The sequence below is a fragment of the Haliotis rufescens genome, unplaced genomic scaffold (assembly GCF_023055435.1).
Source record: "Haliotis rufescens isolate VD_foot unplaced genomic scaffold, xgHalRufe1.0.p SCAF_16, whole genome shotgun sequence".
Taxonomy (NCBI): Eukaryota; Metazoa; Mollusca; class Gastropoda; order Lepetellida; family Haliotidae; genus Haliotis; species Haliotis rufescens.
Window position 1 is genome coordinate 8,613,523 of NW_025963846.1, and position 60,948 is coordinate 8,674,470.

The 60,948-nt window shown below is 40.5% G+C and overlaps 3 protein-coding genes across 4 annotated transcripts in view; 2 read left to right on the plus strand and 1 right to left on the minus strand.

Moving 5' to 3' along the window:
• LOC124134188 overlaps window positions 1–4,804 on the plus strand; it is a 12,573-nt gene extending 7,769 nt beyond the window's left edge. The window contains exon 2 of the mRNA XM_046498905.2: window positions 2,927–4,804. Coding sequence (XP_046354861.1) covers window positions 2,927–3,876 — 950 coding nt within the window. The 3' untranslated portion in view covers window positions 3,877–4,804. The remainder of the gene's footprint in view (window positions 1–2,926) is intronic.
• A 31,540-nt stretch (window positions 4,805–36,344) lies between these two features.
• On the minus strand, window positions 36,345–40,898 carry LOC124134206. The gene is made up of 2 exons (XM_046498924.2): window positions 40,631–40,898; window positions 36,345–38,455 (listed from the first exon to the last, which is right to left on the minus strand). Exons 1-2 carry the CDS (start codon window positions 40,634–40,636, stop codon window positions 37,328–37,330), a joined length of 1,134 nt encoding a protein of 377 aa, XP_046354880.2. The 5' UTR covers window positions 40,637–40,898; the 3' UTR covers window positions 36,345–37,327.
• Window positions 40,899–40,910: 12 nt separating this feature from the next.
• LOC124134215 lies at window positions 40,911–60,014 on the plus strand. Of its 2 annotated transcripts, none has more exons than XM_048396834.1 (5): window positions 40,911–41,034; window positions 54,034–55,145; window positions 55,828–56,423; window positions 58,212–58,429; window positions 59,186–60,014. In XM_048396834.1, the coding sequence occupies exons 1-5, from the start codon at window positions 40,970–40,972 to the stop codon at window positions 59,262–59,264; spliced, it is 2,070 nt and encodes a 689-aa protein (XP_048252791.1). In that variant the 5' UTR covers window positions 40,911–40,969; the 3' UTR covers window positions 59,265–60,014. The 2 variants fall into 2 exon arrangements, with proteins under 2 accessions (XP_048252791.1, XP_046354893.1); XM_046498937.2 differs by lacking the exon at window positions 40,911–41,034 and adding an exon at window positions 45,398–45,551.
• Window positions 60,015–60,948: the final 934 nt, after the last annotated feature.

The window sequence follows — 60,948 nt, forward strand, 5'->3', positions numbered from 1 at the left end:
CCTATAATGTAATCACCTTTATTTTCATTGTTAATTGAAACAACTTATCGCCTCGTATCTAGTTCTAATTGAAGGTTAAGGTTCTCAGTTAATAAAGTAAGTGAAGAAACAACCTTTGAGGCTATATCGAGATTGTTTAATGTTCTTCAGGCCCCCTTTGTATTCCTCAGTTGGAGTTTTATTTAAGACCTTACCACCTTGTTAAAACTCTTATCAATCCTCAAGTGACGAACGACCATCAACTAAGTGCTTTAGTTTCCAAAATAAAATTGACATCAAACGAATAATTACCATTCACCCTTTCGACAGAGAATAGCTTGGATTACAAGGGCGGATTAAAAGTCCTCCCCATTTTCAAATCGATAAAAACTCAAACAAATACAATGAGCCCTACGTACTTTGCAAGATAATTCAAAGCTCATCCATACGCAAATCCGGGACTACCAACATCAATCATGGCGCTGTGGAACAGCATAACTTACACAGACAGCCATGTCAGAAAGTCAAGGCAGTTAAATTATGGCCTTGAATCAGCTCACGAATCGTCAATGCGGTAGCCTATCCTGACAGTATTCGTGATAACCTACGCTTGCCTTTAAATGAAAAATGTGCAAGCCTCAATCACTCTCCTGAACTTCCAAACATCTACAAAGAGGGATTGTCATGTGTTTTTGCCTCGAGTGTTGGCACGGTTCCTTCAGTTGGGACTACACCGCACTCCTTCACCTCTCACATGTACACCTCTGTTTGTCTATTTGTCGATAAGTCTAAGTTCAATCTACGTTTATAGATTGACAAGGCTTACTGTTATCCGGGATTGGCACCTAGTACATTTGTCTAGGTAAGATGTCGTTTACTGTTAATCACAATTGCCAACACATAAGGTTACGGAGGACTCCGCGAAGACGTGATTAATCTATATTTTGGGTAAGAATGTCAAATATTCCGTACAATTTGGCATAGATTGTCTCGTGTTTTTTCTTGGAGAGAATTGGGAAAGAGTAAAAAAATTATATTAAAGAAATTCGTACAATTTATAACGTTGCAAAAACATATTTGGTTAGAATTAAATAATCCAACAAGGGATGAATTGAAAGAAAAATAATTCTACTCTAATTTTGGATGTTATTAATTAATTGTGACATGTAAGCGATGATTGTAATTTGTAATCCCCTAATATATCTAGAAGATTGTTGCATAACGGGTTGATATTTCATATGTCGGGATGAGTGAGTTTGGTTTGACGCCATTTTTAACAATGCTGGCTGGGGACACAGAGATTTGGTTTCACTTTAGGAATAAAATATATAAAACGTCAGAGAACAATCCGTGTCGATTAACTGCCGAAACATATTCTATATTCCATGAGGCGTAAAGGGCAAAAAAGCGGTGAAAAATGTATGAATGGATCACTGAAAATAACAGACCAAGGCCGGCGGGTGTTGGGCGTTAACCAATCGCCCACCATAGTGTGAATTGCTTTTCATCGCATGAGCAATGTCTGCAGCGGCCCAATGATCCGTGGCCGGGAATGTAACTAAATGATAACGATAACGTCTATCACAAGCGGCTTGAGGCTCAGGTAACCAGGTCGCGTCACGGCTTTGGGTTTCCTTCTCTGTTTGACAATATGAGTATCACAAATCAACGTGTCCAGCATGTTAATTCAGGCTATTTCTCATTGTTTTTCAAGAGTTAGATGTCGAAAATAACACCAAAGATACTTGTAAACTGAATGAATAAATAGGGTAAACATACGTGCTTTTTTCTGATTCTTGTCTGGCCAACAGATCATCCCACGACACGCTATGTCCTTTATGAGGGACATGTTGAAAACGGTTCTGTTCGTTTTTTGGTCACAATGTGTATTTGTAGAAACAAAACCTAGCCGTGTAATCTCCTTGCTTAATGAGTCAGGTGCATGGTTCGTTTCTGTACACCATGCTTGCTCTTCTTTGTCGTAATGTTTATCGTTTTTAAATATTTGCTTATCATTAATTCAGAATCACGAACGAACACTCTATGTTGACGAAGACATGACCGAAAGACACGACGTCTTAACTGTTCGTGTCTCCGGCTCCTGAATAAATGATAACGGTACTCCTGATCTGGAGTGATGTTGACTCCATTCGCCCCTCGTCCTCGCTGACTTCATAATCTTCGTACATCCATAAAACGAAAGAAAATAAAGAAACTTTCCTTTAAAAAACACACTGCAAATGTTTTCTTTTCAGTCGTGGACTTCCTTCGGAGAACTTATGTAAACATTGGACCTTTGATTGAAGACATGCACATTTTCTTCTGAACTTGATTGTTGTATACAGGATTGACTTTTACGGGATATTCTGTTGAAAGAAGTTTGATGCAATATTTGAAATGTCTTTCCGTGATGATGTTATTTGCATCAATATGATCCATGATAATCTATGTTAACATCAGTGCACCTGCACTGACAGATAACTTTGACCTGAAATGAAAGTTTCGAAAGAAAGTGACTTCATGTGCAGATAAACACACAGACATGTGCTGTTAATACCATATGCCATCATTCTATAACTTTACTTTGCAAAACGAAACACTAACTTAATTGTGCTTCATGTTTCTTATGTTCAAAGGAAGTAAATCTATTTCTTCAGTAAATAATTTTCAACCTCTTTCTTAATATATCAATACTTTTCCTTATAACACCTTTGCACTATTTCCCCAAAAATATTGTTAGTGTTTTTTTCTGTATGGGGACTATTAATTTGTAGCACAACAAATGTTTGAGAGACATCTTTTAGCATTATGATGCATTCCTTGTAAGCATTTACATTCGTTAATAAGTTGTTATTTATTTGTTATCCTCTAGCGATATAATTCCTCAATGTTAAAAAAATATTATTTGAAAAGGTGTGTTTTGACAAATACTGTATTCATGTTCCAGGCAAATGTGACCCCACCACCTGCCAGCTCCCCGACTGCCGTTGTATCGGTTCCGACATCCCTGGTGGTGTCCCTGTCACGCAGACACCCATGATGGTCATGCTCACCTTCGACGACAGTGTCAACATTGCCAACTTTGACTACTACGAAAAACTGTTCGATGGGAAGTTCAAGAACCCCAACGGCTGTCCTGTCAAAGGAACCTTCTTTGTGTCTGGCGATGCAACCCAGTATCACCTCGTGGAGAAGCTTCACAAGAAAGGCCAGGAAATTGCCTCCCACAGTCAGTCCCACCGATCACCCACCACATGGTGGGCCCATGCAGGGTATGAAGGCTATGTTCATGAAATAGAAGGCATGAGAAAGAAGTTGTCCCTCAAGAGTAAAATCCCAAAGGATGCCATCAAGGGAATGAGAGTTCCGTTCTTGCAAATCGGAGGTGATGATCAGTATCAGATGTTGCACGACTACAAATACCTCTATGACACGTCCATGGTGACAGGTCATCTGTACCGAAACGAGAAACCCCCTGTCTGGCCCTTCACCCTTGATTACCCCCCAGATTCCAAAACCTGTTCCCTGACCCCCTGTCCCCAAGGCTCCTACCCCGGTCTCTGGGAGGTTCCCCTTGTCCGTTGGTATGGTTCCAACAAGATGGCTTGTGCCATGCCTGATGGTTGTATCATTGGAGCAGGCAGAAAGGGCACTCTTAAGTATCTGCAGGATAATTTCAATAGGCATTATAAAACCAACCGATCTCCCCTCGGCATCTTCCTCCACGCTTCCTGGTTCCGCAGGAAGTCCGGCAACTTCGAGGCCCTGATGGATTTCCTCCAAGATCTGTCTAGAATGGAAGATGTATGGGTCATCTCAACATCACAAGTTGTAGATTGGATTCGCAACCCTAAGCCATTGTCACAGGTTAACAATATAGAATCCTGGAAGTGCTAACCGTCGAAACGTTTAGGGGAATAACTCATAACATATGGATATGAATGGAACATGCAAGGTTGCAATAATATAACAGAGGGACGGACTCACTGGTAATAAATGACACTTATGGGAGTGGTTTCTATATATGTTCAATGTTCTCTCAAGGTTCAACTTAACAGGTCCTGAAAGGTATAGCGTTTAGCCTTCGACGCACGTATTGGGCGTCCATGTGACAAGGTAAATCCCATGTGAGCTGAAGTCGAGGAAGTACAAGCTCTGCTCCAGTATTAAGGTTTAACTGTTGCAAACATGCTGACACCAGATGTCGAAGATACGCTGATGTAAGACAGCAAATTATGACACCACGTGTCATATTTGCTGGTGTAAACGACATCTCCAGACACCAGGTGCCAACGGCATGTGTCAACAGGAATAGCTTGTATCATAACCCGCGCATCTGTATATAAACCCTGCAACCTCCCCTGTATATCTAGGTGCACCACACTTCTTTGTACATTCGCATAGGAATTCGTAGGAACTGAAGGTTGTCCCCAGCCTGTGTAGAAGCACCTGCAGTGTATATTTATATATATGAATATCGTGTACATACGAAAAACATCTGATAGATGTCAATGAAACATTCTAATCTTAAAATATATAGCTGATTTAAATTGAAATATTTTGGGATATTTGAAAACGAAATTAATTTAAGTATGGCCGTATTGTATAGCAGTAGTAAAAGAAATATTGTTTGTTTTATAAGCTTATAAGTTTTATAAGCTTGATCAGTTGAAAAGTCAATGGAATATCGTCGCCTGTATATATGTACATACCTCCATGTTGTATCATACCCCCATCATCCCAGTGCTACTCTTGTATATAGACCATTGCTCACAACTGTGTTGTACAGACATATATTGATGTGAATAAATATATTTATTGTGAACCAGTGTCTGTTAATTTTGCGATAGTTGCATTGTAGTTGTTTCCATTTTGTGTTACAGGAATAGTGACGGATAACCTAGTGGATGTTTGAAGCGTTAAGTCATCACGTCTGAGACCCATGTTTTATTACCAGATAATGTAATTTGAGAAATCATTACTTTTATTCCCAGTCCTTATACTTATGCATGTGACAGGGGCAGTCACTCACTTCACTTGAATGCTACACGTTAATGACAAACACCGACGGACGTAATATTTGTGACTTACCAGCAAACAGAAAAAGGATTCTACTCGACAGTAATGTTTCAGCATCCATTTTCTTCATTACATTGACAGTTAATCGCAAGTGTCTCTTAACTTGTCGCTGCTATGTATAGTCCAGGTGTGTTGTTTATGATATGACATTGTTCCTATTAGCGTTGCCTATATGGGGACGCCCGGACGCACTCGTACATGAATTAGGAAACCAGTTATTCTTGTGTGCATGTAAGTCAGTTACAGTTATGTGTCATACGACAACAGTACTGACAGGACAGTATGATAGAACACGTTACTGAAACAGATGCTGAGATTCCATATTTGATCCAGATGACGTTCAAGAAAGAATTTGGAAATCGAAAAGATTAATAGAAAATGCGCTCTAAGAAAATGTGTATCTTCAAGGAAACGGGTCGTTGATAGTGAGCGTCGGTACACAGAAAGACATCAACCCAATACTTTGGATGTTACACTCTCAGACATTCAGTATATTCATACCTGTACTGGCATTGGGATGCAACACGGGCGGAGTGTTAGAATGTCAACATTGTCAACTATGACCACACTGTTCCACATTGTTTGATGCTTGGTAGTGTTTGTAGACAGAGCAATTAACCCATACACCACCTATGTAAGATTAAAAGCTTAATGTTCTGAATTATTTATTTATTAATAGTACGCTGTGCCCCTACTTGCAAAATAATTGGATATTATTATCATCACCGACGCCACACCATGTATAGGGGGTGAAATTTACATCTCGAAGTAATTATATTTAAGTGTGAATATGAGAAAATGCCACTGAATGAAAATGCGGGTTTTTGGTCTGGTATTTTCTTGACATCATCATTTGAACATGGGTGTTTTCTTCTGTAAGTAAACGTTAGACTACTGTATATCGCTTCGCATAAGTCGACTGAAAAGGGTTGGACGGTCAGTATCTGGAACTTTACTGAGTGGGCGTCATCGCTCTCCTGTGTATAGCGTTGCTCATGATTTCACTCACTGGTTTATTTGGTCAGTGTGGATCGTTTCAGGTCGCTGAAAGATGACTGTGACGTTACACAAGACTCACAAACGTAATCGGTATTCCTGCGACTCTTGCTCAAAAGGTCTCAGTAAAGGTTTTAAAAAGTTTATTGGAAAGCATGTGGAGGACATTTCCATATTTGGCGCATCAGTAACATAAAATGGTGTCTGAGGCAAATCCTTATTTTGACTTGTACCACATGTTCCCGTGTTTTGGCAGGTGAAAATTGACATGCTTTTGCATGTGTTTGGGATGGGTGCCAACGATGAGAAAGGATATACATGCCTGGTGAAATCACTATTTGATAATGTTTCGGAATCCTCCAAAGGGCTCTGCTTTTGGCAGAGATTTCTGACAAATAATTAAAAAGGTTGTATTGCTTTTATTTAAATAAAGTTCATTTTGCTAGACGAGAAACGTGCCATTGCTCAATACCCATCATTAACAATGAACTTAGTGCTTTGATCTTAGTATTTTGGGCCCAAGTAGGTGACCCAAGGTTAGGCTGACTACTGTAGCGAAAACCGATGTCACGTGGTGTTGTCTTTGCACATGTGTCTATATCGATGTTACACGCATGCACACTGATGTTTTGTAGCAGGTTGGTCTTCATTTTACAAATTCCAGCATATTACATCAGTTGTATCGAACTGGCAATTCACGGCGTAATTGTTGTGTTGATAAAAGTAACATTGTAGCGAAATATGTAATTTGAAGTTTGATCTTCAGACACTATAGATTTACAGATACCACACAAAGAGCAAATAAACGATGGAGAGAGCAAATAAACGATGGATAAGGGACATAATCAAAATAGAGCATGATGAGTGTTGACCAGTAAAACCATTGGTCAATAGCATGAGCAACCATTCGTGCCTGCTGGACACAGGAGATACATATTGTGATCGGTGCTAACAACAACATTGATATTAAACCTCAACGCCAGAGGACAACCAGTCTCGATTATCCACCAAGACAGATCCCATTAGGCGTAAAAGGCAAAAATAGCTGTGAAAATCATACGAATGGATCACTAAAAATCTGGGCCCTGGGGATCTGAGATCTGTTGTGTTTTCTTTGTGTGTTTGTTGTTTAAAGCCACGATAAGCAATATTCCAGCTACATGACGGCGGTCTGTAAATAATCGAGACTTAACCAGACAATCCAGTGACTGACATCATGAGCATCGATGTACGTAATTGGGATACGACATGCATCAACCAAGTCGGCGAGCCTAACAACCCGATCCCGTTAGTCGCCGCTTTACAATTGAACCTTTCATTTTAGTTTTCACACGTTTATTCGCTATTGACATTTACTCATTCGTATCTTTAGTTGCCTCTACGTATCTGAGGGATTCCTCAAACTTAGTATGTCGCAAGCCAATTGTAATGAATGAACTTAATATAGCAGTCAAAGAATTTTCATCGAGCCTCATTGCAGAAACAAAGAAAGAAATTGTCGATTTTCAGTATTGAAATTGAATTAATTTCAAAATAGGAATCTCTCTTCGGAAAAATCCTCTATTAAATGAAGTCCTTTTTTAAATATACAGAAATATAAATTTGATATATATTCAAAACATTACTAAGTGCTAGGTGACACTAGATCAGTCATTTGAATTGCAATACTATTCAACTACTACAATCATGGATGTACATATACGTCTATATACATGCTATCACTGATCCGTTTGGTGTATCAGAGGATCAGAATAAGAGTACTACATATAGGATTCTCGTAATGACTTGAATCGATTGCATCATACACGAAACGATATATTACATTGCTCTATAGAACTAGAGTAACTTGAGGACTGCGATTTGATGTTGAAATAACTTGAAATGATTATATACATAAAAACGACAAAACCTTTTCCATGTTCATGAGAAATCTCCGCCAAAATCAGGTTCGATTGCACTATTCCGACTATATCATGACCATCTGTCCACGAAACATCCTCAAATGGGGATGAAACCAGGTGTTCGCGAAAAGAAACGATATTACCTTACATCGCTTGATAGAATGAACTTGAGGACTGCGATTTGCTTTTGAAATGGCTTAAAACGATTCCAAAATAAAAAATCGATATTACTTTTACATTACTCTGTAGAATGAACTTGAGAATTGCTACTTGATGTTGCAGCTCAATGTTTCCATAAGACATTCTTTTATTCTAATTTCAGATGTGTTTTGTAAAAAGTTCTCAAAACCTCTTTTAGACTGGGGATGTGTTATGTCAACATGTATGAGTGAGTGAGTGAGTTAAAGCTTAACGTCACATCGGCAATATCTCAGCCATATCGTGACGAGTCAACATGTATGACTGACATTTACGTTTGCATCTGGAACGAAGATATATTAAAGTACATCTTTTGAGAAAATAAAATAATTGATGCTTCTGAGTTTTTCACATTTTGTTACTTTGTTTTAACATTGTATCTTCCAGTGAAGTACATGTGAAGGCTGGAGGTTGTTTGAACTGAACTTGTAACAACAGGCTCCTCCTTCCATCAAACAGACAAAGAATTGATTAACCATTGTTTTTCAGAGGGTGTTGTTTGCAGAAAGTAGTGTTTACACAAGATAATCCCGATTTCTCTACTCACGAAAATGTACATTTTGACGAATCAGTTATTTGTCAAGAGAGACCAGTGCCTCAACACATGTTTAAAAAACATAAAACATTTTCTGAGCACTTGAAAGGAAAGACGCCAAGAATGAAATAGTTTTTTAAATATATTCCTGGTATATCTTTATATTTCGGTCCTACCTTCCAAAACATATGAAGTTACTTTGAAGTTGCTTTTGCACGAAGAAATCTGTTGACAGCCTAGGTATAAGAAAATAGCCAGACGTTAGTCATAATAATAGAAAGTGCGTTGAAAATACAAAAAATATAACTAGAGAAACAGTATGAAAAATTTAATAGTTACAGCACTTTGCAATCATTAAAATTATTGTATGTTGTTTTCTCCTCGAAAAACTTATTAGAATTAAAATTTTAAAAAAATATTTTTTTTAAAGATTTACTTGGATTGTCACAGTGGAATTCGTTAAACGAATCCATAAGTAAGGAGATGAAATAGAATAGATTTATTTGGTGTTGGGTATGGTGTGTAATTAAACTTTGAACTTTTTAGTTTTTTTTCCAGACAGACATTCATTCTTGGAGCATGCACTTACTTACTCATATATCACTCCTGTAAATAATTGTTAGACATATGTAGTGCATACGTCCATATACAAATATAAGTGACAAAGCCCTTCCATAGTTTTAAGAAACCTATGCTAAAGGCAGAGTCGATAGTACGATTCTGACTATATCAAGAGCATGTGTAGATGAATAGCTATCAAAAAGTGATGACACCGGGTGTTCGCAAAAAGGTTAGCGTATCCTGTCCCGTTACAAACACATGCAATGGCAACTCAACTGTTCACCTGAAAAAGAAAAGGTCAGTACTTGTGTCATTGAATACTTTAATGTTCTATGCATTTTATTTCTTGGCAAAATAAACTATAACAAGAAAACAAACACTTATGATTTTATTCTTTATTTATCTCCATAAAACTTAAGTACATACTTAGTGATGTACATGAGGCTAATTTGAGAAATCTGGAAGTATAGTGAGTGAATGAGTTAATATTTAACGTCACATCGGCAATATTTCAGCCATATCGTGACGACCGGAAGTATAAGGTAGGTAACACTAATCAATGAATAAAACACTCTTTTTCAAGCATTCCCGTCCGATCTTCGTTCTGTACTACAACGGAATGTTAGTATCTAAACTTAGACAGGTACATCCGTCTGATGTTATTTATAGCTAGAAGTAGACACCTACCCTCCCCTATCTGTCTACGTCTAAATACAAGAGCCCGAATGGTGTAACTCCTTACCCTATTCTAATGTAAATACTTCGAGAGTTACATTGACCGTTTGTTCTGCTTCACCTGCTTTGGTCAGTTTAAGATAACACAGGTCAGTGTCCCGTATTGTCTCTTGACAAACACAAGTGTTTAGTGGACAGATCCGTTCATCATGGACTGGTATTGGGCACCGTATTTTCATGACATTTCGTTTAGTCAGTCAATATTAGGAAGAGGAGATTTTGCAAACATTAAGATGAATTCAAGGAAACACGTCCACCTGGAATGAAAGTCGAGAGTCAGGTATCTTCTTTGTCATAGTGACGGCATTATAAAAACCTTGACACACGTATCGATTTTACATTAAATCAATTATTGGCAAATTCTCAGCTTGACTCTACAGCTGTTGATCTCCCCATCAAAATAGCCGGAATTTGACCAAGCACATTGGGTCAATTTCGAACCTTCTCGATGAATTTTTTATTTGTGATTAGCTAGGACACTGTTTACTGAGGATTAATCAAAACCGTTAAGTGTTCGTATTTTCGGATTTACTGAGAAATAGTTTTCTTCGGTATTGTCCCATTTTGTCTTTTTTTAACCTAATGGATGTCCATTTAAGGATGAACATTTCACGCGGTGTATACAGAAAATAACTTGGTTCCATTTTTTTAAACGGCTTTGCTTGAGAACGAATTATTCAGATGGTTTTGAACAGATGAAGATTTTTGGAGACGTATTTTTAGCCCCGAGCACCGTCTATGGATACGTTCTGGCAATCTGAAAATGGCCCTACAAAGTACACAACAGCACCACAATAGTTGTACATGCTAATACATAGTTGTAGCGTCTGTTGATGGCTCTATATCGTAATTGACAACTTTTTAAACATCGATGTTAAATTCTGAGACGACACATATGCTGACCTTGAACATTTCAGCTCCCATCAAATAGTGAGTGAGTGAGTGTGGCTTTACGCCACTTTAAGCAATATTCCAACTATATCACGGCGGAGAACACCAAAAATGGGCTTCACACATTGTACACATGTGGGGAATCGAACCCACGCCTTAGCTTTAACCACTAGGCCCACCCCACCGTAACCCCAAACCCCCATCGTTTTCGGCTTTTTAGTTCAAGAAGATTTAAGGTCATAATCAATCCTAATGTATACTCAAACAAGTTCTCGGATATCAAGTACCGTTTCGGACACGTGTTTGCTAATGAGTTACTCCTACTTCACTGCCCGAAAATAGCAAAATAACGACATAAATGGTAACAAAAAGATTTATGAGATTAAAGGCTAAGAATTTGTACATTCTACCACCTTAAACAACTATTTGCGCGACTGTTCAAGTGAATGTTTGAGTGTTTAAGTAAGTGAATGTTGGAGTGAGTGTTTAAGTAAGTTAATGTTTGAGTGATCGTTTGAGTGAGTGAGTGAGTGAGTGAGTGAGTGAGTGAGTGAGTGAGTGAGTGAGTGAGTGAGTGAGTGAGTGAGTGGGTGTTATAATCAATGCTAGTTGTATTATAGCTAGGGACTTCACTGGTTGCACGATATATAAATCGCCAGGCCAAAGAAAGCGTATACTGGAAAAATAGACTTGACAAAAGATAGAAACGACATTAGGCAGAAACAGTGTCCGCGAAACTGCAAACTGGAGGTACGAAGCTCAAATCAAAGATTCTATAATTAAATACATCACCATCGAATAACCATTTCTTGTTTGTTTCCTATCTAGTCAACATCAAGCAAGTTCATACTCTCTTTGGCCCGGCAGTTAATATGGATTCGAACTCGAGTTTCTAAGGTGTCGAGAAAACACACTAACCGCTATACTACCTAACCGTCCCCTTTTTTGTAAGTCGTACAACTTAAGATTGCATGTATTTAGTATCACCCATCTATGTCGCCTTCATAATAAGCTAAAGAAATAGGTAAAGAATACTACACTTATTCTCATAAGATTCCATTGAAAGTTTACGAGTTTCTTAAAATGAGAATGAGTGGGATATTTTGTTTATTACCCACGTTAAAGATGTATTTAAATGTAAATAAATAATAATATTGGTTCGTTGAACAGACCAAACCGAAACCGGTTGCAAATCTGGTTTCTTATGCGTATTGATAAATGCCCTTACATGGGCATTATTGACATTTCTATACATACGCATTAACAAAATGTTCCTGCTGCTGTGTGTGCAAATATGATAGCAACCTTCAAGATCTTTTTTTCCTTTAAGAATCTCTTCAAATAAAGGAAATTCAAGGAGAATACGCAGAAAAGCTGTAAGAAAACTAAAAAGGTTAAATAGTGCCGCTCTTTTTCATGTTAACTTTCAACTATATACTGAACAGGTTAAAAACAACCACGAGTCAGCTTGCATATTGCGTCAGAGGCAACTCCAACAGAAGGGCAATGTCTCCATGAGAAAAAGAAAGGACAAGCGTGATATTCACACAGTCTTTTACACCAGAGATCAAATCGGAATGTTATTGTTTATATTTAGGGTGTTTTGGGCCACAAGATCATAAGTGTCACGCATACTAAATTTTGTGTGATTTTGAGTGATCTGATCGTCGTGCTTGTTCATTCACAATTTTTTCGATAACAGTGCCACAAAATACGCTTCGAAGGTGACACTGATGGCAAAGTCGGTGCATCTCATGTTGGTCTAGATATCGGTCCAAATAGTTTAAACTGACTTCATTTCGCCACGCTTAACCTTTTACATCAAATCAAATTGACAGTCGCGAAATCGGTCGTGTGCATCCCGCTCATAAGGGTAACTACCTACCTGCAGTCGTCGTACATGGAAATGTATATAGCTCGATCATATAATGTCTGTAGATCTGTGTATAATTACATCTGAATGCAAAGTGAATTTGATGCATGTGGCGATTTTGTTTGGTTGAGTGTTTATCTCGAAAAAGTTTCATTATTGTTTATGAATGAATAAAAGTTCCACCATCACCTCACATGCGTGGCCAAAGCGAGGTCACGGTTATCCAATCAAAACGAATAAAACGAGGTCAACCTTGTACGACCCATGTGTGAGATTACGGAGTTGGTATCTCAGCACCTTTCGCTTTACCTCGTGGGTAATAAAAATATTTACGTCACATCTCTCAGAATCGGATACACGAGTATGCATCACGACCTTGAGTGAAACAAGTCGATCGATAGTTTCTGTGGTGTTATCGTTGTCAGTGACCTTAATAAGAACAAGTGCGATCATGTCGAGCCTTTATAAAACGCAAAACATTGTTAGATTAAAGATAAAAAACATTAAGATAAAAAACGATAACGGTACTTCAGCGTTTACAAATTTGATCAGTCTTTGAATTACCCGTGAGGTTTACGGTCTAATACCCCAAGGACGACTTTAATTTTAGAGGTGTTTCGTAACGATTTACCGCAGTGCCAATCCGACATTTTCTAACGTTTCGCTAACATTTAAAACTCTCGGCAAATTTTAGGAAGCTTAGCTCAGTTTTTGTCTAAATGTCCCACCTGGACAGTAACAAACAGGTCGATGGGAAAATCTCGATGGCAGGCTTGGGGACCTCGAGTTCAGAATGCGGTCCATTGTAGGTCTAAATCTTAAACTTGAAATAAATCGGCTTCCGAAAGAAACAATTAGAAACTAATGTGTCAATATCATTTACGAGGCGAGTAAACTCATATCATACAATGAATAGGAATACTATTCATTTTAACACCCACTGTTGTGCAATATAATTGAAAAAAGCTCACATGTGACATTAAGGATAGAAATACATGGGATTGGAGAAGCAGAGGTATGGGTGTGTTGAAAGTAAGACCACAGTGGCGAGACCTCCTTTACACTATCTCTAAGCTTGGTCAGGAAAACGCAACACTAGATTGTTTGAATAGATCCTTATGTTAAACCAGATTCGTCTCCTTACTAAGCACATAAGAATTACTCTCTAAGAAACGAGTAAACATGACACAAATTAGGTAGAAAAAGGGATATTTAAAATGTTTGACGTCAAAAGATATCATCAACAATGTGATAATGCAGCCAGTTTTTTTAAACGTTCTGAAGGTCAGAAGCGGCATACGACGCAACTTCGGGTTTTTTTAATTTAGAAAATAAAATACAATCATAATGAATATTTAAAACTTAACCCTTCAAAGTCTTGATGAAATAAACCTAATAGAGAATTCTCTCCGACTGATCACATGAATACATTAGGTGTTTATACGACTCTGGTAGTGGAATTAAAACCCCTTCGTTACAACTAAAGTACGAAGAAGATGGTGACTTCTATTTCAGTGGCATGCATTGTTCAGCATGAACGTATCCGATTCTCATGTCCGCATGTCCTCTCATGCATCCATACTGATGCACATATACATGCGTACATGCATTGCATCCTCATCCTCCTTCCCACTTACACATACATACACATCCATCTCACTATATCTACGTCAGCCCTCATGTATCCGTACTCATATTCACATGCATACACACAGACACCCCCTCGCATCATTCTCCATCATTCACCTGCATCTATCTCACTATATCCACGTCAGCCCTCATGTATCCGTACTCATATTCACATGCATACACACAGACACCCCCTCGCATCATTCTCCATCATACACCTGCATCCATCTCACTATATCCACGTCAGCCCTCATGTATCCGTACTCATATTCACATGCATACACACAGACACCCCCTCGCATCATTCTCCATCATGCACCTACATCCATCTCACTATATCTACGTCAGCCCTCATGTATCCGTACTCATATTCACATGCATACACACAGACACCCCCTCGCATCATTCTCCATCATACACCTGCATCCATCTCACTATATCCACGTCAGCCCTCATGTATCCGTACTCATATTCACATGCATACACACAGACACCCCTCGCATCATTCTCCATCATACACCTGCATCCATCTCACTATATCCACGTCAGCCTTCATGTATCCGTACTCATATTCACATGCATACACACAGACACCCCCTCGCATCATTCTCCATCATACACCTGCATCCATCTCACTATATCCACGTCAGCCCTCATGTATCCGTACTCATATTCACATGCATACACACAGACATCCCTCTCGCATCATTCTCCATCATACACCTGCATCCATCTCACTATATCCACGTCAGCCCTCATGTATCCGTACTCATATTCACATGCATACACACAGACATCCCTCTCGCATCATTCTCCATCATACACCTGCATCTATCTCACTATATCCACGTCAGCCCTCATGTATCCGTACTCATATTCACATTCATACACACAGACACCCCCTCGCATCATTCTCCATCATACACCTGCATCCATCTCACTATATCCACGTCAGCCCTCATGTATCCGTACTCATATTCACATTCATACACACAGACACCCCCTTGCATCACTCTCCATCATACACCTGCATCCATCTCACTATATCCACGTCAGCCCGCATGTATCCGTACTCATATTCACATGCATACACACAGACACCCCCTCGCATCATTCTCCATCATACACCTGCATCCATCTCACTATATCCACGTCAGCCCTCATGTATCCGTACTCATATTCACATTCATACACACAGACACCCCCTTGCATCATTCTCCATCATACACCTACATCCATCTCACTATATCCACGTCAGCCTTCATGTATCCGTACTCATATTCACATTCATACACACAGACACCCCCTCGCATCATTCTCCATCATACACCTGCATCCATCTCACTATATCCACGTCAGCCCTCATGTATCCGTACTCATATTCACATGCATACACACAGACACCCCCTTGCATCATTCTCCATCATACACCTGCATCCATCTCACTATATCCACGTCAGCCCTCATGTATCCGTACTCATATTCACATGCATACACACAGACATCCCTCTCGCATCATTCTCCATCATACACCTGCATCCATCTCACTATATCTACGTCAGCCCTCATGTATCCGTACTCATATTCACATGCATACACACAGACACCCCCTCGCATCATTCTCCATCATACACCTGCATCCATCTCACTATATCCACGTCAGCCTTCATGTATCCGTACTCATATTCACATGCATACACACAGACACCCCCTCGCATCATTCTCCATCATACACCTGCATCCATCTCACTATTTCCACGTCAGCCCTCATGTATCCGTACTCATATTCACATGCATACACACATACCCCCCTCGCATCATTCTCCATCATACACCTGCATCCATCTCACTATATCCACGTCAGCCTTCATGTATCCGTACTCATATTCACATGCATACACACAGACACCCCCTCGCATCATTCTCCATCATACACCTGCATCCATCTCACTATATCCACGTCAGCCCTCATGTATCCGTACTCATATTCACATTCATACACACAGACACCCCCTCGCATCACTCTCCATCATACACCTGCATCCATCTCACTATATCCACGTCAGCCCTCATGTATCCGTACTCATATTCACATGCATACACACAGACACCCCCTCGCATCATTCTCCATCATACACCTGCATCCATCTCACTATATCCACGTCAGCCTTCATGTATCCGTACTCATATTCACATTCATACACACAGACACCCCCTTGCATCATTCTCCATCATACACCTACATCCATCTCACTATATCCACGTCAGCCTTCATGTATCCGTACTCATATTCACATTCATACACACAGACACCCCCTCGCATCATTCTCCATCATACACCTGCATCCATCTCACTATATCCACGTCAGCCCTCATGTATCCGTACTCATATTCACATGCATACACACAGACACCCCCTCGCATCATTCTCCATCATACACCTGCATCCATCTCACTATATCCACGTCAGCCCTCATGTATCCGTACTCATATTCACATGCATACACACAGACACCCCCTCGCATCATTCTCCATCATGCACCTACATCCATCTCACTATATCTACGTCAGCCCTCATGTATCCGTACTCATATTCACATGCATACACACAGACACCCCCTCGCATCATTCTCCATCATACACCTGCATCCATCTCACTATATCCACGTCAGCCCTCATGTATCCGTACTCATATTCACATGCATACACACAGACACCCCTCGCATCATTCTCCATCATACACCTGCATCCATCTCACTATATCCACGTCAGCCTTCATGTATCCGTACTCATATTCACATGCATACACACAGACACCCCCTCGCATCATTCTCCATCATACACCTGCATCCATCTCACTATATCCACGTCAGCCCTCATGTATCCGTACTCATATTCACATGCATACACACAGACATCCCTCTCGCATCATTCTCCATCATACACCTGCATCCATCTCACTATATCCACGTCAGCCCTCATGTATCCGTACTCATATTCACATGCATACACACAGACATCCCTCTCGCATCATTCTCCATCATACACCTGCATCTATCTCACTATATCCACGTCAGCCCTCATGTATCCGTACTCATATTCACATTCATACACACAGACACCCCCTCGCATCATTCTCCATCATACACCTGCATCCATCTCACTATATCCACGTCAGCCCTCATGTATCCGTACTCATATTCACATGCATACACACAGACACCCCCTTGCATCACTCTCCATCATACACCTGCATCCATCTCACTATATCCACGTCAGCCCGCATGTATCCGTACTCATATTCACATGCATACACACAGACACCCCCTCGCATCATTCTCCATCATACACCTGCATCCATCTCACTATATCCACGTCAGCCCTCATGTATCCGTACTCATATTCACATTCATACACACAGACACCCCCTTGCATCATTCTCCATCATACACCTACATCCATCTCACTATATCCACGTCAGCCTTCATGTATCCGTACTCATATTCACATTCATACACACAGACACCCCCTCGCATCATTCTCCATCATACACCTGCATCCATCTCACTATATCCACGTCAGCCCTCATGTATCCGTACTCATATTCACATGCATACACACAGACACCCCCTTGCATCATTCTCCATCATACACCTGCATCCATCTCACTATATCCACGTCAGCCCTCATGTATCCGTACTCATATTCACATGCATACACACAGACATCCCTCTCGCATCATTCTCCATCATACACCTGCATCCATCTCACTATATCTACGTCAGCCCTCATGTATCCGTACTCATATTCACATGCATACACACAGACACCCCCTCGCATCATTCTCCATCATACACCTGCATCCATCTCACTATATCCACGTCAGCCTTCATGTATCCGTACTCATATTCACATGCATACACACAGACACCCCCTCGCATCATTCTCCATCATACACCTGCATCCATCTCACTATTTCCACGTCAGCCCTCATGTATCCGTACTCATATTCACATGCATACACACATACCCCCCTCGCATCATTCTCCATCATACACCTGCATCCATCTCACTATATCCACGTCAGCCTTCATGTATCCGTACTCATATTCACATGCATACACACAGACACCCCCTCGCATCATTCTCCATCATACACCTGCATCCATCTCACTATATCCACGTCAGCCCTCATGTATCCGTACTCATATTCACATTCATACACACAGACACCCCCTCGCATCACTCTCCATCATACACCTGCATCCATCTCACTATATCCACGTCAGCCCTCATGTATCCGTACTCATATTCACATGCATACACACAGACACCCCCTCGCATCATTCTCCATCATACACCTGCATCCATCTCACTATATCCACGTCAGCCTTCATGTATCCGTACTCATATTCACATTCATACACACAGACACCCCCTTGCATCATTCTCCATCATACACCTACATCCATCTCACTATATCCACGTCAGCCTTCATGTATCCGTACTCATATTCACATTCATACACACAGACACCCCCTCGCATCATTCTCCATCATACACCTGCATCCATCTCACTATATCCACGTCAGCCCTCATGTATCCGTACTCATATTCACATGCATACACACAGACACCCCCTCGCATCATTCTCCATCATACACCTACATCCATCTCACTATATCCACGTCAGCCCTCATGTATCCGTACTCATATTCACATGCATACACACAGACACCCCCTCGCATCATTCTCCATCATACACCTGCATCCATCTCACTATATCCACGTCAGCCCTCATGTATCCGTACTCATATTCACATGCATACACACAGACACCCCCTCGCATCATTCTCCATCATACACCTACATCCATCTCACTATATCCACGTCAGCCCTCGTGTATCCATAGGGGCGGTCGGATAGCCTAGTGGTTAAAGCGTTCGCTCGTCACACCGAAGACCCGGGTTCGATTCCCGTTATGGGTACAATGTGTGAGTCCCATTTCTGGTGTCCCCCGCCTAGATATTGCTGGAATATTGCTAATAGCGGCGTAAAATCAAACTCACTCACTCATGTATCCACACTGATGCTCACATACATACCCCCTTCCCCCATGTCCCTCCAAACCCCTACTTCCACCTCCACTACATCGGCGCCAGCCCTCATGTATCCATACTCATACTTACATACATACACAAATGTTTGTCGTAAGAGCAGACTAAAGATGGTGGGGTGGGCTCGGAGACGTAGCTGACTGCCTGGCCTAATCCCCGTTGGCATTGTCCAGACTCGAGTATTTACAGGTCATCGAGACAGTACTGTTGATTGATGCGTGAAATAATAGACCCTGATTTGATTTGGCACGGATGTCATTTGGTGTAGCCAAAGCAAAAACGTTGTCATGAACGGCCATTCCAGAAACATTTCAGGTGAGGTGAAATGGGTTTAACGTCGCGTCCAAGATTATTGCACTTATATAGCGACGTGCATGTGTGTGTGTGTGTGTGTGTGTGTGTGTGTGTGTGCGTGCGTGCGTGCGTGCGTGCGTGCGTGCGTGCGTACGTGCGTGCATGCGAGTGTGTGTGTGTGTCTGAGTCTGTGTTTGTCGGGATTCGGACCCACAAATTTCCCCGTTGTAATCAATATGATAACAAAATATAGTTTATTACAAAATAATTGAATATTATTTTTCAGTGGCGAGGAAGGCGGTGAGAAAGAAAACAAATTATGCAACATAAAAATATGAAACCGAAAAATATAATTTCATAATAAACTGTGGTTCATTTGATACCTTTTCCCCAATTCGTTCCATAATTCCGTTTAAGGAAGTAGGATGGAAGTAAAGAATAAAAAACACAAACACGGTGCACATGTAGTGTGTGTGTGTGTGGCTGCTTGTACAAGACCGGACTGATGCTGATTTATAGTGCTAGCTCACCGAGATACCATGCCGCAGTTTAACATGAATACCCCACTCAGACACAGTAAACTGACTCCGAGCCGATCAGTCCTTGTTTTAGCCCCTTAATGCCGAGTGCCAGACAGGGTAACAACAAGTACCATCTTTTGACGTCTTTTGGTATGATGCGACCGGGATCGAACCCAGGACCTTCCGCTCTCCGGGCGGACGCTCTACCAGTAGACCACGGAGGCGGTCTAGAAACAATTTAAATATGGACATACTGAAATCTCACAATAGCTTCTGTCATGAGCTACACCCAGGTACACATACAACGGGTGGCCCAGCTGACTAAGGAGCTTTCTCCAAAGTTCTGCCAGGATCCGCTTGCCGGCAGTTCGAATACCACATCCAACCCACAGTCCTTGTTGGCCTACACCAAACCTTGTTCATGGGGTTTGGTTGGAAAGATCCACAATCTCAATTTCTTCGATCGTGGTGTACCGTATTCATATACAAGTATCGAGTACGCCGACAGTGCACGTGTTATACGTCGTGTGTTATTGTCTTCAGCCTGGCTAGCAAACGATTTAACCACGACCTACGTACCACGCACTACAGACCATCTACTTACAAATGATAACGATTTAACCACGACCTACGTACCACGCAGTGCAGACCATCTACTCACAAATGATAACGATTTAACCACGACCTACGTACCACGCAGTACAGACCATCTACTCACAAAAGATAACGATTTAACCACGACCTACGTACCACGCAGTACAGACCATCTACTTACAAATGATAGTACTGACAATACAATGATTTAATAGGTTTCTATTTGATGATATCTAACATAAAATAAAGGGCGTTAGTAACAAAATATAATTAAATGCCATTGGGTATTTTTTTATTGAAAGATATCATTGCCAATACAATGAATATATTTATTTTTTAGTTTTATAATATATATCATAATACATAGATAGTGTGGCTTATACTATGACTAAATGTTGATGCTTTTCATTTTAAAATATACACTATAACACAAGATGACATTGACGATAAAATGACCATGTTCTTTTATTGGATGATGTATGACATGAAATAAAGAGGATGTATTGTCAACACAAAGCTTCAACGTTTTGTTAAATGATGCATAGCATATTGAAGCGGTATTGATATTACTATGTTTTAATAGCAATTGGTGTTATAACATATGATATGCCAAAAATAACACAGTGACTGAATCATACTGACAGTATAATGACTCGGTGATCATGTTTGTTTGTTTGTTGTTTAACGTCACACTCAGCAATATTACAGCTATATGACGGAGGTCTGTAAATAATCGAGTCTGGAGCAGACAATCCAGTGACTGACATCATGAGCATCGACTTACGCAATTGGGATACGATGACATGCATCAACCAAGTCAGCGAGCCTATCGCCCTTTACGACAAGCATGGTCTGGCGAAGACTAATTCTAACCCGGATCTTTATGGAGTTTGTTATTCATGTGTAACATGGAGAAAAGTTTATAAATGAAATTTGCAATTTCATATGTGGTGTTCCTTTATGTAATAATAAACATCTAACAGTGAAAAAAAGATTGCATTGACAATTTGAAGATGTAGTGTTCCACTGTCTAGTCCAGACTCGATTCTTTACAGGCCGCCAACTTAAGACAGGAATGCTGCTGTGCGGCGTAAAGCAACAGACACTTACAATTTTATGCAAACTGTGCAAAACGCGGGTGCTTCCTGTAGAGCAGTAAATGCTTATCCTTTTCGTGAACACCTGGTGTCATTACTTATTTTCAGTGATCCGTTCATATAATTTTCACCACAAGCTTGCCTTTTACGCCACTAACATGATATAGTGATTGAATTTGCAGTAACATCTGACCCATAATCTGACCATATTAAACGGGTTACCATGGCAACATCAGTTGAATGTCATGCTCCTCTGTGTGACATTCCCGGGGTCATGCGGTACACTGTGGATGTCTGGGATGAAATAGGAATACCTGAGCAGTATTCCCAGTTGATATTCCTCACGACTGGACATACCGACACGAGGGGGCATGCCTTGAGATAATCTGACGTTTACATTTATCATATAATGGACAAAGCATTTAAGGACAATATCAAAGCTGGGTTAATTCTTTAGAATGCGTTCAGTGTTGTAGGAATTGAACCTAGTTGATAAGAAGTTCGGTAAAGCCATACGAGTATATCCTGTTCTTTCCGACCACGAGTCATCTCATTATCTCGGCACTCAACTCAAAGCCCATCTAAAGCGTTCCATGAACATATAGCGTGTCAGGTCACTGAGTGAGTGATGTTTAATGTCGCTTTGATGAGATAGCTGTTATATCACGGCGTGCCAGCTTGGTGCGCGTGCGTGCGTGCGAGTGTGTGTGTGCGTGCGAGTGTGTGTGTGTGTGTGCGTGCGTACGTGCGTGCATGCGAGTGTGTGTGTGTGTGTCTGAGTCTGTGTTTGTCGGGATTTGGACCCACAAATTTCACCGTTGTAATCAATATGATAACAAAATATAGTTTATTACAAAATAATTGAATATTATTTTTCAGTGGCGAGGAAGGCGGTGAGAAAGAAAACAAATTATGCAACATAAAAATATGAAACCGAAAAATATAATTTCATAATAAACTGTGGTTCATTTGATACAGTTTCCCCAATTCGTTCCATAATTCCGTTTAAGGAAGTAGGATGGAAGTAAAGAATAAAAAACACAAACACGGTGCACATGTAGTGCAAAGGCGTAGAATGGTAGATGAAGGAAGAAGGAAATCCTGTAAAGGTAGCGTTCATTGTATTTATATAATTGTTAATTGATGCACAAAAAATATTCAAAAGTTGATTTTTATTACTTAAAAAGTACACGTCGATGCATCCAGAGGACACAGTAAACAAACTGTGGAAGCGGCGGACGAGAATCACAGCCTCATCTGTAACGGCTATTTTGTGAGACAACAGAGAATTACACACAGGTCCGTGTGGTCAAACATTCGTGTTTCTCTTACACTTAACCAACAATAAATGCCTTCATTATTGTCAACACTATTCTTGGTGTTCAGCTTCGATTGGGAGCGTTGTGCATGCGCTAACGGAGAGGTCACCAAGTGTGACCCGGAAGTGTTTATTTAAGAGGGATTAATTAATTTACAATCACACGTTCTGTTTGCTGTTTCAAGCTCGTGTCACAAAGTGTGAGATGGCGTATTGATAGATTTCACATATAATATTTAACATGGAGAGGGAACGTTTGAGTGTTTTACGAACGGAATGTCAGTGGGACTATTCAAGAAATTCTTTCTAGCTGTTAAAAAATATCTCTTGAATGTTTTTCATGAGATAGAAGAGCCCCCTACCAAACCAACACCCACCTACGCCCAAACACTCGGAAGATACAAGTTCGTTCACCAATGTAACTACGGTCTGGTTCCTTAATTGAACTGCTTTCAGGACATGCCACTTTTAAAGATATCAACTGCTATTTATTTTATAACGACGTTTCTTGGCTAAATTATAAGTGTGCGATGTGTATATAGTTTATTAACTTCCAGTGGTACATCTCACCTAAAGATTTGTAAAACTTTAAAGATGTCTTCAAGCGCTAATTACCAAAAAACAAAACGTTTTACCGCCGTAGAATGTTCTAGCACCAAAGTTTAGTGCACTTAACCTTCACTCAAAACAGGTATTGTGGGTAGGGCAAGACACGCTTTTCACGAACACCAGTGATTCGTGAGTGAAGGTTTTTCTGTATCTGTTGTTTAATATTGTTTAACTTTATGACGAAAAGCTGGAATGTTTTGCTATAGACGTGGTCGAACGTGACCCTCTGTAGCTTTGTCGGGAGAATTGATGGCGTTCATTGACTGCCGAAAGAGAAGGATTGCAATAGCGGATGGGTTGCAATAACGGATGGGTTGCAATAGTAGAAAGTTGCAAATGTGGAAGATTCAGTAGTAGAAGGTTGCAATAGTAGAAGGTTGCAAAAGTGGAAGGTTTCAATAGTAGAAGGTTTCAATAGTGGAAGGTTTCAATAGTAGAAGGTTGTCAATAGTAGAAGGTTGCAATAGTAGAAGGTTGCAACAGTGGAAGGTTGCAATAGTGGAAGGTTGTCAATAGATAAAGGTTCAATAGGAGAAGGTTGCAATAGTGGACGGTTTCAGTAGTAGAAGGTTGCAATAGTAGAAGGTTGCAAAAGTGGAAGGTTGCAATAGTAGAAGGTTGTCAATAGTGGAAGGTTGCAACAGTGGAAGATTGTCAAAAGTAGAAGGTTGTCAATAGTGGAAGGTTGCAAGAGTGGAAGGTTGCAAGAGTGGAAGGTTGTCAATAGTAGAAGGTTGTCAATAGTAGAAGGTTTCAATAGTAGAAGGTTTCAATAGTGGAAGGTTGTCAATAGTGGAAGGTTGCAAGAGTGGAAGGTTGTCAATAGTAGAAGGTTGTCAATAGTAGAAGGTTTCAATAGTGGAAGGTTGCAATAGTGGAAGGTTGTCAATAGTGGAAGGTTGTCAATAGTAGAAGGTTGCAATAGTGGAAGGTTGTAATAGTGGAAGGTTGTCAATAGTAGAAGGTTGCAATAGTGGAAGGTTGCAATAGTGGAAGGTTGTTAATAGTAGAAGGTTCAATAGGAGAAGGTTTCCACTTGTAGGATGTTTCATGTTGCAGTGGTGGTTTCACACAGGATATACATACAGTGTGTTACGAGACTAAGACTAGTTACTGAATACCACCCTTCTCCTGCATGTGTCTCTTTAAACTGTACAGAGGTTGATGGTCACCGTATTCTAAACTCACATAATCTTTTTTTTCTTTTCAAAAAATGTTTTTGATGAAACAGGCTGGATTCATTGCCGGAGAGCGGGACGTAACAGTTTGCTTATTTTTAAATGAATATTATACATTATTTAACATATTTAGTATTTTATGTTTGCAAAAATAAACTTCGTTGTCTTCAGGTGGTTAAGTTGCTTGTGTGATATATACCTCATTTAAAAATGGACGTTTATATTACACAGCCCGGCACAAGAGAGTACATACCCATGTTTGATGGTGGCTAAAATTGACACAAACAAGAAATGGCTATTCGATGGTATAGTATGCCTGTATCATAGTTGTGTTTTGCACCTCAGGTTTGCAGTGTTTCGGTTGCTGTTTGGCGACAAAGTATTTCCTAGTAACGTTTTGTTTACGTTTGTAATATTTGGGTCATAACCAATTTTCAAATGTACACTTTCTTTTGTCCGGCAGTTGACTTAACCTTTCCCCTGTGTGTCATAATTATATTTCGTGTGAAATCACTGATATTATGAAATTCTCAATTAAAAATATATTGACAATTGAAAAAAAACATCAGTTGTTTTAATAACTCATCCTTAACCCAATGAACGTTTGATTTGCTTCATTTGGGAATTCATAAGAACAATAAAGGCATTATGTAATAATCGATTTTTTAGCAAAACGGGAAAACTTAGAAATATTTTTAAGCAAATACAGTAGAAACTAAGAACATGTTTTAGGGTCATATTGTGCTTTTTAATGAGCACTTATATCAAAATTCGATTTCTCCTGTAACGACTTAAGATATATCTGTAATTAATATGGCCAAAGACTGGCTTCGCAAAATGTATGATTTACCCAAAGGCTTGCAAATCTGTTTGTACTTCATGTGCACTTATAATTAAATGTCTCGTATAGAAGCTCATGATGTCAATCACGGGATTGTCTGGTCCAGATTCGATTATTTACAGACCGCCGTCATATAGCTGGCATATTGCAAACAAACAAACAAAACAGGTGTCGTTATCCCCCACATAATAGATAACAGTAGAAACTAGATGGAAGAGTGGCTTCCTTTTTGACCGTACATCAATTGAAACGTCATCCCGCTCATACCCGTGAAGATCCGGGGTAGAGTAGGTCTTCAGCAACCCACGCTTGCCGTAAAAGGTGACTATGCTTGTCGTAAAAGGCGACTGACGGGATCGGGTGGTCGGGCTCGCTGACCTGCGTGGATCTATGCTCATGATATCAATCACTGGATTGTCTGGTCCAGACTCGATTATGTACAGACCGCCGTCATATTGCTGGAATATTGTTGAGTGAGGCGTTAAACAACAAACCAACCAACCAACCAACACGCTCATCTTGACAAGTGGTTGAATTGTGTAGTTGGACGATTTTTCAATTTGTAATGCAATATTGTCCGCAACGACAGGGTTATAGATTTGACTATAGAATATATAATTTAAATATATGGAAGAAATCCTTACAGTTTCGTCTACATCAGTTAACATGCATACTACTCGAAAGACGTTAAAGATCACCGGATGCTTTCATATCATTATAGTCAATCTGTTAATCGAATCCGGGATTCGAACCCACGCTCTCAGAGTAAGGCAACTTATCGCCAGCACACAAAGTCAGCGATCTACCCTACCCCGCCACCAAGGCTTCCACTAAAATGGAAGTCCGACAACTGAGAGTCACGTACTTTGTGTACCTCTTTCGGGGGGTGGTTGAGTGGGTTAGATCGCTGACTTTGTGTGCTGACGATTAGTTGCCTTACTCCGATGGGTCTATAACCAAAAGAGTACTAGAAAATGTAAGAATGTGTTATTTTAAAAATTACACTTGTTATTAAATGTGGTGTGGCACCTCGCTATAAGGCTGCACACGCCAATGAAGGCTCGGTGAGTGTATACATTAATCACCACGAACGTATCAACAAACATCGTTGCCAGTACTAACCGCCTCCGTGGTCTAGTGGTAGAGCGTCCGCCCGGAGAGCGGAAGGTCCGGGGTTCGATCCCCGGCCGCGTCATACGAAAAGACGTTTAAAGATGGTACTTGTTGTTACCCTGTCTGGCTCTCGGCATTTAGGGACTAAAACAAGGACTGGTCGGCTCGGAGTCAGTATACTGTGTCTGAGTGGGGTATTCATGTTAAACTGCGGCATGGTATCTCAGTGAGCTAGCACTATAAATCAGCATCATTCCGGATTAGTACAAGCAGCCACACAAACACATACACGTACATGCACGTCGCTATATAAGTGCAATAATCTTGGACGCGACGTTAAACCCAATTTCACCTCACCTCACCTCACCGTTGCCAGTACCGTAACAATGTGTCACAGTGTTTTGGCAAAGGGACCTGACCACTGGCCAGTATCGGATCTGATTCACCGGTGACGTCAAGTGGCCAGTTTGTCGATAATCCCAGCCGTCAACACAGAAAGACGCGTGACCACTCCAGCTGAGCACGCGTAAACTTGAAACATCCCCAGTGTTAGACAAGGATTAAGGAAGCGGCATTAACCCATCTGTTATACGTGTGGACACGGCGCCACTTCGTCATTAGCAGACTGATATAGGGTATCATAGAGATAGGCAAATACGTAATGAGCTGTCGCCGTCGGTCATGTTGCGGCTGCCAACTGCAACAGCGTCCGCGACGTTGGACGTGAGGGAATGAGCAATGTCGGTGTCAGTAAACATGAACTTATTGTCAGAGTGACCAAGGTCAGGTGTCAAGTGTCACGAGGTCCGGTGTAGGAAAGCGTGCACTGAATAGTGTGAGTATTATTGTTGTGTTGTAAAGCATATAGACACACACACAGCATCATGTGTGTTATGGCGCTATAAGGGAGACGGGACGAAAGAGTGTATTTCGTGTCTGTTTCAGGCTAAGTGAAATAGCCAATTAAGTGACATCGTGGACCTATTCAGTGTCCATGGCGACATCGTTCTGTGTCACGATAATAGGCGCAGTTTCAGGAACAAGAATTTTTGTTGAAAAGGATGGCTATTGTCAATACTTTGAACAAATATGGCACTGTAATTTCAATTGGTTCAATTTTTCTTAAATCGTTATGCATTACATGTATATATTCAGGCAATTGAAGGTCGTCATCGCGTTAAAAATATTTCACTGTCGGCGGGTGATATAAGAACATGCTCACACTTGTATATCAGTAGTATTCACCAGTAGTGTATATCAGTTTAGTGTTCATGTTAACTTTTTAAAATTGAATATTATATTATATTATTATATAGCGACGTGCATTGACGTGCATCTGTGTGTGTGTGTGTGTGTGTGTGTGTGTGTGTGTGTGTGTGTGTGTGTGTGTGTGTGTGTGTGTGTGTGTGTGTGTGTGTGTGTGTGTGCGCGTGCGTGCGTGTGTGTGTGCGTGTGTGTGTGTGTGTGTGGCTGCTTGTACTAGTCCGGACTAATGCCGATTTATAGTGGTAGCAACTGAGATACCATATGCCGCAGTTTAACATGAATACCCAACTCAGACACAGTATACTGATTGCGAGCCGACCACTCCTTGCCTTAGCCCCTTAATGCCGAGCGCCAGACAGGGTAACAACAAGTACCATCTTTTAACGTCTTCTGGTATGACGCGGTCGGGGAGCCCCTAGCAACCATTTTAGCCACCATCAAACATTGGTACATACTTTCTTTTTATCAGTTTATACAAGAATTCTGCATCAGTATTCTGTACCAGTATTCGATACCAAATAGGCTGTATCGATAGTAGTAGTAGGCATCGTTTGTGGCAAATTCAACATTTTATTTATTCTGATTGAATATATTTTATTTCAGACGTGGACCCTCAATGACGAATATGACGACGATAGGATAAAACATGTACAAACAACATTTGTTATCAGAGAAATGTGACCAGATGTCGTTATATTTAAGTTTGATCCGATCTACAAAATGACAAACACAGTTCGCCTTATGAAGTCAGGCCAGTGAATTTGATTAATGTCTATTCATGTAGTCTAAAGTTACAACCAGTGGCAATCATGCTATATAATATTGATTTGGGTTTTTTTAAATATCGTTTTTTGTCTAATCAATAAATAAAATAAGTACTCGGGGCCATGTGGTACTGCGTTTACCTGGCTTGTTATCCTTTACAAAGTACATCGTCACCGCCCGATCTATTGTGTGCTAATGAGCAAAGCCAATCAACTGAGCTAACTATCTAAATGTTAGCAACTTTCAATCCAAGGTCAAACTAACGTCAACATTTGTGACAACACGCATGTCCTTCCCACGACAGGGAACAAGTTCACCAAACCAAATAACAAAAACAATCGTTTAATCATCTTAAGAACAGTGATCAACAATTGTCTGAGCACATTGAAAACATGGCACCAGGAAGTAGATCTTCCACCGAACCCTATTACGTGGAGGTTGTGATGTTTTTTGTATAGTAAAGATAGATTTGGAAGATGTACAGAACGGAACGTCAATGCTATATTCGTAGATTAAAGCTGGGTCGACGGGGTGTGATTGTGGTATACGTAGTGCAGTGGGAGACAAAAACCCGTGCCAAAAGAGCCACGTGGAATGCATACAGTCTGTGCAAAGCGGAGGCTTAGCGTCATTAAGTAGTCATCTTTGTTCGCGGAGATTGTAGGGTGATGCTACGCTGGCCTACACGCGGCAACGGCAATAGTACTTAGTCATGTGTTGCGCAATTTCCGTTGTTTCACTCGTGCAGGATACGTTTGTGAAGGATCATTATTCATTCTCAGCCCTGTCATTCTGCAAACACGCTCCAGGGCGGGATGCGAATATAGTTTGTGTTGATTTGTAAAAAAAATGTATGAACGGGCGTCACCCGTTACAGTTAACAAGTAAATTATCTAATCTGGCTAAAGCTAAACCAATGACCAACGCTCCACGCCGTCGAGTAGGAGTGCCATCTTAGCGCGATGATGATGATGATGATGATGATGATGATGATGATGATGATGATGATTACTCTCATCGGTTAACAAAGGTTTACGAAAGTTCCGCTCTATGGAACAGGCCCTACAACACATTATAACCTTTCGATCTTAACAAGTCGGATATTACGACAAACATGGGTTACCCATTCTGCACTGAATCCGCATGGATTAAATATAATTAAAATTATTTCGGTTCTTGTGTTAATGGGTACAATGTTTGACTCTAAATTTCAGGTGTCCCCCGTTATAATATAGCTAGAATATCGATAAATGCGGCGTAAAATCAAACTCATTCACTCTTTAATATATTTTAAGTGAGTGAGCATGTTTTTGCGCCGCATTTAGCAATATTCCAGCAATATCACGGCGGGGGCACCAGAGGGCTTCACACTTTGTACCCATGTCCGGAATCGAACCCGTGTCTTCGCATGACGAGCGAACGCTTTAACCACTAGGCTACCCGACTGCCCCACTTATATGCATATAGAAAAGAAGGTATATAGAAAACCATACAGAAGGCTATCTCTTGATAACATCCCCTCATAGCCACATTTAGATTACACATATATGACCCATCCTAGTAATTTCACAAGGTAGAAGTGCATTGCACAATGTCGTCGTACATATTGACGCGCTGATAACCATCCCAACGAAAGGAAGGGCGGAGGTGTACACTGTGACGTATTGTAAGGGTTATGTAAAACTCTGCTCCCGCACATCCACAATGTTTTGTTAAACTAACAGGAGTGTGTGCTGCAATCTGAGTAGTTGAACAATGTAGTTTATAGGATTGGATCCCGGAAAACATTCAGTCTTTTCACTGTGAATAATTTACTCTTATGGATACATTTCTTCTTTTTTTTCTTAGTCCCACATTTGAAAAAAACCCATTGTCATTCTGTTTGTCGAAAAGGATAACGCATTCATTACATTTTGTTGTAATGGAGAATATTTCAATAAGTTTTGGTCAAGCTGTCATATGTTATGCAAACTGCTCCAGACAAATAACCCAATTATAAGAAATACACAGACACACACACAATTGTCACAGAAGCCATGTATTCAATGGTCAAGTTACCCTTCCAAGTTGTTTTGTGTGAGATTCCTACACGATGTACACACGTTTCATTTTAAAAATATGAAGAGGTTACCCGCCGAATAATTATGATTTCATTGATAGAAAAGGAACAAAAGTTATTGAAATGAATAAAACTCACGATCAAGTTTGAACAACATTTATCTGAAAAAACTTCTATATTTGGTTTTTGTCATTTTTTGTAAATCAGACAGTTTAAGTTACCACGGGAGCTGAGGAAATCATCAAAATTTATCATGACGTCAGAGCTTTGCAGCCGTCGGTTTCAAATGATTCAATAGCACGCACATATCTGAAAGCACGTGCTGTTTATCTCTCGGAAAATGTTATACGTGAGTAAGTGAATAACGTTTTATGTCGCTTTAAGAAATATGCTAGCAATATAGTTTGTTTTCTGTTTGTTATTTAACGCCGCACTCAGCAATATTCCAGCTATATGACGGCGGTCTGTAAATAATCGAGTCTGGACCAGACAATCCAGTGATTGACATCATGACCGTCGATCCACGCTACAGCCTATTGCTACATACTACTGCTACAGCCGACTGCTACATACTACTACTACAGACTACTGCTACAGGTCATAACGCTACAAGTGGACACACACAAGCAGTTAATAACGCAATCAGGAGCATTGCGTGCAGACAGGAGGGCAGTAAGTTTCTATACCACACTGTGGGCTTATCGAAAGCGTTCTGGTGAATATAGCATTGACAGTTATGTTGCTAGGTGCTGTGTATGAACATGTATAGTTTTAATATGAAGAAACCATACACCATACAACATTTGAAGGAGTTGTACAGGCTACCATCATCAATGTGTGGGCGATGTGTGTTACCCACGTAGGGAACAACAGTTAAAGGGGGGGAACTCTGATATTCCTTAAATCGATTCAAGCTTTGCGCTCGTACATGTGACAATACATGTACTCATCATATTAACAGACCCCTTCCAACAACCCACTGTGATTATCTGGCAGAAAAAGATCCTCATTATGTCTATCAGAACAGGGCTTATCACACACGACAGTTACCAACATTATAGTGATTTAGCAATACTCCAGCAATATCTCGGCTGTGGACACCAGAAATGGGCCTCACACATTGTACTCATGTCTGGAATCACTGTACCCGATATCAGCAGTACAAGAGGTACATGGATGTCACAGACATAGAACATTAACATGATATAGATATGCATGCTACATACGTATACACCCGTGAAGATTCCGGGGTAGAATAGGTCTTCAGCAACCCATACTTGCCGTAAAAGGCGACTAACGGGATCGGGTGGTCAGCCTCGCTGACTTGGTTGATGCATGTCATCGTGTGGCGTTAAGACCCGTGAAGATTCCGGGGTGGAATAGGTCTTCAGCAACCCATACTTGCCGTAAAAGGCGACTATGCTTGTCGTAAAAGGCGACTAACGGGATCGGGTGGCCAGGCTCGCTGACTTGTTGATACATGTCATCGATCCCAATTGCGTGGATCAATGCTCATGATGTCAATCACTGGATTGTCTAGTCCAGACTCGATTATTTTACAGACCACCGTCATATAGCTGGAATATTTCTGAGTGCGGCGTTAAACAACAAACAAACAAACAACAAACACACATACGTAAACATATGTATAATACGGTTTTCACGAGAACGCAGATACAACTATCATACGGCATTGGGCATTAATAGTTTGTGCGGGATTTAAATTTGCCCAACATGAGAGCGCACATTTTCAAGATCTTCCCTGACATTCCGATATAATTTTTTGGGATCAATAGCTTAAACATTTTAACGCCTACTTGGCTCTTTGTTATTTTAGGGTGAGAAATAGTGTACTTTAAATACTGGAAACATCAATATAGCGGAAGAGAGTTTCATCGGTATCCTGCCGTACCCTGTGAGGTGAGGTGAGGTGAAATTGGGTTTAACATCGCGTCCAAGATTATTGCACTTATATAGCGACGTGCATGCACGTGTACGTATGTGTGTGTGTGGCTGCTTGTACTAGTCCGGACTGATGCCGATTTATAGTGCTAGCTCACTGAGATACCATGCCGCAGTTTAACATGAATACCCCACTCAGACACAGTATACTGACTCCGAGCCGACCAGTCCTTGCTTTAGCCCCTTAATGTCGAGCGCCAGACAGGGTAACAACAAGTACCATCTTTTAGCCACAAGACCACGGAGGCGGCACCGTACCCATGTGACGTGATCAAGGCCTAGGCGTCCGAGCAAGGCCAGGTCTACTGCGGTGTGACGCCCTCCTGTGCGACGCTCCTGTACAAACCGCGTGCTATCCATGGAGAAAATATATTTGGTAGTTAGCACTGACATTCAAACCATGACAGGTCTGTGAAAGAAAACGTTTTATTTAAGTCAACAAGTCGATCAACAAGATAAAACAAGCATTGTCATGAAACGGTTAGGGGTCTTAACAGCGCTGTCCCCCTAGAACCATCCAATAAATCCCAGTGATAACAAGGTAAATCATAAGGTAATACGTATTCATTAGCACTGATAGCAAAGCAACATAGGGAAATACAGGGACAATTTCCCAATAACCCCCAATGATAACAATGTATATCATAAGGTAATACGTATTCATTAGCACTGATAGCAAAGCAACATAGGGAAATACAGGGACAATTTCCCTTGCACCCCCGAATGATAACAATATATATCATAAGGTAATGAGTATTCATTAGCACTGATAGCAAAGCAACATAGGGAAATACAGGACCAATTTCCCTTGCACCCCCGAATGATAACAATATATATCATAAAGTAATACGTATTCATTAGAACTGATAAAGCAGCATAGGGAAGTACAGGGCCAATTTCCCTTGCACCCCCAAATGATAACAATGTATATCATAAGGTAATACATCTTCATAAGCACTGATAACAATGCACCAAAGGGTAAAAAACAGGACACATGTCCTTGAAACCGCATTCAACAAATAAATAACAAATATTCGTTTTCCGAAATGGAAAATATGGCAACAAACTGACAGGTAAAATGCAGTAGAGAGAAGGTAACTGTGCACAATACTGACCAGTGCAATCATGAAGTAAGACAGTTAGCAGCAACCAGGTCTAGATCTAAGGCGCATACCGGAACTGAAATAGTGGGTGTCTGTATGTTACCTACCAGGCAAAAGAAAGTACACACTTGAAAAAAATGAATTTGACCAAAAACTATACATACGCATTCAAAACGTTACCAGCTGAAAACAGTCGCATAAATACTGTAAACTTAAGGTCCAAATAGAATTGTGATACCCGTATCAAATACATCACTATCGAATAACCATTATTTCCATTTTAGCCACCATCAAACATGGGTGTATACTTTCTTTTTCCCGACAGTTTATACAGCCTTGTGGAACCTATGCATGATATGCATACCATGCATGATGAAGACACGCACGGTTATATGAAAGTTTTCACTTGTTCTGATTCTGTATTTTGAAAGTAACGGTACGGTTAAACAAACCCAAAACAACGTTCTGGGAAGATGTTTTACGTACGCATCTGTCAATAGCTGCAAGCGTCGGCCAACATTCTATGTAATGACAGACACACTGGCACATATACTTTTTTATCAAATAAACAACTAATATATTGATAAATAGTGATATTTTCATCTCAATTTAAAAAAAAATACTTATTCTGTTGAGTAAAAGTATTTTTTAAACCTGCATCCTACATTTTCTGAAAACTTCGTTTTGAAAATCATTGACAAAGTTAGTGTGGTATGCACAGCATGGTATACACAACATATTAAACACGTTTCGCTTTAATTTAATATTCACAGCAGAATCAACATATTGTGTTAACAAATAGTTGTGCTTTGCTGGCTTTCGATATGGGTGCACTAGACAGAGTACATGGTACACATTCTGTGACTGAATTGTGCAAATGCGTATAAGAAATATATGCATTTTAAAAATTAAAACTTGTCACATGAACCAAACACGTGCTTCTTGACAGAAATGTGTCATATGGATATGACGCTGACATGCTTAACCTTTTCTCGAACACCTGGTGTCTTCACTGATGTTTTTTTGCCTTTTACGCCTATAGAATCTGTTTCGGCAAATATACAAGACTGATTATTCTCCCGCCTTGACCTTTTTATTAAATTTGTGGGCTGAAATTGGGTTTAACGTCGCGTCCAAGATTATTGCACTTATATAGCGACGTACATGCACGTGTGTGTGGCTACTTGTAATAGTCCGGACTGAGGCCGTTTTAAAGTGCTAGCCCACTGAGATACCATGCCGCAGTTTAACATGAATACCCCGCTCAGACACAGTATACTGACCCCGAGCCGACCAGTCCTTGTTTGAGCCCTTAATGCCGAGGACCAGACAGGGTAACAACAAGTACCATCTTTTGGTATGACGCGGCCGGGGATCGAACACCCGAACCTTCCGCTCTCCGGGCGGACGCTCTACCACTAGATCACGGAGGCGGTCTCATTAAATAAAGTTCAGTTTGGTGTACATGTACATGACAAAGAGGTTTGTCCTTTAATCTAGAAAGAAATAACACAGCTGCATTCAGAAAGTTTGTGAGAAGTAGGGACTTACGCCTCTCTTACAAATGTCCCATGACTGTCCCAGCAATGGATTGAGCCCGCTTACCCCGCGGACGCTTTGCCGCTCGACCACTCTACCGCTCTATGCATTTTGAAAAAAACTCCCCTTAAAATAAAATAATCATTTTGTATATGTGAACTTTGATTTCGATGACGAATCAACCAAGCAAACAACAGAACGGATGGGTCAGGCATCACCCGACCAGTGTCGTAATCATCCTGCCTTTTGCATAGCAATACAATAACATCTGAAAACAGAAGTCAACTTCCTTTTGTTCTACCAAGAACTGAGCTGATCCAATAAAAACGGTTTCCTTTTGCACAACTGTGATATCTACAATCATATACACAGGGTGAATAGCATTACCCCTTGCAGCACTGGGGACTGAGAGCACACCTAATGACCTCAGACGTACAAGATATTTAACGTAATTACCCAATCCCCGCATCCCCTTCTCCACAATTCTAAAATATAAAAAAGATGATTTCAGGGGCAGATTACTAAATTATGTCCTAAATTAACTCACTGAGACAAATAGTACTTAAAAAAGAAAACGTCTATTTTTTCATCTTTTGAGACCTAAAGAAAAACACTCGATGTGTTGTGTCCGGATTTAGGCTTGAGCTGACTTAAAACAGGTTTTAAACATTTTAAGGCGCAAAACATCCTTTCTACAATTATAAATATACTGTGGTGCATGATATACAAGGTGTGAAGTAAAATGATTTAGTTACCGTCATTTACCAAACGGATTTAACACAATAGAGACATTATCCAGAATGTAACACTCCGTCTTGGTCACATCTGGGATGAGTTGATGTAGCTGATGTAGTCGTGCGTTGCCGGTCCCGTCATGGCCGCTAGTTCTAATGTGCTTAGGGCGTCTCTGTGCATAGTCCAGTCCTAACGGTACAAATACTCCTAGAAAATGGGGTAGGTAACCCACAACAGTAAGAATAGAGAAACTTTAATTTCCTAAACAGCACATTTCAGCGTTGGTGTTCAAATCACATATATACTCTATAAAAAGAGCTGAACACCCTGGTACTTGAGAGATTCCCCGGTAGCGGTTCATATGTACATGAAGAGCATAAACGTAATCGAAATTGTTCACTTAAGGTCATGAGATGGTTCAAACTTTGGACAGAAGCAGGCTTTGTCCTGGAAGCATGTCAAGTCCTATTCAGCAGCAACATATGTATTTGTGTATGTAGTTGAGCGTGCAGTTTGCCACAACTTTATATATCAATTGTACCTGGATTCTCATCAACGTCTCTACTGTTAAAACGCTGGAGTTCCTGACAAATATAGGTCTTCCTTCACCCGGTGTATCATCACGATTACCTAACTACCGTGTAATCGTATTGTGCCAAGATGCATTGAACCAGACACTGCACCCAGCTGCTTCCAAAGTTCTAATACCATAGTTATTCCTCAGGCAGGAATCATGAGACTGTTCTCAAACGTTCTCTCGGTCACATCACGAACTAATTCCAAACACCTACAGGACATCAAGGTCTGCTTCCAAAGCCCTGAATTGAAGTATTCTCAAGTCAACAACTGGTTCCATACCCTGCACCTGCCGGTGCTTCCTCTGCACACTGAGGTTTGTGCGCGCGGTTGTCAGATCCCTCGTTCGGAGGTTCATCCTCATCCGAATTATCGTCTGCTTCTACCAGTTCCGTTGTGTCCATGCCTGGCTGTCGTCTGATGAAGCGAACGACGGGCAGCATGGCGGTTTTGTAGTCTGGGTTGATGAGCCAGATCGCGGGTTGAATACCTGACTTTGCAAACAGAAGCCATTCAAAGACCGTAGTGACGGGCAAGATCCAGTGGATACATTCCAGAGATCCACAGCTTCCCAGACTAAGCCCTACGATGAGAACAAAGCACGGGAGTGACATTACCAGAGTGATCGCGTTGGCTCCACACAGAACCTTCAGACTGAACACTTTGTCCTCTATCCTGTTAAGCTCATGGTGAGTGGGATGGGAGAACTTCTCTTTGATGATTATAATGACCAAAAAGATGACGGTCAAAACAGCCGGAACGAAAAATCCCAGGAGACTTGACGCGAGTGCACCTGTATAGGAGATATCAGCATGACAGAAGAGGTTAGGGTGAACGATGACAGCTTCAGTTGCTCTGAAGTTCTGGACAGATTGACCAAAGAAAACCAGGTAGAACCACAGCAGAAGGATCAAGGTCAAGTTTATGGCTAATTTCAGTTTGGGGCCAAATCGAAGACGACAGCAGTGCCCCAAAAGACGATTTAGATTAATCAGCCCCAAGGCATGAACACTAATGAATGTTGTGTAGTACAGAAATGTATTCCAGATAAACAAACTCTCACAGCCGTGAGTCCACACCTGCTTGAGGTAGAAGTCGGCAGCGAGTGGACAATAAAACACCCCAACCGCTAGATCTGCTATTGCGATCTGTACGACATACAGCGTGGGTCTCTGTTTACGTAGGTATCTGCTGGTTAGGATTACTGCTATGAGGAAGGCATTTGCCAGCACGATCCAGAAGGTGAATATGACGGACACCGTGGCTACAGCCCCCTGGGCGCCCCAGGGTTTGAACTGGGGGATTGAGAAGTTGCCCCCATACCTGTCCTGGCGTCGGGCTTCCTCGGCGCCACTTGTCTCTGCCCACTCTAGCCTGCTCTCGCCAGTCATCTGCAACACAAGACGTCACTGAGAAATGTCACAGCAGTTGTCTGTAACAATACACAGAGAGATATAGGCCACAAGTTAATATTTGTTGTTTTTTTGTTTAACGCAGCACTCAGCAATATTCCAGCTATATGACGGCGGCCTGTAAATAATCGAGTCTGGACCAGACAATCCAGTGATTGACATCATGTTAGTTTGTTGTTTAACGCCGCACTCAGAAATATTCCAGCTATATGACGGCGGTCTGTAAATAATCGAGTCTGGACCAGACAATCCAGTGATTGACAACATGAGCATCGATCCACGCAATTGAGATCGATGACATGCATCAACAGAGTCAGCGAGCCTGACCACCCGATCCCGTCAGTCGCCTCTTACGACAAACATAGTCGCCTTTTACGGCAAGCATGGGTTGCTGAAGACCTATTCTACCCCGGATCTTCACGGGTCTCAAGTTAATGTCAATCATTACTACATAACTCACTAACAAAACACAGGAGGTTATAGAGTTGCAAGTTAACCTCAATCATTACAACAGTAAGCTCTAACAAAAGCAGATAATTGTTGTGTTTTGTTACTTAAAAAACAGATAGATAATCACCAGTTAATCGCCATCATTACAACAGTAACGCTCAAACAAAAACAGAGATTATTTGTGTTTGTACCTTGTTGTTTTAAAGACCTGAGATAGATAAATAATAAACAGTTAATCTCAATCATTACAAAAGAACCCTCGAACAAGAACAGAGAGATAGTCACAAGCTAACGTCGGCCATAATAACAGTACTCTCTGCCAAGAACATAGATATATAGTCTCAAGATAATGTCAGTCATTACAACAGTGAAGATCCGGGTAAGATTAGGTCTTCAGCAAACCATGCTTGTCGTTAAAGGCGACTATGATTGTCGTAATAGATGACTAACGGGATCGGGTGGTCAGGCTCGCTGACTTGGTTGATGCATGTCATCGTATCCCAAATGCGTGGATCGATCATGATATCACTCACTGGGTTATCTGGTCCAGACTAGATTATTTACAGACCGTCGTCATATAGCTGGAATATTGCTGAGTGCGGCGTTAAACAACAAACAAACAAAACAACAACAAACACTACAATAGTACCCTCTAACAAGAACATAGATAGACACAAGCTACAATCGTACGCTCTGTTTGTTATAGTGGTCTGAGTGTGCAATGAACGATGCTCCTGAAGCGCAATGCATCTGGGTTCATTCAGTCATCCGTGTCATCTCATAAATAAGTATGTGTGAGTGTTCCCGAGTGCACATCTGTTGCAGGCACAATAGTGTAATTGTTACCAGGCTAACGAATATACGAGTATATGACCAGATACCATAAAATAAAATTTGTTATGGTCTCTGACATAACGATAAATGAGGAAAACTGCCATAATAAAAACAATATTCAGTTGAATCAGAATGACAAATTATTAGTGTTAAAAGGAATATATCTGTTTCTAAAACATTTAAAATAACAAAAACAGTGTTTGAAGGATGATTGTAAAATAGAGAGTATGCTAACCTACATGTGTACGTTGTATATGTTAATCATTACATTGAATTTATGTCAATAAGTGTACCGCATTTTAATCACAGTTTGGTTTTCGTGGCTGGGTATGTGTCTGTTGTTTATACTGATAAGATACCATCAACATGACATGGAGTCGTTTCCCCACGTCAACTCTTATGGACAGTCGATGTGTCAATCATTTGGAGAAGGGGGCGTCCTCTGAACTTTGACATAAAGAAACTGTCTGTCTATTATAATACAATGTAAAATGGCAGACACACAATCGATTTAATTCAGAGAAATGTTCAAAGTGGCCCAGTGGGAATGGTGACACTACTGCCTTGAGTACTATGCCACGAATGTCTACCATTCTAACGAATACGTTTACATATTAGTTTCAAATAATGTTGCTCCTATCGAACATTTATCCATGTAAATATATATATACCTGTATGTATAAAATGTCAACACGATACACATTTCTACGCATGACACCGTTCGTGGAATCAACATTGTGGCACATATCGGTGAACTGTAAAAACCTTATCGACAAATTCACTTCTTTACTTCACATATTTTATTGCATAATAGAGCTGTTGACTGAATGTCACCATGGTCGCTACCGACCTTCTTCTGTCATTTCTTACCTGCATACTACTCGCTGATAAAGCCTCGCGATCGGTCGCTCACACCCGACTACAGCAGACACGAGATATCACAAACGCCTCGGGTGTCTACACCATGCAGCATCTCACTTCCATCCTCGCGATCAACAATCCATGATGGCTAACTCTACAGATCACGTGACCTGCCAGCATATTTTATGAGAATCCATCAGGCATGCGAGGTAAAAGCGCTCTCTCCTATTTTGCAATCAATAACTCCAGCATCGCATGTTGCACGGACGTGGAAGAGTGATGTCTTGATGGGGAAACATGTGCTTCCTTCGTCCACAATAGTTGGGGTACCAACGTTTTCCCCTTTGTATGGGGGAAGTGATGACCCGGGAACCCAGGTCAGAAAGGCAATATCATAGAATCAGGAAAGTGGCGTAAGTGTCGGAAGGCGGGCTACGTTGCCTGTAGGAGTACAACCAGCGCACATGTGGAAATGCAGATTCTTCTACACATATGTCTATATCGTAGTAGGATTATATACATATTCATACATAGGGACTTCTATATACGACTATTTAATAACATATTACCTATATTGCAATTTTTGGTCCATCGATCTTTGATTGTCTGGTCTTTTTCGCATGGTCGACGTACTGTTGTGCTTAGACTAACATCTAGTCTCTGAAATGAACATATCGTACATAAAAAAACAGTTGTTCAGTTATCTTAACAAAAATATAATAAAAAGGAGCCCAGTGACTCTCTTCATTTTCAGACTGATACTGCAGTGATCTAGACTTGCCAAACATTATAGACTTGCATGAGCTGTATTTGATATATATTTGTATCAGGGTCTGTAAGACCGACTATGCTATGCTGTGTACTGCGTTTTACGCAAATTGTGTGAATGGCGGGTGCTACCGGTAGGGCAGCGCATGCTCCCCCTTAACGCGAACTCCTGGTGTCATCATGTTATTCATTGTCCAGTACGTATCCTGTCCCACTTGTCATACGGCCTTATGGATATTTGGTGTTTTTTGTGAAATATTAAAGCATTGATCTTAAAATGACGGGGCACAGGTGGCCCAGTCGTCTAAGGCGCCGCGATTCGCTGTGCAGAGTTGCGTCTCTTGGGCACGCCAGAAACCTATGATTGTGGGTTCGATTCCCGGTTCGCTCCGATTATGTTTCTAGGTTTGTCAGCACAATACCCGTGCTCGTGGGTTTCACCGAAGTAAACGTCCGAGACCTGCATCACTTCGGGCTTTCCTCCAACATTAAGCTGATACGCCGTGATGATATAACTGGAATAATTTTAAAAGCTTAAAAGTGAATTATCGACTTTGGTAACCATATGAAAGGGTGAGAATCACTTAAACTTTTTCAAAAACTATACCAAACTAATACTCGTCATCATCACACGAAGCACTGGATGCACAATTCTGCATTTTTGTTAAATGAATTTATTTGTGTTTCTATTTTAGCCCTGTTAGTCTCACAATTTAAAATGATCTCAGTATGTTGTCGGAAAAGGCCTAAGGAAAATAAACGACCAACATGCTTCCAAACATATAAATAAATAAACAGTAATTAAGTAAACAGCTTTATTTTAAATATAAAGTATAAACAGTATAAACTGTATCTAACTAGATCTCAACTTCACAAGACGGTCAGAGTAACGATACGGACAATTATAATAGCATGTACGTAGATGACTCTATCTTCTGCGTAGACTAGAGTATCATCTGTGTAGATGACATTTTTTCAGAATGTTCTCCCGAGCAAACACGGGAATATATTGTTCAAGTCAAACTATGGAACTCCATCAGACACTATTTTTGTCATTGATGCGTACAATTTTCTCTTCCACATGTAAGTATAGGATAAAACACGTCCGAGGGTTGTTATGATATTTAAAACCCGCATCCCGAGGGATTTTCCGAGGGAAAGGGTTTGAAAATATAATAACAACCCGAGGGGAAGTGTTTTATCTTACTTATAAACCGATTTTGAACCTTAAAACAACATTTATTAACATTTTTGTTTCGAATATACTTTCCATGAACATTAGGAAACGGGCGTAAAATATCTGTTGCTGGCGTACGGATCTTGAAAAGGACATTCTAAAAAGCAGAGTGCCTTATCAAGACCTCTGTAGCCTTGTGGTACACTCACTGGGCTACAGATATGAAGGTTGCGAGATCGATCCTCGGGAATATAAAGAAAACAGTTGTCATTTGATTCTACATTTCATTCCATGTTACACTCTGAACGGAAGTTACATTAATAAAATACCCAGGACATTATATAAAATCCTTGGGATATTATAACACATTGTATAGCAAATATGACTTGAATATCCTATAAAATCCCAGGGGTATTATAAAAAATCCCAGGGACATTACAACGTCCCTGTTTATGAGATATAACCCGACTGGAGAACAATAGGATGACGTCACCGGAGGTTTATAAGTTTAGTCTAAGTAGATCTGTTGTTGATCTATCCCTTCCTTAAGCTTTACCTGAGTTACTAACTACAACTAGCAAAATATAATATTGCTGCCCCCAAAATATTCTTTATGTTATTTTATTGGTCAGATTCTTTTGTACGCATCTAAAATCTTGGTATCAATAGATTTGAGGGTATGGAGAAAATCCATCCACTGGCTGTAACAACATCTTATAAATCGGACTCATACACCTGATGCTCTAGTTTACAGTTAATGTGGCCGATATCCGATGTATATCAACTCACTTGTTCGTAGCGTTGGGTACAGGTGTGAAATTACCATTGGAATAAGACACACCGACACCCAAAGACGCGTATCACTAATGTAAATATAAAATAAATAATAATTAAAAGGATACTTGCCACAAATGAAACAGAAATAAAACACTCAATATGCCTGTCTGCCTGACTGACTGACTGACTGACTGACTGACTGACTGCCTGCCTGCCTGCCTGACTGACTGACTGACTGACTGACTGGCGGACTGACTGACTGACTGACTGACTGACTGACTGACTGACTGACTGACTGACTGACTGACTGGCGGACTGACTGACTGACTGACTGACTGACTGACTGACTGACTGCCTGCCTGCCTGCCTGCCTGACTGACTGACTGGCGGACTGACTGACTGACTGACTGACGGACGGACGGACGGACTGACGTGCGTACGTCACGACGTAAATACTTTTTGTAAATATCCTTTTCTTATCCTCACATAACAATCACCGTTGAATAAATTGTTTCGTGTCGCTGGTCCGAACGTGCACATGTTTATTCACATGATATATTGTTATAGACATGTATGTCTAGACAGTTCATACCTGTAATGTGATCTAAAAAATGGAAATTATAATAGTTCAAACAGTTCTACGTGTTTCGTTCGATGTTTATTCCAATGAGTTTCGAACTCGCACTTGAACACTAACCTATGACGAAATCTATACAGGTATCTCACGCCTTGCATTATTTCCCTTTACAAGAATACTCCCAATCTCCTTCCAACATGGATCGCAGTATTGAATTACACGTTGTTCACTATTATATGGTCTCTGACGCATTACAGAAGCAAGAATCAGAGTCACGTAAATGCCTGAAAAACATATTAAAATGATACTTAAGTAGATATATTTGCTGAATTTGAAATAATTATACTTTAGTGCATGTGCAGTCAAAATATCAATCTTAATCTAACTGTATTTCGAAATATAGCTGTTTTTGTATGTAACGTGCATATAACGCAAAAAAGAATTAAACAATACATGAGAATTATTCGTAATTCATTTCTGAACAAGCTGTATGCATTCCATAGGTATAAACTGATTTTTTACCCTTGGAAAATAACATCCATGTTCGTAATAAACAAATTTGAGAAATATGATATCTGTCACTGTGGTCACTTGATGTGCGCGCGCAGCTCGGAATTGCGTTGCGGATACGAATTTTGAGTTGGTAAGCCAGTTTGTTTCAACTTTTGTCATGGGGGATCATTTTCAATATTAGGATCATTTAGGATTGGATTGTCACCTTGCAGATTGGGTCATGTTTAGCTTATTCCGATTGCTCATGCTGACGAACACTGGTTCACCCCGAAATGATCGTTTACAATCCGTGGGAGAGCTGGAATATTTTGAATGTGGAGTAAAGCAATGTTCACTCACACGCATAAACTCAAACTCAGAGTTAACTAAGCTACACACAACATTGACCCCCCCCACCCCCCCACCCCACCCCCACCCCACCCCATCCCACCCACCCACCACCACCACCACCACCACCACGAACACATACATACAAACACCTTTTCCGTCACTACCTACACAGATGATAAATTGATAAATGATGTTAATCCTGATTCACCACAATCCCCACAATCCTGATTCACACTGAAATTTCAAATACTTTTTCTCTGCAATACTGTACATAGCAACCTAGTATATGGTTTTCAAACATTTCAGATTAACGCCATTTGTTTGTGTAATGCGTACAGTGAACCTGTGTTATCCGTATTTTTTCCCCGCCCGCCATGAATTTTCATTAATAATGATAATGATAATAATAATAATACACAATTAGTGAAAAGCAGAGGTTTTTTTCAGTATCCGTATTTTATAAATATTTTATTTTACCCGCCTGCTATCTTGCTTGGTGAGGTTGGAGATGAGAAACACGTATTTAAAAAATATGAATGGCAAAGTGCATCCATCAATGACGAACAACGATCCCATACCATGAAACCATCTGAACACGATCGGCGACTTCGCCTTTGCGGTTACGGAGAGGGGCGAGGTTGGCCGAAAGTCTCGTTACAGTGAGCTCCGCGAACGGGCTATCGCTGTGGGGAGCTTAGCATACTCAACCAAACAGCAAATCGTCTCCGTGAAAACAACTATTATTGGGTGTATTTTCAGAGACAGATACTTGGCAACGGTTTATAAAGGTTGGTATTAAGTTTCTTAATATATTGAGCATCTGTATTTATGTTGGGACTGCTGTGTTATTTGTAACCCACTAGCCCAGGGTATAAGGCAGGCAAGAACCGAAAGTAGAACCCGGAACGAGAACATTTTTCTAAATCGCCTAAAGGTCGCCTCAGTGGTCTCGCCGGTGCCGTTTTAATTAGCTTGCGTAATCACCAGATACCAAACAGCGTCTGCGACCAAAAAACTCGCCAACAAAGGGGAATCCCCTTGAATGAACTCGCATTTGATTGGATGATGTTTACTATAACCTTTCAACTTGCGAATTCCTATGTGTGTCTTAATGTGTATGTACAATTATTCTTAAGTTTAAGAGTTACCGTATTCGATGTAATAAGCGTCAGGGACGCTCTCAAAATTAGAAATAGCAGGCTCTTATTAGAATATAATTTTGGTGAAAAAAACAGAGTTGAAGGATAAATTTCGTGGTCTCTGCTGACAGCCTGAAATGTTTATATGCAACAAATATGTTTTTCCAGAATTTAATTGACTATAATTAAGGGTGCATATAACACGAGTGCGTATTATACGCGAATAAATAAGTCTTGTGTACATTGATCAATCCAAAGGGGTGCTAATTGGGATTGTTCACTATCACTAGCCAATATGTTAGCAAATATTGCCATGGGCGCTTATTACGTCGAATACGGTAGTTTGTTTTTGAGTGAAGGAGAGCACCATTTTTGTTTCTCTCTAAAATGTGGAGTCTGTAAAATGAAATGAGAGTGACTTTATCTTGACATGTTTCAACCAACTGCCTGTCACATTCTGTGACTTAGTCTGTCATGTTTCTTTATGAAGATAATCTATGCAATTTGTTCGTTTTGTTTTTAAAAGAGCTTAATATGTTTCGGGGGAAATATATCTCCTTTCGCTAAAGTAAACCGGTCTATATTTTGTAAGAATAAACTATTGCGCATTGAGCGATTATCTTCAGCTATAGTCGTTGTATAGAGCTTTATCACGCACTGACCTTGCAATGCTGTACATCGTATCGTATTCAAGCTGTATCACTGAGAGTGAGTAAAGTGCAATGTATCGTGTGTTATTCAGGCAGCCAGCAAAAAAGGTTCCAGGGAGAAATTTATGTCAAGTATGTAACGCGCAACTCAATCTTTCCCCCTACACACTTATATTGCAACTTATTGTTCAACACGATTAAATACCAGGCTTCTATTAAGTATGATTTTGTTCAATAAACAACTCATGTAAAACAACGGGTTTGATATGAGAAATTTGTTATTAGTTGTCTTCATAATCACATATCACAAAATATTGTTTCAAGTAGATCACTGTATGTAATGTATGATTCATACCGTTTCATGCGGTGGTTTACGGTTCTGCATGGTTTATTGCTTTAACAGTTTTTTCAACTTCCGGCAGAGATTGTACACCCGTATGTTTTTTGCTTCTTGATACATAGGAAATCAACAGGTTAGTCTTTAGTTTGCAATTATTTTCCTAAAAATGCATGATATATTTACGATGTTTGGGTTGAATATAGTAACATTCTTCTGAACATACTTCAAATCTAAACTGGAAGTAGTCACAATACAAACCCAGATAACCAAACGGAACCATACACAAGAGTAATGAGTGAGTGAGTTGGGTTTAACTTAGAATAGTATTCCACTTATAACACAGCGTGTCAGCTTGATGTGGTAGGAAAGCCCGAAGTGATGCAGGTCTTAGACGTTTACAACTTCGGTGAAACTCACAAGCACGGGTGTGGTGCTGACAAACCTAGAAACATAATCGGGGCGAACCAGGATTCAAACACACTGTCATATGTTTCTAGCGTGCCCAAGGGACACAACTCTTCACAGCAAATTGCAGCGCCTTAGGGGATTGGGCCAACCGTGCCCCTGTGCACAACTGTAACAAACTATCATAAAACATAGATGTTTCAGATGAGATATGTATTGCATAACATTCCACGAAGAAACAGTGGCAATATTACACTATCACAAACTACAAAATATATGCACAGTAATTGCAAAACACACCGGTATATTCAACATACAAAGGAAGTACATTATAACAATTTTATTTTAAAACAAGTGTAGTTTAATGATATGGAAACAATATGAGAATTGAGCAAAACTATGGTAATGTTGTACATACAAGGAATTTGTATATAATTGTAGATATGATAACAGATCTTTCAAATGGTTTCTGGATAACTGTTGGTAAAATTATCCTTGCGATGTCCATTCTTACACCTATCAGTGCTAATTACCCCACCCCCCAATTTGCCCAGTTTCCATTACCAATTACTAAGCTATGATAACTTAAGTGTGGGCTTCCATTGTCTATCGCTAATCACCTATCAGCGCCAATCATCTGTTGGCTTCCTTTGTTAGTTTGTACCCTTTGTTAGTTTCCACCTTTTGCTATCTTATTAATGTTGTTGTCCTTACATGTACATATATATGCTCTCTGCCTCGTGGCATTCATTCACCTGATGACGGAGTAAGCATATACTCCGAAACGTCGTGTTCCTCAAAATAAAGAAGTTGACATCCATATATTCTCTTCCTTATTAAGAATTGTTCCTTTTAACAGAGTGTATCAAATTCTTTATCATGATTGAGAATTATTTGTAGAAGTTATTATTTGTTGTAGTTTGTTCCAGTGGGGTTGCTATTTTTGCATATCTACCAGTTTCAATTTTTGGTTTGTGATTACTTAAACAAAGTTTTGAAAAATGTGACCTATGAGCTTTGTTTTTAGAATACGTAAAATAATTCTGAATATTTATTGATGACTTGATCAACCTGTATGTTCTTAACTTGCTGTTGGATAAATGGGAATCCTTTAATAAATGCGTGAACATATTTTTACATTTGGACTGAAGTTTATTTACAGTGGATTCATTGCATTTATTTGTGTTAACTATTTCAAAAGATTGTTTTATTTAACCCAGGCAAAATTTTGACCAGAATGATTGATATTTGCTGCCAAAGCATGTAAAAGAATTGCATTTGTTGTTTTATCTAGTGTTATCGATATAGGACTTGTAATCAATTATTTTTTACATTATTGGTACTAATAACCGGTATATACCAAGGTCTGCCTTATAGGCCCAGTTATGTGTTTTCTTGCCTGAGTTTTCCTTGCGATGACCATTTAAAGACACTGTTTCTTTTATTGTGCTTTCCAAAGATCACTACGTTAATAACAACCAATTTGTACTTTACACCAATCCTCTCCTCCCATTGCTGACACTTCCTGCCTCTGCACATGACAGTATATGGCGGGGAACAATTGATGCACTGCAGCAATTTCTACTTGTGTAGTTTAGTATACAACAACTACGGGTACATATTATTTTTTCAAACAATGAAGTCCAGTTCATATACTCATTACTGCAACCACCCTTAGTTTTAGGAAAATTGCATATTATACAACAATTACTACACCCTTCTTATCATTCATGCTCAGTGTTATTATAACCCTACACCTGTGTATTTGTCGTCATTCACCTGATGCTCAGTTAATGACTTTAGTACAGGTATAATTAGTAGCAGAACAGATTACAGCCACAGTCGTCTAATTTTTAGAACTTCACTATGCCTGGGTTGTTTTTTAATTAGTAATAAAGCCAGGAATTTGTAACTATATAAACATGAACTACACTGTAGTTCATATGAATTAAAAGTCAAGACAATAGTCGCTCACTTTGCTTGGAGCTTTTCACCAGTGATTTGACCTGTGAAGCAAAGAGCTGGTAGAGAGAATAGGTGACTCTTTAGGGTGTGACGACTGTTCAGATGCACATAACTGTTGTGGTGCATAGACAGAGGTTGGAGGTTGACCAAACTTCCTGAAGCCCCTTCTGTCGAGAAGTGTTGATTTCTGAATCAACTAAATCCGTGTGAAGTGCTAGTTGTGAGAGCTCCTGCGGAATGGATGGTGGCTCAGATGTGCCTAATGGTTCTGGGCTGAAGTTATCTGATGACCCTCAGATCATAAAGTTCACCAGGGGAAGTGTGTGGGACCGCAACTTGGTCTGGTACTTTGTAGCATTCAGCAAGTCTCACACGATTAGAAGTCCTGCGTAATGTGCGAATATGACACCAAAGGTGATCCATCGATACAACCAAGTATCCACAGCGACCTTTAGATTTGAAACCATTAGAATAGAGATACACAGTATCCCCAACAGAGAATGAACTACATGTATCTGGAAGAACACGCCTACTTGCACATTTAGAGTGTTCACTATAGGCATGTTTGCCACAATCCTCAATAAGTTGTTGGTCCAATAGTGGAATTTGTGAGTTGGAGAACTGATCTCGTTGAGTCCACAGTTCTCCAGCAGATAGACGACATGATCGAATTCGTGAGTTAAGTCATGAGACAGCTGGTGCGAGTGTAAGCAAAGACACTCTACGCTCTAACGGATCCTGATGAAGTATTCAACCTCAAGTTCTTGGATAGCCTTTTCCACTACCAGATATTTATTAACATTTTTACTTCTTCTCAATGCCAAAGCAATGTTATATTTAGCCAACAGTGAGTCATTGACGAAAGACTGGAACCCAGGAGCCGAGTCAACAAATATGACAGTCCTTGGTCCATCCAAGGGAATTAAGGGAAAGCAGAGTTCAGTCAATTCATCCTGCATGTCTCTCGTACTCGATGAAACAAGCCTCATGACGTCTGCTGCCAGAGACCATCCAACTCAACTGAGTTGACTATTAGTGGACTGAGAGATGACAACCTTCTCCTCGACAGAGTTTATTGTAAGCCTCAACACATGGTTTGCTGTCAGTCAAAATACACACCTAGTTTTGAGACTGAATAATGTAAGGACTGAAGTGCTGTGTTGCCGCAATAGATAAGGCTTCTATTTCACACAGAATCCATGTCACTTGTCTACCACGCAGTTTGGCACTGAAGAAACCTGCCTTCATGCATCACATACAGAGTAGCACCAAGTCCATGCTGTTTTACGGATCCATCTGTGACTATTCACAGTTGATCGCTTTGTCTGAGTAGTGTGATAACCTTTCTCGACTCAAGTGCCTTTGGGGCTTTGTGAAAGGAGTGCACCAGTTCCTGTGACCAACATATGCTCAACAACAAAAGTTTCTGTGACCCCAATATTTTAGTGTATTTTTCAAACAAGTAAAGTTGGTTTTTCAAAATTGTAGTACATGTATGGAATCAAGTCACAAAAACGCAACTGCTACAGAAAAGCATGCATTCCATGCAAAAGTTGACTTTTATGCAAACCCCATGCATTTCACTACCCAAGAATGAGACGAGATCATCGGCCCTGTTGTTCTACCGTTTTTTGCGTCGTCATGGCCCAAGCATTACCTTTCAACATGTCAACGCTCAGCCTCATATTGCTCGACTTGTTCAGGACTCTCTTCCACAAAACAATGTGATTGTCATCCCCTGGCCGGCTCGCTCCCCTGATCTCTCACCAATCGAGCACATGTGGGATGAGATGGATCGGCGCCTTTGACGTCAACCACGTGTTCCACAGGAACTTCGAAACATGCTCCAGCAGATATGGACAGATATCCCACAGGACTTTGTGCGACGCCTGGTCCATTCCATGAGACGAAGACGTGTTGCTTGCAACGCAACCAGAGGTGGACACACACGCCATTGATTTGTGAAGTCAGTATGGCAAATTAAACCATTTGAACACTTACAGGAGTCTTTTATTTGTTGCAAACCGAAATTGTTTCAGATTTGGTAAAAAACATAACTTTTCATTAAATATTATTCAATGTCAGGAACTTTTGTTGTTCAGCATGTTCAGTATATTTTGTCATGTGATGCCAGGCCCCCAGTAGCTTTATCAAGGGGTGTGAGCAGGGAAGAACAGTGGGGTATTACTCCAATCTCATTAAAATCAGATCTAAGTTCTCGCTGCTGCTAAACAAAGATCTGAGGACATCCCATTACGGGTCACGTCAGAACAAACTTTCGTGAACTTTGAACCGACCAATGAAATGACTAACAAGTCGTCGACATCAGCCAATTAGAAGGCAGTTTTTCATGGCACTCGTTTCAACCTGGCAACTTCCATGTCAGAATATGCTTGAAAAATACGTTGACACAGATCACGATTAAAATTTTGAACAAACGAACATTCCGGAATGTCTAATATATGGTTGAGATTGTATGGCAGTGCTTCCCACATACTGTACAACGCCTCCACCGTTCAAATGTTTATCCCACGGAAGAGAGAGATAGACGATAATTTTAACATAATCAGTCGTATGGGTCGTAACTGTCCATCGGAATACCCCATGTTATCGTTTTCGAGGTTGTATGATTAGAAAACACATTCCGACTGTCACTTTCATGATTGGATAGATTGGTTGGATGAAAGGTCGTTCTGATTTCGAGTCCCGTGAAGGGATTCGAACCACGGACCTTCTGATCCGAGGTCGGACGCCTTGTCCACATGACCAAAGAGGTTACCCCGTCAGCAAGCTGACAAGGTAAGGATGTCATCTGTGGGATGACTCCACGCCCTGCTACATACTCCCCCGTCAACAGAAGGCATGTCCCTGGCCGCATAGTAGGGTACTGAGGTTTATTTTGCTCAAATTTAATATGAACATGCTCAGCCCCACTTTGGGCGCCAATGTAGCAGCCATAAAATTTCCAAGTCCCGTCCTCTTGACCAAAGAGGTTAACCCCGTCAGCAAGCTGACAAGGTAAGGATGTCATCTGTGGGATGACTCCACGCCCTGCTACACTACCAATATAAAGATCATCAGCTAGCTGAGCAACGTAGCCATCCTGCAACTGGTAGCCAAAAACAACACATGAACTCTCCAAGAACAGTTTCTGATCCGGGCATTCCCATAGCACATCTTGCGTATGCCTTAACTCCTTTGAACAGAGAGATGACTCCGCAGTATTTCATAAACTTCACGTCAAGAGGGATCTGGTAATAGGCTTTTGTGAGGTCCATGATAATGATGAATTTCCATGAGGCCATTTGTTGAAATATGGAGTCAACATTTGGCATCAATGAAGGTTGGGGTTTATTATACTCGCCTACCATAGCAAAGGTTGTAACAAGTCGATAACCCCCACTGTTTTTCTTCACAAGGAAGGAAGGATTGAGATATTCTACGGTGATGACAGCATTCTCTGGATGAACAAATACTCCATTCTGCCCCAGTTCATCATCATTGTCTGACCTGGACTTGAAAAGTTGATGTACACTGTGGATCCTCGTCTGGGATAATGGGATTGATAATAAAGTCTATTGCAGCTTCTGCCTCATCTGAATGATGATCATCGTTTTCATTCAGTATGCCAGCAATTTGCCGTGCTTTAGCCATATATTTATGATCCGATTCCAGTAAATTGGTGCACATTCTCAGGAAATGAGTGTGTTTGTGCCCTGCATCTTTGCACTGGGGGCATATTCTTTTGCCAAGGTTTCTACTGGGTTGCACAGGGACTGGACTCCGAGGTCAATTAAATCTTGCTGCTGCTGTGTGCATGACACATACTTCCTATGAGGCACGAATTTCATCTAGAAGCGATTACAGGGCTTGCGAAATTTAGACATTTTTTATGCTAAAGTCTTTGAACGAAGGTCGGGGCCACACCTCTGTTTTTTGGAAGATCTTTCGGAAATAGTTGCAACCAAAGGAAAACATTAAGGTTTTCCAGGCTAGGGGTGAGGTCTTCGTCCTCTCCAATTTCTGTGACATGATGACATTGATTACCGTGTCTACAACTTATGTCGCCTTATGCCTTTTAGTAATAAATCTAAATATACATCCAGTTGTTTACTGAGGGGTTAATGCCTGATAGCAATCAATTTGTGGAATACGATTGAGGGCAGCTGGTGGTTTATTATCCAAACAGGATGTTAGTAATAAAATGCTACGATTGTTGATGGTTATTTTGATTATTCACAGTGTCATAATGAAAGGTCGTTTCACACATTCAACAGGCAATGTTGTTGTTTTTGTTGGATTAACTGAAATAGCAGAAACAGTATATGTAAAGACAGATAAAAGTGGCACACATATCAGCCAATGAAAACAGTTGTCACCACTGCGCTGGAAGCTTGAGGCCACGCCCCTAAATAGGTTTGTTTTTGAAGCAGATCAGGAGCAGATGTGATTTCAGCACTTTCATTTAAACTTTTAATTACTGTCTACGAATATTATGATTTCTCTCTCTCGGAAATTGACTCAATGTGTCTTGGAAAATTTATATTCGCAACAAAATCACCATCACAATTTCTTTTCAGTTTCCTTGCCCCGTAAATTAGAAAAATTGATTCAGCGCCTTGACGTTGCAGAACAAATTTACATGGTTACACCAGTACCTACCATATAAAGAGTAGAAAGTTGGTCCAGGAAATTGGAAATGAGTGATACATTATTCATATTGTGAGATGGTTAACTCCAAAATTATAAGTGATCTAAATTTGCTTTACAGTATGTCTGAACCCCAGGAGAAGGTGGACATGAGTGCCCTCAAAGACACATTCCTGGAGTGTCCTGTATGTGTGGAACATTTCAACCAGACAGACCGATGTCCTCGTCTCCTCCACTCCTGCCTCCATGCCTTCTGTACCCTGTGTCTTCAACAGCTTCTCACGAAGGAGGGGAAAGGTCAGATCACATGCCCTCTATGTCGCAGGGTCCACAAAGTTCCAGGAAAGGCTGAAACGTTGCCCGTGGATGCGGTCAGAGCGAAACTTGTGGATTTTGTGCAGATCAGGAATGAAGGGAAAGTTCCTTGTACAGACTGCCCCGAAGGAAGTACAGCGGAGTCAAGGTGTCCGGAGTGTTCTCTTTATCTATGTAAGGACTGCACACATGTACACAAACGTCATCAACTGACAAACGACCATACAATCATATCCCTGAGTGATGTATTACAACAGCCCTTGAACACGTTTGGCAAGCGTCACTGCTGCACTCATCACCCAAAACACCAGTTGGAGTTCTTTTGTGCTACTGATGAAACTCTGTGTTGTATGGCTTGCACAGTTATGGAACATAAAGGCCATGAATTCCAGAAACTTGAAGAAGCTGCTAAAAAACGACAAGATGAATTGGAAACATTGATGCAAACCGTCCTTACAAATGCCCAACAACTGCGTCAGAGACGACTATCTGAAGAAGGACGTCAAAATACAATTGTGCAGGCTCAGGGAAAGGCCAAATCCGACGTAAGCATATACTTTAAAAGTTTGACAAGTATTATCAATCTGAGAAAAGCACTTTTGGACCAAGACATCGACCAAAGAAGTAACACTATGTTGTCTCTGTCTAAGAAGGAAGTAGAAGCGATCGACCAGACTCTTGCTGTTATGGACTCAACTGTAACATACTTCACACAAGCAAGGGAGAAGGCTGATGTCGTGGAAATGCTGCAGGTGTACCCTGCTATTAAGAGAAGCCTGGAAGCATCAGCCGATGGACAAGGCCAGGGTCAATCAACAGCAACAGAAATTCTGACATTTTGTCCCTCAAATGGAAAAATTGTCGATAAATTAGTGTCAGAAGTAGGATGTGTGAGAGAGTCTACGGAGACCCTGAACGGTATGTACACCAACCTTCATGACAATACTACACCCTTGCATTAGTTAATGATAGTTGTTTTAATAGGTGTTTATCATTGTTAATAGGTGTCCAGGTTGTAAATGAAAAATGAACACCAGTGCACTAACAGTTTCTTCTGTTTCACAGGGCGGTCGTATAGCCTAGTGGTTAAAGCGTTCGCTCGTCACGCCGAGACCTGGGTTCGATTCCCGACATGGGTACAATGTGTGAAGCCCATTTCTGGTGTCCCCCGCCATGATATTGCTGGAATATTGCTAAAAGCAGCGTAAAACCATACTCACTCACTCACTCACTCACTCACTCACTCACTCAATCACTTCTGTTTCACTGAATAGAGAAATACATTGTTTAAAGTAGTTGAAATACTGTGACTGTACCTTGATGATTTCTTTAAAGAATATACTGCATGGGCCTATAGCACATGCCTGCCATTGAAATTTGTGTCGCCAAATACTATATAATTAACATGTTTGTTCACATATATGACTAGTTTAAAATAATACTTTGTAATGATATTACCGCCTACCCGGAGAGTGGTATTTACATGCACGTTGCTATATATAAGTGCAATAATCTTGAACACAACGTAATAAACAATTATATCTAACCTCACCTTGTAATGAGATGAACTTCATACGGAACTTGATTTCCCTTTTTTCAGAAGGTAATCAACTCCTGCTGTGTTTAAATGCAGTATTTGATGCTGCTTTAAAATACAAGAGCAAGAATCAACTTATTAAACATCTTCAAGCCTTGCCTGGCACGGGTGCAACAGAGTTTAAAGTTGCATGGAGATCAAGAATTGGGACCACTTCTGATGTAAGCTTTAGTCCAAGAAATAAAGCCATGAAAGCTGGGACTACAGGGATGGGAACAAATGTGGAAGTCAGAGGTAACAGTATTGTTGATCGGGAAATCCTCAGACAAAGACTTCATGTTGGTGATGATAAGAGGTACCAGAGCTTGCCAAGAGAAAGGTCAACATCCCCGGATGACACATGCTGCATCTGTATGGACACAATCACTGTCCCCAAAAAACTGCCATGTGGCCACACCTTCTGTGCCGACTGTATCAGACAGGCGTTCAAGGTGAAGCTAGCCTGTCCTGTATGTGGGAAGCTGTATGGTATTGTGAAGGGGAACCAGCCCAAAGGGGGGAAGATGACTCATAAATTACACCAAAATACTCTTCCAGGATATGAAGATGCACAAGGAGTGATTGTCATCAGTTATGAATTTCCAGCAGGGTTACAACAGGTAGGTTTTCGGAAAGTTTGGGAATATGTACACCAAAATAAATGCGGGTGCTTACTGTGTTTATGCTGCGACTGCAAATGTGGCACAACCACTAACTTAAGACAGATGTTGGAGACTTCAAATCTGATAAACTTCCTATGTTCCCCTTGGAAATGTTTTGACATGATCGGGTGACAAGGACAAGGTCCCACAATACGAATCAGGCTTTAAAAAGTGGATAGCTTGAGTATTTTTTTTTCGGAATTTGATGAAACTTTTTATATAATACCTCTAGGGTGACTTCTGTATGAAGTCAAGGTCACTAGAGCTGAATTACTGATACCTGGTTCAAATTGCACTACCTTCCTTAGTTTGTTAAAAATAAAAGTTTTTCCAATGGTGGACTCTAAATAATGTACAAAATACTTTTCATATATCATGGTTGTGTCATGTACTCATCAAATGACGTGTAAATAGTCTCAAATTGAAACAATATGTTAACCCAGAAATCTGTACGTAAAAGAATATAGTTTGTAACCAATAGACAACCAACAATTGATATGCAATCAACAATTGTGTTTCAAAATTAACAAGGTTTACAAATCAATACAAATTACTGCACAGCAATTACAATGTCAGTACACAATGGAGTGGTAGTACAATATTCAATGGCAGTATAAACTGTGAGAGCAGTGGGAATGACAATGACAATGAATTTTAATCACCTCGCCGCAACAGTAGTCAAGCTTCCGAGATAAGCCTTTGGTAAACACCAGTGTGAAAAGTGATCTTCACACGAAAACTGGCCTTGATGTACTGTAAGATGAAATGTAAGATGAGACAGGGACGCGCCCGTTCCACTTATTAAGTCTGACCAGATTTAAGCACTTTCTACACAGTGCCAGACCAGTCCAGTTTAACTTGAACATCACAGAATATTCCACATGTTTCTATAATGCTTGACATCAATCCATGCTATTCCAGAAATTTACAGATAATTTGAGCATCTCAATATAAGAACTTCCTCACCACTGCTTACTTTAAATAGTACTACATTCCTGACAACGAATTATTGTCTAAATACAATGCACTGAACTTCTACTTAATATCAACAGAAAAAAAATGTAATACAGCTACAATCGTTGTTTAACAATAAATTACACTACCTTATAACAGTATTATATTTGAAACGACACTTAACAGGCAAGGTCAGTTGGTGAGATTTGGGGATAGTGAAGGGCTTTGTGTACATGATAACTTGATTATACGTTATCTCAAGGTCAGTGATAGTGATCATATCACCTATTAAAAGTTGGCAAAGGTCACTTAATAAAGAGCCAAGGTCACTAGAGGTCACAATATACATAAGTTCAAAAATAATTTCACAATCTGCCAAGATCTCTAAATAAATAACTCAACATTTCTCATATATGTCGCACTATACTCAAGAAAATACGATAGTTGTCTCAAAAGTCAAGGTCACTATAAAGGTCATTCATTCATAAAATATTGTCAGTATGGAAGGCATATTTGTAACACCTAAGCTGAGCCTGAATTATGTTTTAAGAAAAATACCTTGCTACTAGTAATTTTTACGACAGGAAATTTATTTTTTATCAATAGTCTGAAGTATAATTATTCGTTCGACATTGTCCCAGCCCAGTCCAGCAACCACCACAACCCCCAAATATTTGAGTATCAATGCCAGCAACAACTTTCATAAAGTGACTGTCTTTTTTACTTTTTGAAATGTTGACTACACATTCAGGTGAGCTACAGTGTCGTGGCTCTATTTATATGTCTATGCAGGCTGATCATCCAGAACCTGGGAGGCGCTACTCTGGCATCCATAGAATAGCCTATCTCCCGTACAATTATGAAGGATGGGAGGTGCTGAGGCTGCTGTACAAGGCATTTGATTCTTATGTCACCTTTACTATCGGCGTCTTTGGAACTACTGGTGGCAGTGGCGTCATCACCTGGAATGGCATTCGCCATAAGACTAGTATGGCGGGAGGGTCTTCACAGTAAGTCCTATTGAAATGATGCCTGAAAAAAAATTTAATGTTCAGTTAAGGGCTTTATGGTGGGTTCTTCACGATTCAGATCCAAATAGAAAATGTAAGATATAATACCCACTATTATGTAGGGGTACTTTGGTGATGTGCAGAATGTAGTATACTTGATCATGTGGTTGAATAATTAACTTGGGTTATTCTTATATATATTTGGTACAAGAAGACAACTTTATGTAGAACAACTTCTGGTTGTTGCATATAGCGATGTTTCGATGTATAATTTTACACCTTTATCAAAGAACAGAGGACATCCCATTTATGGTCACGTCATAACGGCCATCAGATGGGATGTCATTATACCAGAAATGCTCAAAACTTTGTTAGATATGTAGCTAGAGGCTTGTGACTTCATATTCAAAATTGGCCTGCAATGGCATGTATTTATTCAAACCGGAAGTGATTTTATTGAACCAGAAATGCTTAGTACTTAGTTGTCAATGTAGCTACATGCATGGGACTTTCTCTGTCAAGGCAGTATCGCATTTGGGATTATATTCCTAAAGTCGGAAATAAAGTGCTTATAGCTGTCACCTGATTTGGCAGAGTCAAAATTGTTCATGATTCAAGTTTTGGTGGGAAAGGTTTGGGGCATTCAGGAAACCGTGGGGATAGGCTGCTTCTGTTTTTACATTTAATGCAGACACCTTTCTAAATGTTGGTGTTACAGTTCTACATCGCTTCTGTATATACTATTATCTGTTCCAGGAACGGCTACCCTGACTCTGACTACCTGAAAGAAGTGAAGAAGGATCTGGCTCTCAAGGGAATCGCAGCTTCCCCATGAGAGGTCAACACTGACCACAGACCACAGAGCATTGTGGCCCAAACAGACAAAGAATGGTTACAATTCGGCCCAGGGATACGCTGACCCTTTAATGCTGTGTTTCACAGCAAATATTATGAGCGTCTCACATCAGATATAAGTAAGATCAAGTGACTGTACTGCTAATGCTATATCAGAAAATTAAAGATAGCACCAAACAATTGGAAAATTGATTTCCAATAATGTACAACAAATGTTTAATTGAACTAACTCGTATATTTCATTATATCATTATAATTTTATTGTCATGAGTGACAAAGCAAGAAAACTTAGTATGAATTTGCACTGAGAGAAGACAGTGGTTTACCACTGCCACAAGAATTTGGATGTTTAGTCAACATGTTTTGCATCTAATTTTTGTCAGTATGTTGGCATTTGTTTGACCATTGTTGTGACTAATACCGGTAAACATGGTGAACAGAGGACATACAATGTGAAGAATATATTTCAGGTTTCTACAATATTTTACAGGTGGTGTCTTGTTACCGTACAGATCGAACCTGTGTTGTCAATTTTGTATTTATATCAGTAAATATGGTATATACTTTATAGTTTTTGACATATTAATAAAGAATTGATAGATCTTGACATTTTTTATCAAATAATTGATGGTCCTTTTCATATACTGAACAACAAAAGTTCCTGTGACATTGAATAAGATTTAATGCAAAGTTATGTTTTTTACCAAATCTGAAACAATTTTGGTTTGCAACAGATGAAAGACTCCTGTAAGTGTTCAAATGGTTAAATTTGCCATCCATCTCATCCCACATGTGCTCGATTGGTGAGAGATCAGGGGAGCGAGCCGGCCAGGGGGTGACATTCATGTTGTTTTGTTAAAGAGAATCCTGAACAAGTCGAGCAATATGAAGCTGGGCGTTGACGACGCAAAAACGGTAGAACAACAGGGCCGATGATCTCGTCGGGGGAGCGCTGTCCATAGAGATTTCCCTGTACCACTATCAAACGGGTCCTCTGTCTTGCTGTAATCCCACCCCATACCATAACGCTGCCGCCCCCTAACCGATCTTCTTCCATGACACAATGATTGACGTAACGTTCACCTCGACGTCAGTACACTCGAATCCGTCCATCGCTGTGGCTGAGGTGAAAACGAGACTCATCAGTGAATCGAACTTGTCCCCACTGCATGGCCGTCCTGTGTCATCGCTGTCTGCACCACTGTAGACGTGCTTGACGGTGGTTTCCTGTCAAAATTGGATGTCTGGCGGGTCTTCTGGCGACAATCCCTGCAATCTGAGGCGGCGACGTACTGTTTGTGAAGATATTCGTCTAAGGCAGGGATGCTTTTTACAGTCACTGTTGCTGGCTGGAATCGATTTCGTAGGTATGTTGTTCAAATCCAGTTGTCTTGTCTATTATTGGTTACGCGTGGCTTGCCACGCCGAGGATGGTCTCTGACTGCATTCGTCTGTTGCCAACGTCGCCATAAACACCAAATGGTGTTTCTGTGGACGTTACATTGTCTTGCAACATCACGTTGACTCGATCCTGCTTCAAGCATACCAATGGCTCGCAGACGCTCATTTTCGGACAGGCGTGGCATTTCGTAATGTTGAATAATTGCATAATTTTGTTGTTTTTCTGAGTGGTTGTTGTCAGCACGATGCTAAACAATGCATAT

Bases quoted from the DNA above. Each gene is read 5' to 3' on its own strand.
- LOC124134215 (XM_048396834.1), top strand. From the start codon at position 40,970: ATGGGGGAAGTGATGACCCGGGAACCCAGGTCAGAAAGGCAATATCAT. The intron at 56,424-58,211 runs GTAGGTTTTCGG...ATGTCTATGCAG, and splicing joins TTCCAGCAGGGTTACAACAG to GCTGATCATCCAGAACCTGG. The intron at 58,430-59,185 runs GTAAGTCCTATT...TATCTGTTCCAG, and splicing joins ATGGCGGGAGGGTCTTCACA to GAACGGCTACCCTGACTCTG.